The sequence below is a fragment of the Ammodytes marinus genome, assembly GCF_949987685.1.
Source record: "Ammodytes marinus genome assembly, chromosome: 5".
Taxonomy (NCBI): Eukaryota; Metazoa; Chordata; class Actinopteri; order Uranoscopiformes; family Ammodytidae; genus Ammodytes; species Ammodytes marinus.
This window is the reverse complement of record NC_137234.1, coordinates 31,371,417-31,443,505: the sequence shown is the minus strand read 5'-3', so window position 1 is coordinate 31,443,505 and position 72,089 is coordinate 31,371,417. Positions and strand designations below refer to the sequence as shown.

At 41.3% G+C, this 72,089-nt stretch overlaps 2 protein-coding genes across 3 annotated transcripts in view; both read left to right on the top strand.

The window, feature by feature from the left end:
• Positions 1 to 14,428: 14,428 nt before the first annotated feature.
• Positions 14,429 to 41,753, top strand: n4bp1 (nedd4 binding protein 1). Its single transcript, XM_080027595.1, has 12 exons — positions 14,429 to 14,911; positions 19,317 to 19,544; positions 20,188 to 20,355; positions 25,131 to 25,633; positions 26,564 to 26,921; positions 28,271 to 28,594; positions 30,814 to 31,049; positions 34,850 to 34,980; positions 35,117 to 35,213; positions 36,790 to 36,897; positions 38,283 to 38,384; positions 39,136 to 41,753. The coding sequence occupies exons 1-12, from the start codon at positions 14,600 to 14,602 to the stop codon at positions 39,536 to 39,538; spliced, it is 2,970 nt and encodes a 989-aa protein (XP_079883721.1). The 5' UTR covers positions 14,429 to 14,599; the 3' UTR covers positions 39,539 to 41,753.
• Positions 41,754 to 57,695: 15,942 nt separating this feature from the next.
• siah1 (siah E3 ubiquitin protein ligase 1) overlaps positions 57,696 to 72,089 on the top strand; it is a 28,620-nt gene continuing 14,226 nt past the window's right edge. Inside the window, exon 1 of one of the 2 annotated variants that reach the window (XM_080028126.1) lies at positions 57,696 to 57,835. In XM_080028126.1, coding sequence (XP_079884252.1) covers positions 57,745 to 57,835 — 91 coding nt within the window. In that variant the 5' untranslated portion in view covers positions 57,696 to 57,744. Of the gene's footprint in view, positions 57,836 to 67,451; positions 68,454 to 72,089 lie in introns of those variants that run through there. The other variant, XM_080028125.1, reaches the window with a different exon arrangement.

Sequence of the window (72,089 nt, the reverse complement as noted above, 5' to 3'; positions counted from 1 at the left end):
TCATACTTATTTTGTCCATTCTTGAGGAATCATGAATGACATTATCCTTTTGTCTCCTCATGTCTGCCCTTACAGTGTGTTATAATATTTGCACATATTTATAATAAACCATATATCAATGGATATGTAGTGATTATGATTGTGAAACATATGATGTACAATTAAAGCTTCTCCGGACTGGATGCAGTTTTTCTGAGTGTGCTGGAGTTTAAGTTATGGAGTGAGTTTTATCATGACGAACAGGCCCGGCCCTGAGCATAGGCAGTATAGGCAAATGCTAGGGGCGCATCCATCCGCAGGGGGCGCCGCTACAAAGAAAAAGAAAATGGGCTACCAAAACTTTATTTCTATTTTTTTTACTAATACTGTTAATACTATAATTTCAAAATATGAGTTAAGCTTAAAATATGACAACTACTGAGGATAGACAAACTATATAAAAAAAATGTAAGCCCCCCCCCCCCCCCCCCCTCTCCTCCGATAGACTCTTCCAGATTTCTGGCGATCAGCTAGGTATCTGAACGGTAACTTCACCGGTCGGAACCGGAAGAAAAGAGCGCACACCATGTCAAAAAGACAAAGGTTGTGTTCCGAATCGCATACTTTCTACTATATAGTATGTAGAAAAAAGATTTAGGATGTCCCGATTCTTATGGCCAGATTTAGGATGGTTAGAAGTACCCGGATGTCCTACTTCATGCGGCCAAGATTGTTAGTGTTGAAAAGTGCATCCTATTTGGGCGATTCTGACCCACAATCCAGTGCGCACGTGAAGTGACGTAACATCGACGAAGCCTCCATATGAAAACAAACGGGGATGTGACGGATATAAAAGCAAGAGGCAAGATCAAGGCGCAATGTTATGATGAAATAAGAGAGTAAAGTATGTCCCAATAGTATGCCTACTGCATCCTAGCGATTCGGAACGCAACCAAAAGCTCTCTCGTGCCAAGGGAAGACTGAAAAGGAAAAGAAGAGGAGGAAAAACGTGACAAAGACAGAGGTAGGCCTACGGTGACGTTAATGTGATGAATGAATAGTGTGCTGCATTGTTTTAGCCGTTGTAGGAGCAGTGTGTTAACTTCCTAGCTTACTTTTGGAAGATGGGTAACGTTACTCCCAGCTTAAATTCATCAGAGACATTTAGAAATATTTTTCAGGTAGCCTACATCCCCTGTCATAACTTGCCAAAGTTTGCACTGCTTGTAATGGTTATTAGAAAGCTATTCCTTTTCCACTATAATTAATGGTTGTCAACCTTGGGTTTATTGTGTTAGTTTACATCAGTGTTGAAAGTGCAAAGTATAATAGGCCTAACTGTTAATATTGCATACCTGAGGCAAGTCAAGTTTATTTGTGAGGCACTTTTCAACACAAGGTAAATCAAAGTGCTATACATAAAGCCATGAGATATCATCAGAAGGCTTGATCCTGATTTAATAAAAAGCAGGAGCAAACTTTTCTGTTTGATTGTACCTTACCTATAGCTTTCCATTAGTTACTGCTTCTCTTCACTCTGGTTGGATGCTAAACTGCATTTCATTTTAATGACAAGAGTTTAATCTTATCTAATTTCCATTTGAAAGCTTTTCACCATGTATTAATATAAATAATGTAACAACATGTATACTTCTCTTCTCTCTTCAGGTTTTCATTTGAAATACTTTGAGCCACCTGTCCTGCAGACATCTTCTCCACCTCAGCACATCCCAGTGATGCAGCATGAGGAATAAAGGCTTCACCAACAGACCCAAAGGCAAGAGTGGTCAGGCTGTAGCAAGGTGAGGTGAGCTTGTTGAGATATGAAGATGAGGTCTTAACATCTACAGCTCTCTGTTGGAATCAAGTTAAATAGCAGTACAAACCAGAGGTCTCTGTCATTTAATTTTGTAAAATAGCTTTTGTGTGGAATTATATTCAATGCAAAGTTATGATTTATTTAAACTATACTACTTGTAATAGATTATTATTTTAAATTTTAACGTCTGCATTTTTCTGTGCAAATCGTAATGTTGTATTCATTTTTTAATGTTATGTCACTTGTTTTGTAATATGGTTTTTATTTTGTGGGTTATTTTCTATCTAAAATAAAATGAAATGTCAAAGACAAAGCTATCCAGTTATGTGTGAGTGTATGAACAGTGGTGGACCTGACTGCAATGCAATGGGGGGCGCCAGCTAAAATCTTGCCTAGGGCGCCAAATTGGTCAGGGCCGGCCCTGATGACGAACACATCAAAACTACAGTTTCAAGTGAGGCCAATTGTTTTTCTCCCAAAAGCATCATAATCAGACCATTGGTGAGTGAGATTTTAATCTCATTTAAGTGAACTGTGACACACAGAATGTTATAAACAGATAAGATGTCTTCTCAGCTGTCACAACCTTCTACTATTCACAAACAGCAGGTTTGTCATTATTCACTGTTAGGTTAGACATGAACTGCCCAACCCGGTAGTACCTTGCATTTAGCGCTGACGTTTATCATTTCACTAGCTGCCATGTCTTAATAACTAAGCCTTGTTAAATGTTGTGGTGATTTGTCTTTTATTGTCTTTACCTTTAAAAATGTGCTTTTAGCCTAAATTCTGTCTCCAAAACAATTCTCTTTTGCATGGGCAATAAAGTGGTGCCATTGTGTGCGCGTGTGTGTGTGTGTGTGTGTGTGTGTGTGTGTGTGTGTGTGTGTGTGTGTGTGTGTGTGTGTGTGTGTGTGTGTGTGTGTGTGTGTGTGTGTGTGTATATATGTTTCACCCACCTTCTACACACAGAACAGTCACATACAATCATATGAAAAAGTTTGGGAACCCCTCTCAGCCGGCATTATAATTGACTCTGCTTTCACAAAAAAAAGATAAAAGTGGTATGTCTTTAATTTACCAGGAACAGCTAACTACTGGGATGTTTTCCAAACAAAGATTTTTTGAAAAGCAGTATTTGGTTGTATGAAATAAAATAAAATGTGAAAAACTGGCTGTGCAAAAATATGGGTACCCTTGTGGTTTTGTTGATTTTAATGCCTGTAACAGCATGTAAAACTGATGACTTTAAACAAAAAGTTGGTTGGATTATGTTGTTAAGCCTTGAACCTCATATAAATGTCTGTTTAATCATGAGAAAATTTATTTTAGGTGCCTAAATGCAAGTTGCACTTCTTTTTGACTCTCTGCTGAAGTGAGACAGAATGGGATCATCAAAACTGCTCCCAAAAGATCTTAAAAACAAAGATTATTCATTATCATGGTTTAGGGGAAGGCTACAAGAAGCTTTCCCAAAGGTTTCAATTGTCAATTTCTACTGTAAGGAACGTTGTCAGGGAATGGAAGGACACAGGCACAGTTGCAGTTAAACCCAGGTCTAGCAGACCAAGAAAAGTACAAGAGCGGCATATGCGGCGGATTGTGAGAATGGTTGCACACAACCCAAAGATCACCTCCAAAGACCTGCAAGAACATCTGGCTGCAGATTGTGTATCTGTACATGGTTCAACAAATCAGTGCAATGTTGCCGGCTGAGAGGGGTTCCCAAACTTTTTCATATGACTGTATAAGTGTAGAATGAGTTGCATGTTTGTTAAGATCAGGGTGCAATAAATGCATAGTGAATTTAATATGTCCTTGTGTCTCTGCAGCCGTTAATGAATCTCTCACTGTACACACATAAGGAAGTGTAGTGCAACATGGATTATACGTTAGGTGACATTAAAGAGGACATCATGTGTCAACATTCAAAGCATTTTAAAGATGACACAGGCCCATTGCTGGAGAACCAAACAGTCCTTTTTCTTACCACAATAAAAGTGAAGATTAGCCTGGCTCCGCCCGTCTACCTACTTCCGCCCAAATTTCATTTTCCCTTCAGTAGTCAGTCTGGGAGCCTCTACTACGAATAGTCCAATCTCCTAACCTAAGCCTAACATAAGCCTCGTTTCCTATACCTTAACCCTAAACGTCATCGGGGTCAAGGAGAAATGAAAAGGTGCTTCCTATCGAACATAGGAAAAGACAGCACTGTTTCAAATGAATTCGACTCCACTTTTCCTAACCGACGTCACGGCGAGTATTTTTTAATTCAAACCACCTATCCGCCGAGTACTTCCGGGTCATCTCGATAGGAAAGAAAATGTCCTATGCAAAAAAGAGAATACGTAGAGGCCCTGGGGCTGGGGTGTATTAGTGGGATCCTGCTCGAACAGATTTCTGAGTGTCCAATCAGCGAACAGAGCGAGTGGCTGAGAACGATGTCGTCGAAGTCGCGCTCCAGTTTCAGTTGAATGCTGTGTTCCTTTATACTCGGAACTCGGAAATGTCCGACTTGGTAGTTCCGAGTTCCGACCTGTCTCTGTTCCAGTGCATCTGCTCGGGAAAGTATGGACGCCTACAACCTTTCTCATCCAAATAACTAAACGTTAGGCTCTAACTAGTTAAAGTTGCCAGGTACCAGTAGATCCATAGACTACAATATGTAGTGAAGTTGGACATTTCCGAGTTCCCAGTACAACTGGAACGCACCGTCAGAAGCCGGTGTTGCGCCGAAAGCTGTGACCTGCCAGAATATGTGACCCTAGAGGGCGCTGTTCTTATTTCTTAACTGATTTCAATAGACTTTAGGCACATAACGACCCAGTCTCACAGTGAAATGTTTTAATAATTATGTTGGTCCACAGCTGAAAAATAGTAGTTTTACAAAAACAGCCCTGCAATGAGAGATTATTAAATTTCCAAGCTTCTAATTGAAATGATTGAACAGTGGAAAAAGTACAGCCTACACATTTCACTGTGATGGGTAACTGGGTTGGTTATTCACCTTTAATTTTTTTTTAACAATCTGACCATTTCAGTGCCAATGTTGAGAAACTTCTACAATTGAATGGACCAACGTTTCTATATAGCCTATATTTCCCTATGAGACTGGGTTAATTAATAAGAACAGCGCCCTCTAGGGTCACACATTCTGGCAGGTCACAGCTTTCGGCGTAACACCGGCTCATGACATACGTCACGACCAAACGACAAACGTTATTATGCGATCCAGAGTGGCACTGGGCAGATCCAATAGTTTTAATTTCAACAGACAACCGCCTCCAAGTGAGTGAACGTTTGCCAAATAGAGCAGTTCCAGCCCTTCTGTAGCCTACAAATGAAATGAATGGGGCGCGGATGAATATGTGAAGAAAAAAAAAGCTCAGCTGAAATTTGTTCTCCGGGGGGCTCACTCTGCACCCTTTGAAAACCCCTGGTGTAGTACATACACAATCAAAATACATTATACAATACAATTCAGCAAACCACTCATATGATTCACTTTAGAACATGAAACCATTTATTTACCTTCTCATGGCTGCTCAAAATACACTCATTTATGTATCAACAGAGTATTGACTAAATCTTGTGATAAAGCTCATTTGTTGTTTCCACTTATTACATATAATATTAAGTGCTGTTGCATCAAGATCCTAAGTTAATTATCCCTATTTTTTTCGAAAAACAGGCATTATGTCAAGATAACAGGTTAATTAACCCGGCTATCAAGAGATAAGCAACATTAAAAAAAGAATTGAAAGCACAGCCGGTCTTGGCTTCCTTATCCTATTTAATAGTGGCCTACATATTCTTTGATGGTTATTATTGATGAAATAATGTGTAAGCATTGCAACATTGTACTGTTGTAGCTGTTCAAAGTGGAACTCCTTTCAACAGCTTGTTACATTATTTGGGCAGTTTAATGGCTGAAAAGGCAACATATATTCATAAGGGACAATATTCTAGACAAGCAGCCACATAAATGTAGTGGAGGAAAAAGTGTAACATTTCCCTCTGATATGTAGTAAAGTGGAAGTGATCATTGACACATTAGCTCAAATATTACTTTCTCATTTTTAGGATTTCCAATTCTTACAATATTTAGTTGACCTCGTAATACCTCCATGTCTTTTCGATACGATTGAGCGACACACAATGTTAACACAGTACGGTCCATGCTCTGCCTGTTTCACATGAACCCGTACCAGAACCTATTCTAATCTGTGGGAGGTTAAATAGTCAAATGAATTATCAAATTAAAGAATATACAGTCAGAGATACAATTCTACTATTGAAATACACTGACAGAAGTAACTTATAGGATTCCATGTTACAGAGTCACAGAGACTATGCAGTTCCCCTTTGGCTCCAAGGGCATTTTAGCCATTTTAGCCTCTTTCAGCTTGTTGTTTTGGTTTTCCCAGTTCGTAATTTAGCTGTTTTCAACTGCGGTAGGCCACCATTTTACCTGGAACTAAAATCCAGTAATATCTCTATAGACATAGGCAAATTCTATCGACGAGCTGGTGACCATATTGGAGCATTTAGCGGCTAAAGAGCTGGATATTTCCCTCTGGAGCCGATGAGAAAAATGCTGTTTCAGTGATTACATATCAGTGTTGTGTTCAGAGCTTGTTTACGCTGCCCCCAAGTGGCAGAAAAAGTCAATTCATGCAGGTTAAAAAAAATTCCTATTCCTTGGTGTCTTCCCCATTAGGACGATTCGCTGATATTGAGCCGTAGCCACTTTTTGCACAATCCACATCCCTGTTATACCAAATTAATTTACTCAACATTCATTTCAATGTACAGCATGTCTTCCTCTTATAGGTGCTTGATTCAGTCAACAAACACAGCTGTAAGAAAGAGAGGTCACATGGGCGGTTGACTCATTGAGCTGACAGTTTTGGTAACCTCACAACCTGCACCGTCAGCTGTACATAGACCTGTGAGAAACAATTGTGCACCTGTTAGCATTATTTATCTGCTCTTGTGGTGTAGCCTATGTAATCCATGTTGCTTGTTGTCTTTATTTCCAAACAGACAGAAATACCTGGCTGTACATTTGTCTTCTTTCTCCGCTCTTGTCTCTTCTCACCTGCCGCCGCCAACCCGGTGCGAGTGTGTGCTTTTCCCACGTGCGAGTGTGTGCTTTTCCCACTCCATATTTTTTCAGCATGAATCTCCTCTTGTTCTTCTTTAGCACATTTGGGCGGGTGTCTGTCTGTGGGTGGGTGTGTGTGTGTGTGTGTTTGGGAGATTGGAGGGGTAAGTGACTGTTTGGGTGTGTGTGTGTCCAACGCCAGTCCCACATTCTGCATCACCATTCATCTCAATTTTATACAGTGCTCAATGTGGGACTCAGTTGCTGCTGCTGCTGCTCTGTGTGTGTGTGTGTGTGTGTGTGTGTGTGTGTGTGTGTGTGTGTGTGTGTGTGCGTGCGTGCCTGCGTGTGTGCGTGCGTGCATGTGTTTGTGTGTGTGTGCACTAGGCCATCAGTGCCTGTAGATGTATAAATCATTGGTCGAGATTACGGCTGTTTTATTATTCATGATGCAGGCCTTTTATTGCCAGTGATATTTATCTCTTTCCTATCTCCCATGACCTGCAAATGGGAAAAAGGGAGGAGGAAGAGGAGAAGATGGAGGAAGGAGGGAGAAGTGGCTGTGTTTTCTGAGAGAGGGGTAGGAGAGGCTTTAGCTGAGCTCTACATAAATCCATTTGTTAAGTGGGCGGGTGTGGTTGAGTAATTGCGTGTGAGCGTGTGTTGTTATTTTTGTTTATTTTGTGAGTGTTATCCTTTCAATTCTCCCACCATGAGGCCCAGAGAAACGGCAGGCGGCAGTCCGGCATAACACATTGTGCTTTTTCCCCTCTCTCTCTCTCTCTCTCTCTCTCTCTCTTCCTCTCTTTTCCTCTTTACGTACAGTATGCGTCTTCTGCTGGTTTACCAGTCCGTCCCTCTACCTCTTGTGCACCATTGTGCGTTTGTATTTTCTTTGTATTATCTTTGCAACAGTCAGGGTTTGTATTCATTAATGAATCAATGGTGCATGTGTTTTTCTAATGATGCAAGTCAAAGGTGGATCTCAATCTCTCATATTCCCTTCATAATGTCCGAATGAGAATGAGTTTATTCTGATGTTACAAATCATACATCGACCTTTTATTATGGTTTTATTATTTGCTCAGTCCATTCAAAAAACTTTCTTCCCTTTTCTTTGATCTGACTGAGGTTTCTGCAAAACCCCATGTCTTATGTTCAATGACAATCGCCAGAATCTTTTTTTCTTTCTTTCTGTGACCGGAAAAGAAAAGAATACGCTCTAATAACAGAGCTAAGTTCAGCTCAATCAGAGCCGGCCCGAGGCATAAGTGTTTGTGTGTTTGATATTAACATCATATTATGCAAATGTGAGTTATCATACAAAAAAATTAATAAAATGTTTTGTTCTAGATAATTAATAGCCTAAAAATGTAATCAGTTCATCTTGGAGGTAATCCGAAATTATCTGATCATGTCACGTTCACATCCATGCACAGTGTGTTTTGAGTTTATTTAAAAACAATTGGAAATGGGGCTGCCCTCAGTTGCCCATGCACTGTGTATAGTCTATAGCCTATTTCAGCCTTGTCTGTGGAAAAAAAGATACAGTAGCTGGACAACAGAGTTATTCTGCTTCGTTCCTCTCACTGCATTTAAATGCATTCATTATATTACAGAGAAATATGTCCCGTAAAAGAAAAAGAGCTCCAAGCCCAACCCAGAGGACCCTCCATAATATTTTATTTTATATTAATATTTTGATGGAAAATCCATGTGTCCTTCTTCAATAGCTTCTAATTCATCTGACCCAGTGTCTCCAAATTATTTGTTCACACAAAATTTCTCAGATTTAGCCTCTTAATTTTCCTCTCAAAGTGCACCAGATTCATGCATTTCACTTTAAAAAGGTTAAAAAAATCTCCCGTCTGAATCTCGGCTGTCTAATATTTTCGCACAGCTGCACAGTGGAGGCACTAGCGGACAACACTGGGTGTGTGAATGATATTTAACAAAGATCTATAGTTTCAGCAGCGCTAACATTGGAGAGGGGCCCCCTAATCATATTTCGCTTAGGGCCCCATGAAGGCTTGGGCCGGCTCTGAGCTCAATATAAGGGGCACGCTGCTTCCTGAATCCCGGCTGCAGATGTCCACCAGTGCCTCACTCGCAGGTGCTTTCTCTGTTCCGCTACTGTCTCTTCATTAATATACTGTAGACATAGACTCTATTTTTTGCCAGACCAGCTTGCACCTCTGAAGAGTGCAATGAACAATGCATTTACTTACAGGCATACGGCAAAGCTTTGTCAGTCGGAAAACACTATAGCTTCGAGGACCAGACCATTTGAAGCATATGGCAGAAAGGACTCTGCTCTCTAGAACTCTGACTGGCAACGAGGATTTGAATGTGTCTGAGAATAAGCCACACAAGACCATTACACTATCGTAGTTAAAATAGCTAAATATAGAACATGATGAACGGGGGATTGTGAAAGTTGCATTTTCTTTAAAGGTTTACACACGAATAAATATTGGCAGCTTTCCCGCGGCCCTCACTAATGCTCTTTTCTCGGGTTATAATTGCTGTTTTATTCATTCCAAAGCTCCACCAGAATTTCAGTCATTATTAATAAAGCTCTCAGACCCAATTTCACATTACAGGCGTTTACTTGCATCTTCCTTTGGATACTCAAACTAGCACTACAAAGTTCAGCACGCATGGATTCTGCTGGGTTTTCATTTCATGTGGCGAGGCCATTTTAACTAAGTGGTCCCAGAGATACCGCGGTCTGTCTCTGACTCAGCCCCTCTCCCTGTCTGTCCGTGTGTGTGTGTGTGTCTCTCTCTCTCTACTCCTATATTACAGACACACACACACACATACACACCGAGACATGTCTCTCTCTCTACTCCTATATCACAGACACACACACATACACACCGAGACGGTCATGTGGAACTAAAGAGGAGCATGTGTCGCAGGTCAGCCTCTCTTCAACCTCACAGGTGGCAGTCACAGCTGTTCAGGCACACGCACTCACTCACACACACTCTCTCACACACACACACACACACACACACACACACACACACCTGCAGTATGGAGCCCCTGGTGAGGCTCTGACGCACAGACTAAATTGTCCATTTGTTTCACCGGTGACCATATTTTATCCACAATTTAACTTGAATTTGACATTTATTTTGTTTTAAAGCGTTTGCGCTGTATTTTCTTGAAGCAAGACAAACGTGTATACACTTTCCTGCCATTCTTTTCTTTTGTCTACCTGTCTAGTAAATATAATGTATTCTGTACAAATACACAGGCCGGATTCAAGCAGCTCTTTGAACTTACAACACATCAACACTACAGCAGGTAAGTTACGGTAGAACTAAACAGTGTATAGTTCAGGTGTCTGTGGATATTGCGGTCACATTTAAGTCTTTCTCCACCCCTCTCCACATAATACAACACAATGAACTTTAATAAAGACAATATTCCTCTGCTGTTTGGGTCTGGACCTCAAATAATACAAAATATTGATTCGAAAGACCTTTTAGTCAATATTACTCTCTGTCACGAGGGAGTACGGATGGAAGAGAGTTCAGTGTAAAGATGCTATTCTGAAGCTTACAGCACCATCTAGTGGCTGTGATGAAAAGTTGGAAAACAGGGTTTGGCTTGGGGACTGGATAAAAAAGAAATAGTTTGTAATTTTGTGTACTTGTTTTTTTAATCACACATTATTACAGTGTGAGGCTGGGGTGTATCATCACCTGACACAGAATCCACTCTTCTCCACTATCAATCTACACAGATTTCTTCTGGCAATCTTGGTGCCGTTGATATCCAAAAGCATCACTCATTAGAATAACCAAAAATGTGTGTGGTTTTTCATCTTAGTGTATAATTCATACATTAAGATTAACATTAATAATCATTAAAAAAAAATATTTTGTCCTGATTTGCTGAAGGAGAGACCTCTTTTGATGTCATGAGCCTAAATGATATTAAACCTTTATTTCCCGTGAAGAAGTGATCCTGTCCCATTGAACTTGAAGAGGTTTTTGTAAAAGCTAACCCGTAGCAGTGGTTGCTTAGTAGAGGACACATTTGTTTCACCCAGATGGTGACAGCTGGATTCTTTCTTCTCTTTATTCTTATTCCCTTTTTTTAAATATTATTTAACATGTTACAGAAGCGGGCGGGATCACGCCCTTCAACCACAACACACTGTCACCTGTCTTCTGTTACTTTCAAGTCGTGAGAAGCAGCGACACATCTCACAGCTTCCTGTAAAAAGGGTGTAATGCTGTGCAGCACACAGAGATTGGAAAATGATCTCCAATCTGTCAGTGCAATAATATACTGTCATACAGGCCAACTAGTGACATACAGTAATCACACTCTGTACTGTCATCAGATCTCTGGAAACATCAGCAGTGCATTGACCACAGAAACACAAACTTGAAAATATATTGCTTTACAAGATATATTATTCACATCGAAAAGGAATAATTGTGTGAGGGACAGTATGAAATGATTGGGCTGGGAAGAGGGGCTGACCCAGGTGTTTGACATTTTTAACAAGCACGATCCACCATAAAGTTATTAATATTATTAATATCATTTTTTTGTTAAAGTAACACCCTCCTCAAAATTGTATTCAACAGTGTTAGGTTGATATAACAAGCATAGCGTAAGAAATGCAAGAGTACACCTCAATTCAAACCTTTATAATGGAATACTCCTTTTCACAAACACCCCCATGTGGCAATAAGAGGATATGAATCCTGTTAATCTAATGTCTTGCTATCAGTCAGTTTAAAGCTCCCATATTATACACTTTTCGGTACTATTATACACCATATTATATGGTCTTAGTGGTCCCTAATACGTTTTTCTTTAATTGTTTGCTGAAAAAAACTTTCAGATAATTTATTGTACTATGCTGATGTTCAGCTAATCTCACAATGGCCTATTTTTTAAAAAGAGCTGCAGCTCCCCTCGTAAATATACAATCTTTGAGCTGCCCCTGCCCCCTGTCCGGAAGCGAAGCCAGATACGCCTCGCCCTCTGTCTGTCAGGGCCGTGGACCAATAGGAAATAGGGGTGTGGGCTGCACAGTGGAAGCTTCTGGCTTTCCAGTTTGTGAGGTCAGAAAAGGGGGAAAATTCTGACTGGAGTATATTGGGGGGGAGGGGTGGGGGTTTCAGGAAGGGGGAGAGTGAGAACAGGAGAGATTGTTATTTTTTGTAATATTTTGGCAGTCTCTAGGCACACCGTGGACCCATGGATATGTTAGAACACATTTAAAAAGTGCATTTAGCATAATATGTGACCTTTAACTCTACTGATATAATTCTTCTTCCCCCTTTTTCTTCCTATAAATCTGGCAAAAGACGGATGAAATGAAATATCAATCTAGGGTGAAAGTAATATCAAAGACCCTGTTGTCCCATACAATTTAAACTCCCCTCCCTTATTGACACACTAAACTTACCCCTGGTTTATCAGATCCTGGCAACAGCAGCTGAACGGATATATCACAGTCCAGGAATAACTGGACTTGTTTGACAAAGCGTATTTTGATGAACAACCGATGAAGGTGTGAGGACCTATAACTTGACTTTCTTACATGCGATTGGTCCTTGTACCTCTGCGTTGATTCACAAGTGTGAGGCTCTTCTCAAAAGTGCATACATGACACAAATGGATTTTGATTAAAACCCCTGCAAGCCAAGAAGGTCAAATGTTCCCACGGGCCCAAACGTTTTGAAGATGATGGTAAGGGTGGAAAAGGGTGGGTGAGATTGTTGTAGGTGCTGGCCTACTGTAAGTGTAGGTGTGGTGCTGTTAGTGATGATGAGCTCTGACTGCATTTAGTGGAGGATGTGGTTTTACAAAGACATTTTTTTTTTAAAGAAAATACTTTAAAAATATTTACAGGTTGATTGCTTTACAACGCAAAGCTGTTTTCACTTCGATTCTATCCGAAAATGATTCAAGTTCCATCAAAGTTGCTAAATTTCAGCTCCACATTTATTCATTCTCAGCGGTGCATATTGTCAAAACAAATGTGGAATGGCTCCAGAAGGGGAGGAGGGAGAACCCTTTTCACAACAAATGGTGTTTTAGATTTTACAACTGAAAGATGCTATCTTTGAAATGATATAGAATTGATGACCATTTCTGGCAACAGCATATCTCACAAATAACCCCAAACATAATGCCGTCATGTGGCTGTATTTTCTTTTCTTACATTGGTTGCTGATCTGTAGGCTGTGAAGGAAAACAAGAAGCAACTATTAAATACATAAATAGTATACAGCATATAGCATACATGTGATCATCAAACTGATGTCATGTCAGCTATTTAGGGTAACTCAGTCCAACCATCGTTACAGACAATGGATCTTGATGTTTAACTCACAGGGGTGAAAAGATGTATGAATACTTTGACTTGACAGTTTTTACTTTGGAGGTTTATGTCTGATCCGAAAACATGACTTGAGAATCACAGTTTGTCTTCTGTGAAACAATTGCACGTACATGTTGGAGTGGATGCATTTTCAAATACCTGTGCAAAAAAATACATAAATAAATTTGACTTTCAAATTAATGCACAAGGCACAAATACACCAAAAGATACAAACGTTTTCTCTTCCCTTGCCCTACACACAACATTCCCACAGAGAAATATTCCTCATATAAAGGAGAAATAACAAGACACTCGTGCTTTTTTAGGCTACAACCATTTAAAAGTTATATTATTTTCTTAGTCAGGTTCTTGAATAATCATAAGCCTATGAAGAAATTGAAGGTCTCCTTGATTCACCTCTCAATTTGTCTTTGTGGATATGTTTTTAAGCATAGGATAAGATAGTTTGTCTAAAATGATGTGTTTGAATGTGGAAAAATTATTGAAGGTCATCAAATTAAATCCGTCAAATTCGATCAAATAAAGTAGCATCTGCGCTGTTCCTTAGGCCTACTGAGTGTGGGTGCGTGTATAGCATATCGCTATTATAGTAATGTAATGTAACCTCTATTAATTCATCTTAGATATTTGTTAGATTTATGAAATTCAAACTGTCAAGGCAAAATGACCGATTTTAAGTGATGATAAAACCATTTGTTTTATACATGCACAAGTTACGGACCCTGCTGTATAGGCTACGCTACACCATCCATCTGCTTGCAATGACTTCGCACAACCACGAGAGGGCGAAGTTGCACATTTTTCTCTCGACTGTGATGTTTTTGGACTGTTTAGCCTGCACAGCTGCACTCCTAAGTAACCTATTTTATTAAAGCAAGCTGCCTTTCGACGCTGTATTGACACGTGTTTGGCGTACTTAACTGACATGTCTCACCTGACAGGTTCGTCATCTACGGTTTTGATGTCGTAAGAATGTAGGTCACACCTCGTCTTGTTTTGGTGGTTTGTTTTCACAACAACGGACAGATAAACATCTTTTGGAGTCGCCGTCAGAAGCCGGAAGCCGCACGCTTAACTGTCGTGTTTTGATGACGCCATACCTGGGACTTTCCGGATACGTCACTCGGGGCTTCCGAGTTATGAAGCTATCGCTAACGCTGTGTTCATGTTGCTAGACTCCGTAAACGTCGCTTCGTCGGTCCGGAGTACACGCCAAAAGAGACCATGAAAACGCCAAAGGCTCCCAGCAGCGCCGAAAGGTTTGAATATTGAGACGTCGTTACCAGGAGCGGCGGCCAGACATCGAGGCAGAATGTCAACAACGCGGCCCCTCCTCGGGATGAGACGAGTCACCGAGCCAACGTGCACCGAGCCGCCGAGCAGCAGGCACCCTGCGCCGGCCGCGAGGCAGCAGACAGAGGCCCTCACTGTGGACGAGTTTACGGTGCTTGAGGATAAGGAAGAGGAGCTGAAATGCGCCAAGCCTCGAGTGGAGCAGGTTTTTAAAGTAAAGTTCACCATAATCGGTCTGTTGGACCCCACGGGGCAGCCGCACGGAAGCAAAACATCAAGGCAGATATGGCTGCAGCTCGGGGGAAACGTAGACGATGTGTCGAAGGCGAAGGTGAGGTCCTGGTTTGCTGTTTAGCTTGCATTTTCCTACTGTAAAGATGGACCTACCAGCCTCTCTGGCAAATAGTTGTATTGTTTCCTAAACAAAAGAGAACGTCAAATAACCACCATGCTGGCAGTAGGCTTCATCTCCATGTCCCTCTTATTATGGCAGACAAACAGGTGTATCAGTGTCCCGTGATTGGCACCAGCCTATGCTGTTTCATCACGCACATCTCAATGGTATATCGTTATTGTCTTAAAAATGTTCTGTTCTGCTTGTGAGGGTTTTTTTTAGTCTCATGTTCAGTGGCAGCACCGCAAAGTCAAAACTTTGTTGAGTTCACAATAATTGTCTTTTCTTTCTTAGCCACCACTGCCTCAGTACAGACGGTTTAATTATTAGACTTGATGACATCACCCGACCCAAATGTATATCACATCAGTCAATGCAAGTCACAGTAGTCATATCGTCCCCAGAATATCCCCACAGTGTTACTGTTGTGGTGTCTGTCTAGACTAAAATGTCATGGCATTTGTTGTTGACAGTTGACTGTCGGCCTGAGAGCGTCACTGGCCCTGAGAATACCAGAAGATGCCATAAACACCGTCATAGACTGGTCACTTCAGTTTCAATATGATTTGAAATTCCATGCTGCGGTTGTTTGTTTGTGTACACTTATTTACATGTTAAAAGCCACAGGATGTCAACAAGGGTGATAACTGAACACTGAATCACAATGCAGCACAGATCAGACGCACAGAAAAAGGTATGGTGGTACTAATAGGCCTATGGGAGGCTTCATTACTGAACCTTAGAATGTTCCACATCATGATGTGGAAGAGCTGGTTCAAATTGGCAGAATACCTTTCACTTTCAAAGACAACTGAAACAAGATGAAAACATGGTGGAACTTAGCCGTGTGTTGTCTTTTGAAAACGTCATTTCAAGCAAGCATACAGTAAATAGACGTTTGATGGGGCGGCAGTGGCGAAGTGGGTAGGGAGTCTGCCTCTGGAGTGCAGGGTCGGAGGTGCGATTCCCCGCCTACCCACATGTCGAAGTGTCCCTGGGCAAGACACTGAACCCCAAATTGCTCCCGATGGTTCAGACAGCGCCTTGCTTGGCAGCTACTGCCATCGGTGTTTGAGTGTATGTATAAAAAATGTGTATTGTGAAGCGCCTTGTGACCCTGGTCTGTGAACGCTATATAAATAAAGCTTACTTACTTACTTAGATGGCTGTGGTATCTGGTGCAGATATTGCAACATATAGTAATCTCCTTTCTTCTTCCATGTTTCTCAATCATGATAGAGTTTCTCTTATTGCACATGCCTTGTTATTAAGGACAGTATATTGGGCAAGTACCGGTAATGCAACCCTGAACCCTCCCTAGTCCCTTCCATATTATACATATTTTCTGGCAGCACACTACCAGCACATACAGGACTTCGGGTCCTGGTAATGTCCATATGGGAAGGTTTGTTGTTGCTGCTGTATTGTAGAATTGTATCTCTGACTTTGATTGATTGGTTGATTGATTTGCTACACTTCAGTTCCAAACACACTTATAGAACACACAGCTCTCGATTTTTAAAAGGAACCCGGGGCTGTGAATGCATTTAAAGGCCTAGATTATACACTACACTTAAAACATGCAAAATAGTAGTCAACATCTGTAGCGTTTCTTTTCTTCTTCGTGTGTGACTTTCCCGTACAAGAGCACATTTCAAATTCACACTTCTGCATCTTGTGTCATGAGTCTGTCCTTTCATGTGTAAGTTGCTCCCCCTGTAACCAGCTGTTCCGAGCTCTGCCAGTCAACCGAGAACGTGTCGTGGAAATGTTCATTTCACTGTTGGTCCCATTCGACGCATGATAAAGATGACACAGGTGTCATAAAAGGCTTTGTGCGTAACCGTACCAAGGGTGTTATGGTTAGGAGATCACTAGCATATTTCCCATAAGAACTTTTCTCACAATGTAGTTTCACAAGAGGACAAGCTGCACATGATTTGGAACTAGTCCTTATACATTTTTCATTTTACCTCAACCTGCTTCTCACAGCATCAGTAAAGTCGGCTGTGGACTTGCATAACGGGCTGAAGAACTGTTTGTTACAGACTTCATTTGGTTTTTGAAGAGGAATCAATGGCAGACAACCATATGTGTGGTTGTTCTACCTGAATATGTCAAATATATGTTTTGTTTTTGTATTGTGCTTGGGCTCTGACTAAACCGAGGGATAGACACTTATAGTATGTGTGGTGAGGTCTCAGAGGCCCCTTTATGTTAAATGTAGCAGTAATGTATGTTGTCAGTAGGGCTGGCCCGAATTATTCGAATATTCGAATACCCGTTCGGAAAATTAGTATTCGGAGCTTAAATTAGTATTCGGAGCTTCGTTTTTTTTTTTTTGTTTTTTTTTTCAAAAAAATGTTTTGCAAGAAGCTAGTACTGCAATATAATGTCATCAAATAATTTTATATTTGGATATAAAAGTTAGTAATATTGTAGCAGTAGTATTGCTCATTTAGGAGGATATTACATCACTAAGTGTCAGAGCGCATCCATTACTTCACCTCCGAGCGCGTAAATCTTCAACAAAATATGCAGATACTGTCAAAATCGGTTCCAGGGAGTATATAGGGATTATTAAAGTTTTTTTTGTTTTTTTGTTTTTTTTTAATTATTATTATTTATTTCTTTATTTTATTTTTTTAATGTTGTTTTTGATGGTGTGTTTTTCTGGAACGAATATTCGAATATTCGCTCGGAAAAACCAACGAATATTCGAAGCCTGAAAAATGGCATTCGGGCCAGCCCTAGTTGTCAGTCTGATTTTGTTTTTGTCCTGTCACATCAATAATATACTTTTTAAACTGGTTTGATATAGGAATGTTGATTTCCTTAGGGCGTAACACAATCCAACCAACATTCAGCCACTCTATACATGACGTGATTCTGACTAGACTGAAGTCTTTACATCTACATGCATCTTGTTTGATTGGTTTGGTGTTTAGTTTGAATTACTAGTCCAGTGTCTAACTGCAAATAGTCAAACGCCAAATGTAGATATTTTCCTCCATTCCACTTCAGCACTTCTTTGATCATGTAGATGCAACAGCCTCTTGCTGTGCACTGCTCCTTTATATAAATTGGAATAAATGGGGATAATTGTTCGGTTTATGGGTGAAATACTGAAATAATATGTCATCAAAGAGCAAGCAAGGAGTATTCGCGTCAAAAACTGAAGTACCACTACACTGGCAAATTATGTTCAGGCAACAAACAAAAAAATGAAGTAAACCTGTAAAAACCTGTTTTTAAAAGGTGGGTTTACTCAATTTACAGCAGAAGCAGATGTTTCCACCACATACATACAATACAGTTGAATGAAATTTTGTTTTTGGTGCACACAACATTGGAAAAAAAAAGAATTGGTTTCCCTACAGACATTTTAACTATACTAAAAACCTGATTTTTATTTTCTATTTAAAGATGCATTCCTAGTCCTACTTATAAAAAATCTACGCCATGGTCTGTTGGTTGTTTAATTTTCGAAAGCCACACCCAAATATATGATCTGGTTCTCCTTCGAGTCTGACATACTTTCTTTCTCTGCTAATGCGTCATCGTTGAGTCATTTTACACTCTCAGTAATCACTCTTTTCTTTCTGTCTTTTTCTTACACATTAACGCTCAAGAAATGTGAGCCAGTATCTGTACGGAAGTTGCTGCTGCAACCACCTGCAGCTGATTCATCTGAACATTTCCCATAGCCAGTAGATTCCCTCAATCTGCTCTACAGGGAGGTCGGAGGTGTTTGTCTGTTCATGTTTCTGAACGCCAGGGCAATTTGAGCAGTTTAGCAGTAGCCCTTGTAAATAGTTTTTTTGCTCTGTCCTAACAGACACATTTTTGGAGCATGTTCCACCAACAGTGTTGTACTGTAGGACTTTAAAGAGCCCTGTTTGGCTCCTGTCATTTTTAACAAATCGTTTTTGGTAGCTAATGTGTGCTTTTGTTAAAGGCCACATTAGTTTTCGCTGCTGAGGTTTTTTTTGTCACGCTGTGAAAATGACTTCTTGTCCAATATAGTAATTTAAAGTAGCTAGCTACAAGAAATGTTTAAACAGTCTCATTTGACCTCTGATGATCATAAATTAACTTTCGTCTTACAGCAAAACGAGACCATCAACGCAAAAGCCTTTTTTATATATAGTTTTATGCCTTTTGTCTTTGCTCAGCCAGTAAAAACACTACCGCTTTTGCCCGAAAGGGAAGCTAGAAATAACACAAACTCACACTAACTTGTAGCTACTTTAAACTGTCTGCCTGTAGTTGTCTTGAAAACGATGCCTTTTTACATTGCCATGGAACTAAAGTACATTTTTCTTTCCTTCTTTTCGTGCAGGAATATGTCAGAGGACTGTGCGACCCTGAACTGCAGAAGGAAGAGCGCTACCCGGTGAACATGCACTGTATCTTTGCAGGAGCGCGGGGCCTCTTCCTGGACAGGCTGATACGGGACACCAGTGCTGAGGTGGTGGTGCCCGAGCCAGGCCGCCTCAGGCTGCTGGGCCGGGCTGAACCCGTAGTCATGGCCCAGAGCAGAGTTCAGCAGTTTGTAGCTCTATTCCAGGTACCAGTACTGATGGTCTGTCATCACACACACAACTGTATCATACTGTAGTCTATGGACAGGTTTTTAGGTGCACCACGAGAACCTGAGAGATGTAGTGGCAGAGAGCTGTGGAGCCACCTTCAGTCTTCTCTTTGGTGTATTGTTGTTGCTGCAACTCTGGTCGTTATGAACAAGAGCTCGACAAATCCTACTGTCAAGTGACAACAAGTCGTCAGGAGGCATTTTAATAATTAATTAAACTTTTCAGTTTTCAAGTTTATGGTCCAAAATAAGCTGTCTCCCTTTTGAAGACATCACCTTGGGCTTTAGGAAATTGTGATTGGCATTGTTTGCCATTTTCTGACGTTAATAGACCATATGATTAATCATTAAATAGACAATTTAATCAGTGGAATAATCGATAATGTCAATTATCATTAGAAAATATTGTAAATAATGACCGTGTGTGTGTGTGTGTGTGTGTGTGTGTGTGTGTGTGTGTGTGTGTGTGTGTGTGTGTGTGTGTGTGTGTGTGTGTGTGTGTGTGTGTGTGTGTGTGTGTGTGTGTGTGTGTGTGTGTGTGTGTGTGTGTGTGTGTGTGTGTGTGTGTGTGTGTGTGTGTGTGTGTGTGTGTGTGTGTGTGTGTGTGTGTTGCATCCAGGAGAAGCGAAGTCTACCGAGTGACAGAGAGCCTGCAGTGAAGCGAGCGTTTAAGGCCTTTGTGGAGGAGAGGGATGATAAATACACCATGGAGCTTCTTCTGCTGCCCAGTGCGCTGAAGGAAGAGCTACTGGGCCTGGCTCATTGCCCCACAAACACATCCTCCCTGGTTAGTGCACATCATTCTTCATATGATTTATTACAGTTACAGCATGACCACTATGTCCAGAGGAAACTCCAAATTCCCTGGAGTGCCTTTGGATAACTGCAGAAACTTTAGAAAACAAAAGAATGGAACTACTGGGTAGTAAGGGTATATATAACCCCCCCCCCCCCCCCCCCCCACATACTTTTATGATCTCTCAATGGCCTGTGAGATTTTAGGTTTCAAATGTGGGTTTTTTCTTTTCCTGCCTGAACCTTAGCTCGACTTCAGGATATGGCCATATATTTACGGCCTGGACGGTGTGTATGAACTGCCAGAGCTCAGCCAAAAATCTACTTATGCTGCTGTAGAGTTAGTTTCGCCATCATTTGCGTAAGGAGTAATAATTCATTTGGGATGAATAAAGAATAGACCTTTGCACATAGTTGTTGTCTTGATGGGGAAAATCTCACCCTGACTAAAATAAATGTACTTCCTGCTCTTATCTGTGGAGCCACAGGTCAGCCCTGAGTGGCCCATGCTAATGATGAAATAAGGGTCATTTTGGTGGGATTTTTTTCTTTTCTTTTATCTTTTTTCTTTTCTATTTTCTGGATATGATGCTAGTATATTGTGGCATACCACAAGCCTATACTATCAGTATGTTGGTCACAGGTGGCCTTTGACATTTGCAGGTGAGATTGATTGTGTGCAAATATTCTTATGTCCTGGTGGAATTCAAAATAGCCACTCTTATGAGCCCCGTCATACAAAATCAACGGTCGGAATGTTCAGCCAATTTGTTGTAATGCAAGATGAAGGCAGAGCTGTACAAAACAGCTATGTATTATGCAATAGTGGTTGATGAGTCGAAAGATAAGACTGAATGCAAACTGGTTGCTGTGTTTGTTCACTATATAAATGATGGAGTGATAAAAGGCGGGGCCGTTGGGACTGTGAAAGCTGCTGGCACGTCAGTAGAGGGGATTTCACAGAAGATTCAAAGTGCCTCAGCCACTGGATTTGGAACCAGCGCTCTGCATGAGTTTCTGCTCTCTGACAGTGCCTCTGTTATGTCAAGAATTAGAGGTGGAGTGTGTGTCATTCACTTTGACCTCCATATTTGGCCCCCACAGCTTCTTGGGATATGTAATCAAGCACATGCGTTGACGATGGGGTTCAGTGGGTGAGGGGCTGATGCTGCTGGATGTCATATTGGAGGAACCTGCTGAAAGCTCAGTATGAAGCGGATGGTATTCTACAGCAGTTTTGGAACCCACCAAAACATTTTTGAATTCTTACTGTTGTGGAACTCAAAATCAGCTTGTGTTGTTCAGATGAGAGTTGGAAATTAAATACCAGATGACACAATGTTCGAATTTCCTTAATAAGATCTTTTATTGTTTGCAAACAAGAATCAGCCTCTACGTTCTCAGAAAGAGCAGACAACTGACTGAAGGGCTACAGCCTCTTCAGCCGTATATAGTAATCATTTATCATACAGACATTATTCTCTGGTGCCACCTAAGTCAAAACATACATACTCTTTCGCAGTTTTTTGTACCTCCAAACCATAACGACCTTCACTATGACATAGGTCAGAACTCTTTGTCAATTAGATTACTTGTATTTAGATTCACAATGACATCTGGCTACATAAAGAAATATACATGATTATTATATTATGATTAATATATTCATTTCCATGACATTACTCACATTTTCTAAACTTAAACTTTTGAATGGAGCATTTTTGCAACCAAAAATGACGGCAGCCTTGTACATGATCTACAAGGGGTCAGTCAGCTTGGAATGCTCAAAGACTGACTGAAGTCCAAAGATATAACCCTGATGGTGACTTCAACAAAGTGAACAGTTTCACAAAGGAGCTTGGCTTTAAGGCCAGGACACACCGGCCCGATAATCGCCGTCGGAGAGTCTGGAGGGGGCGGGGACACAAATCTGTTTGGTGTGTGCCGTGACGTCGGTCGTCGTAGATGTCGTCGGGCTTCTTTTGAGCAGTCTTTCAGCTGGAGCAATTTGATTGGTGGAGGGCTAGCGAATCAGTGAATTTAAATGCGTGTTTTATAATCTGGCATTTATTGGATAGCTGTGTGTGTGTGTGTGTGTGTGTGTGTGTGTGTGTGTGTGTGTGTGTGTGTGTGTGTGTGTGTGTGTGTGTGTGTGTGTGTGTGTGTGTGTGTGTGTGTGTGTGTGTGTGTGTGTGTGTGTGTGTGTGTGTGTGTGTGTGTGTGTGTGTGTGTGTGTGTGTAATGCTAATGTGAAGCCGCAGCCTTAATGCTCTATTTGTTTAACAGTAACTTAACTGCTGCGCGCTGATCTAAAGATAGTGTTTTTTAATATAGAAAGCAGTGTCTCTGGAATTACCGGTGGTGACACAAGTTTATTTTGCTAAAAAAAAATGGCACATTGTCCCGCACAAACGTAGTCTTTGTCCCACATCTGGTGAATTGGGATCTGGTCACCCTACTCGCATGCATCAACCCTTCTTGACTGCTCGACACTCTCTGCTAAAAATGGTGCTCTTTATGGTCCAGAGGTATAAATACGTATTTATATCTATGTTTATGGACTAGACAGCTGTCCCATCATTTCCGGCTTCCGTATTTTTTTGGGCCACAATACAGATTAGCGCCGCCTGCTGTTATGGAGACATTATGTCCCGCGCAAGCACACAGCGTACGGAAACTCAGTAGTTGTCTCGGTGTGTTCTTGGCACTTTTTTGCGACAGGAAGACTGGAGCTGCCTGAAACGGCAGACTCCATTTTCGGGTAGTCGGACCGGTGTGTCCTGGCCTTTACTGTCACATCTTCATATTCAACTCTGCCTACACCTTGTGATGGAAGCCTGTCAAGCCTCAGGCTGGCAGCTTCTCCCCAACAAGCCACCAACGGTGATTGGGCCAATACTATCCCGGCCGTGGAATAAGATTAATACTTTTCATTAATTATGACCATGATGCTGTCCCTGAAGGTGCAAGTTTTTCACTATGTGTGGCTGCATTAAGAACACAGAAGTTCATCGTGTCAGAGTAAAATGTTTTTTTTTTAAGATATTTTTTGGCATTTTTATGCTTTATTGATAGTGTAGAGACAGAGTTGAAATGGGGCAGAGAGGGGAGTGACATGCAGAGAACGACCGCGGGCTGGAATCGAACCCGGGGCTGCTGCTGGCCGAGGCCCATGGGGGGGGGGACCCTACCAACTGAGCTAAGGGCGCCCCCGAGAGTAAGATGTTTGATGTTGGGTTTAGTTTAGGCTGTTTTTGTCTACCGTAATTTTCGGACTATAAGCCGCGACTTTTCCCCCATTTTTTGACCCTGTTATTACACAGCACAGTATATGTGCGCTGCCTTAAGGTTCATTACAGGAGATGCTTATGACACTCACCATTGTCTTTTATATGAAAAGGTTGGGTGGTCTTCTCTTAAAGAGAGACGTGATGCACATTGGCATATTTTTATATATAAAGCCCTGACCGGAAAGCTGCCACTCTATTTGACAACAATGCTGCATATTTCAGATGGGCTTTATCAAACCCGCTCAACTGAAATGCTCATGTTATATGTTCCATACGCCCGGTCTGACCTTGGTAAAACTGCTTTTAGCCACAGTGCCCCTGACTCCTGGAACAGCCTACAACATCAAATTAAAATAAATACACTCATAACTGTTAACCAATTTAAAGTTATTATTTTGAATCAGCCCCACTCCACATGTAACTGTTTTACTTGTTTTAATTAGGCTATTGTTCTGTTTTATTCAATTGATCTGAATGTTTTAATTGTTGTTGTCTCTTTGTAAGCTTGTTGTGTATTCTCATTGTATATTGTGTATCTGTCTCGACGTCATTGTAAAAGAGGGTAACCCTCAATTGATCTTTCGAGAATAAATAAAGGAAAATGAAATGTCTCCTACTATTGCTCTAAATAGTAACACTTGAATATGTTATGCAAATATGCAACTTGTTTGTTGAAATGTTAATAAATGGGAGCTTCCTCAAGCAGCCATCTCTTTTCCGACAATCCCCTCTGTGCACGAACTCTTACATATGGTAATTAAACATTATAACACCTGCGGCTTATAGTCCAGTGCCGCTTATAGTGCGGAAAATACGGTAGTTGCTTTTTCGTTGACATCGTTGTTTAGGTCTGTACATTGTTGCTGTAATTTTTTGAATTATTACAGTTACGCCAGCTAAGTGCATGTTAGAGCCATTTACCTCAAGCATTTCTTCATTATCTGGCAGCAATACAGGTCCTTTGACATTAGTCACACAACAACAAGGCCCATTTTCATTGTTCCTGCTCTACACAACTCACAATTCTAAGTAAACATTTGTGAGACTAAACAAAGCTAGAGACATGAATGTACTCATGAAATATTACAGGGTGTATAAACATAAGAGCACTGCTTCTTTCAGTTTTGATAATGCGTTGACAATTGAAATTTTAAATGGCATTTGAATAGTTTCATCTATTTGATGTAAAATGATTAAACCGCTAATCTAATTGAGAACATTTTATAAAAGCTTCTGTGTGTTTATGTTTAACCATTTAGCAGCCAAATTCAGAGCGAACTATGAAACCAGGATAAAGTTCAAAACAACATAAACAAAATACAGAAAATGACAGAATTATATCTCAAGATCTGGTTTTCGAGAGGAGAACTACGTAGCGCATGCAGGGAAGTAATGGTTTGAGTCATGACCATGGCTAGAGTTCTTTTTCTGGGGGGAAACTCTAACTGTACTTTCCTCTGCATGTTTCCTCAACCAGATGCTTCATGCCAGCGTGGCGGAGGTGGAGCAGGACCGCTCACAGAGTAACACCCCAGTGACAGAGCTCTCCAACCGCATCCTGGACACAAGCTTTGAGGAGAAAGGGACCATGGTAGCGACAGCAGCTTCTGTTAAAGCAACAGCAGCCACAAGCCCCGCTCCGGAGGCTGTCTTGCTCAACGGCACTCGGCCCTCACACAAGCGGCGCTCGTCTGATAGCGAGACGCGCGACACAAAGAGACAATACTCTCTGGAGAGGAGAGAAGAGTCCCCTGAGAGAGCCAGAGACAGGGACAGGGACAGACAGAGGGACAGAGAGGGCAGCCGGGGCAGCAGCTGTAGGTCTAAAACCCCCTCTGCCTCAGCATCCTCCCTCTCCTCTGCAGCTAAAGCTAACACAGTGGTCGGTACCATCATGTTGGACTCCAGTGAGGGAGTCTTGGACGATGGGGAGGCGGTCAGCCCAGAAACTAACCTCCGATGCTTGGTCAATTTCTTCAGGTAAATGCAATGGAAGTTTGACATTTTTTTCAAAGGAATGATTTAGTTCTATACTAGGGGGGATTATGAATGACTTTTTAGTCAAATTATTTAGTTATTGGTCAAATAGAAAAAGGGGAGTTTGACTTTGTATTCATCCTTTTATGTGTTAATAGTAAAGTCAGTTGTGAAGAGAGCATGTAGTTGAAATCACTTTGTCAAAATCAGTGAATATATCCTCCCGATCCCCTGCCTGTACCATGTGCGAACTGAAAACACACACTCAGCCATGAGCCTAGGCTCTGTAACTGGTATGTATACAAAGGGAACATAAACAAAAGGGGCCCACTGTAGCTAGCAACATGCCTGTTTACAGAGCCTAGGCTGTGTATGAACACTGGATTTTTTCTCCAGAATCGCTGGCTCCACTTTTTTTAAAGATAGGTTTACATTTTCAAGGGCTTTCAACAATACTCATATCCCCATATGTACATAGAAAGACTAAACGGTTCAGCTGAACCTGATATGAGGCTCGAGCAGACTGAGTCAAATCACCTTTCTATGTTGATGTGTTTGTAGTACGGTATTTCCTTTGTGTTTCCCCTTTTGTGTTTCTGTGTTTCATTGCTGAGCAGCAGTGGTGGGATAGTAACAAAAAGAGGGAACTTGGGAAAACACTCACTTCATGTGTCTAACTCTGACTGCTGGAACCTTGTCTTAGTTTTTAGCTGAATTTTAGAGCACAGTTATGCACAAAATAATGACTAGGGAGCCCATCTCTTATCCCATTATAAAGGTATTTCATTAACAGCCACTGTAGCTCTGTCAGAGGATGGAGTATTGTTGAAGACAGTCAAAATGTAAACCTATGACTTTACTATTCAACGCCTCTCTCCTTACTGCCAATAGAAACATTGCCCAACCCCTTTTTTATTTATTTTCTTTCCACAGAACAATGGGCTACCAGCAGGAAGTGGTGGAGCGTGTCGTTAAGGAGACGGGACAGACAGAAGACACCTTCCTTATTCTGGAGAAAATCGTGGAGCAAACCAAGCGCGATGACGAGGGCTCGAAGGGCGGGGAAAGAGAGAGACGATTGAACTCTGTGTTTAGCCCAGACACTCCCTCCTCTTCCTCCTCCTCCTCCTCCTCTTCCTCTCACTTCAGAGAGAAGGAGCGTGAGCTGAGCAGAGCGCTAGTTGACCCGGCCCGGGCCAAGGAGAACATTAAGCCCAGTCGCCACGCGGGCAGCAGTAACGGCCTGGGCCACCGGAGGCAGTGCAGCGGCAGTGAGACCAGCACTCGGAAGGTACACACACACACACACACACACACACACACACACACACACACACACACACACACACACACACACACCCACCCTAAACATCAAAACCATAGCTGCTTCTCACTACAACATTAGCTTTTCTTCTTACTTTCATTTGATAAAAACATTTTTTTCTCAGCCGAGCTAAGGGTGTAAGGGCAGGGTGTCATATTGTATCATATATCATATTGTATGAAATGTAAAGCCCACTGAGACAAATGTATTTGTGATTTTGGGCTATACAAATAAAACTGATTTGATTTGATAAAACACCTCCAGGTTTAATGTAGCCAATTGGACTGTGAGATGCTGAAAAGACCAGGGTTTTCCCACAGTGCATTATAGTTAAAGGTGCTCAGAGGAACTTTCATTCATTTGCATTCATTATTGCACCCCCTTTGGACAAAAGCGGTAGTGTTTTTACCATGCCAGCTGTTTTTACTTGATGAGCGTACCCATGACAAAGGCATTTAGAAAAAAATATATAAAAATAGAATTTTTTGCAGTGATGGGCTCGCTTGCTGTTACATGTATTTTAAGATCATCCGAGGGAAAATTAGACTGTTCCTCGTATCACCTTTTTTAATGCGGCCGCCTAGAGTAGACGACGCATTCCATCACGCATTAACTACCGATATCTGCGTATCTACTGTATGCTTGAAATGGGATTAATAATGTTTATTTTTATTTTTAATGGTATCAGAATAATTGTTGGGAAAACCAAGGAGAATCTGAGCCTATAAAATGGAATTGGAGACAGCCCTTTATACAAACAGGTTGATGCCGCTCCTGGGTAGGAAAATCACTTTTCGGGCACATGATAACAACAGCTTCTAAACAAGTTCAAGTATTGAAGTTCCCTAACCTGCCCTCTGCTGTTTGGCTATTTACTTCCTTAAGCTTAAAATAACTCCACAGGGTGTACTGTACATGACCGCGCTGCTTCCAGCTACTGCTCACGTGACACATTCTGCCGTCTGCGTTACTCACTTCCCATCCAGTGATTTGAATCAGTGCATCCTTACTTATTATGACTCACTGTCTTACTGGATCTCAAATATTATTTTGGTCATCACATCACATGCTCTCACTTCACTTCTCATTTTGGCTAATCCAGCTGTCCTCAAAGTAATAAATGAAATAATATGTGCAAAGTAATGTAGGATGTTATTAGAGAAAAAAGTAAAACATTTCAAATCATGTTGACTAATTTGTTTCAAAACCTGCTTCACCAAAGATTTTAAAATGGTATTTACTTGGTAATGGTATCAATTATTGAGCCCACAGCCTTGGCTAATGCATGCTGTGTCGGTCACAAAATCTGCTTTCAGGCGATCACCATCAAGAGGAGCTCTAGTGCTCAAGGAGGAGCAGGGCACTACGAGGTGGTTACCATCGACGATGACGACGAGGTCATCCCCATGAATACCAAGACAGCAGACAGCAGGACGTCGCGGATGATGAGCGTGGCACAGATGGACCAATCAGGATCCAGAACAGACTACTTGTCGCGGGGAGTGGGCGGGCTCTCTCACAGGGACTTCCTGTCCAGGGGAGGGACTCAGACTCTGGGAGGATCAGTGAAGGTTGAGACTGTGACGGCACTGCGCAGTACGCCTCAGTGGCTAGCTGCCTCCTTAGCATCCACCCCCAGTGTAGGTATTACCTCAAAGTCCCCTTCCATGTATTTTGTTACTATAGCTCAGTGGTTCTCAAAGTGTGGGGCGCGCCCCACCGGTGGGGAATAGAGACATGACAGGTGGGGCGCAACGACTGGGATGAATATGTGTCCACATCCGTGTCGCATAGTTTTTAGAAATATTTTTATATGTTTGTTTTTTTACCGTTTCCCAGCGTGAGTTGGAGGAGTGGAGGAGAGCCCCTGCTATTCCCCTTCTTCAATTAACACATACAAACCATAATAACATGGATAGAACAGAAGCCGAAATCATCGGTTCAGCGCGCGGGCCAGGCGCAATCACTAATAAACAGTGTGGCGCCAGATGCGCAATGGACACACTGTGTCATTCACTGGGAGGCGCCGCTAGCGTCAAGGCAGCTCATCCCCGAACTAAACAAAGTTTTGACAGAGGTTGTGAGTGTGCTCAATTTCATCAAAACCCGACCGATGAAAGCGTGATTGTTCTCCGCACTTTGTGAGGAGATAAGAGCTGATAACACACACACACACACACTCTGATCATACAGCTGGGCTCACAATGAGTCAAGGTGTTGTAGCGCGTCTTTGAGTTCAGAGCAGAGATTTGTCTCTTTTCTTCATAGACTGCATATAAAAGTGTTGTAGGCCTACCTTCAACTGTCTTACCTTCAAACTCCTCCAACTCAGTCTCGTATAGTTAAAAAAAAACTGTCAGCTGCTGCTGCATCAGACGGTGTGCAGTCGGGCTCGGAGTCCGAGTCGGCACCGTGCGCATCAACAGTCATTCAAAGCAGCGGTAGTAATCACACAACCGGACGGTGGAGAAAGTCCCGTCAGTTAAAAATAGTAATCCAGTTTTCAAATCCACGTTAAAATCGGCAGGATATAGAGCTAGTTAGCTTAAAAAAAAGTTGCTAACGGTGTCAAATGTGTTGTGTTCAGGTCGGCTCGGTAATATTAGGCAAATGTCTATAAAAGGTCATCATGGTGTGTTCAAATGTAACACAAAAAAAAATGTAGTTTTCCGCGAGAAACTTGAATAATATGGTTTTGGTGAAAAACTTGTTTTCCCAGCAATATAAAATAGATAGTAATTATGGAATTATGACCTGTTTAACGTCCTATCTTGAGCTCTGATCATCTTATAGGCAATTAAAGCAATAATACCAGTTCTCTTTCAACAAAATAATAGAAAAGTATCGATAGTGGTATCGATAAGGACTCAAATTGTTAAAGAGACTCGATAATGATATCGATATCAATAAAAAGTAGTGATCTCCATCCCTACTTGAGATGCAGTATTGAGCCTTCAGCCCTATATTGAAAATATGTGCAGTGCAAAACAGGCTCATTGCAGCCACCAATGTAGGCCTAAGACTCACATACTGACTTGCTCATTGTTTATGACAATTTTTTGGGCTCAGATTGCAAAGTAATTCAATACATTTTAAACTTTTAAGCCTGACCTATTTAGTTACTATGTTGTTGACGCAATCGGGGAACGGTGGGGCTCGAAAATATCCCCATCTCCAAAGTGGGGAATTACAAAAAAAGTTTGAGAACCACTGCTATAGCTGTTTGTGTTCACATTATTGTGCTGAATATAGGGGTGTTTCTCCATTTTAAATCTGAGTTTAAGATTCAGTGAATAAAGAGACCTCTTGCGTCCAACAAACTATTTTCATGTTCATATGTTTGATACAGATGTTTTTCTATTATCATTAATAATAATAATAATAATAATAATGATTATATTACTTTTTTACATGTATGAAAAGCTATAATAATCATATTTTCAGTTTTTGTTTCATGTTAATAGGGTAAGCCTCCTAGGCTCATGCTTAAATTGTTTCATATATCTTGGGAAAGGCATAGAATTTGACAAAGCACCAGTCGCGGAATTAGACGGATTTAGATCATGTATCGACTAGATGTTTAGAATCAGTTGTAGTTCTGAAGAAAATCAAATGAAAGAAATGTTAAGTTGATTTGTTTGTCATACAAAGAGCTGAGCTGGTAGGCCACACAACAGTGTTACTATTGTAGGCAGAGAGGACTTTACTCCGGCAAACAAATGCTGGAACTCTCGTACAAATCAATACGGGTATTAAAGTACATTTTATGATGTTAAAAAGGCTGTTTACCATATCGCTGCATTAGTGTCATGAGTCATCTCCTTGTCTTTCTTAATGTTAAATGGATTGTCGTCCTCAGTCAGCTCAGCCTATCAGCCGGCCCTCAGCCTGTCCCTACCAGACCATCAGTCACATGGGCTTCCAGGGTGTTGGAGGGAGGACCCCTCCTGCTAACGACCCCCCCGCGCCCCCGGTGACGGGTCTGGCTCGTTTCCACCAGTCCCTAAGGACTCCCTACGCCCTCAAGCTGCCCAACGAGCCCGGACGACCAGAGCTCAGGCACATCATCATAGACGGCAGCAACGTGGCTATGGCGTGAGTCTGCAACACACACACACACAAACACACACATAACCAAATAATAAACATGATAAGCTAATTTGCTGTGGATTCCAATTAGCAGAGAAATATGGGTTCATTCGATATATCTTCACTTCAGCATCTATCACACTTTGTAATCGGATTTCGGCCTGACAGCATTTAGGGTTTTTTTTTTTTGCCATATCAGTTTGCATAGACATGTTAACAAGGCTTTTACTATTACCAGTGGCCTAGTTGAGAATATGATGATGAATTTTTAGAACATTCATCAGTTCTTCAGAACATTATAAAGACAAAATAACTTTTCATAGCATTTTCAGATCTTTTATTACTGGTTTCAGTGTAAAGACAAGAGACTTGTAGCTCATGTGATGACATTTATAATACCAACATTTAGCGTTAATGACCAGAAGTGACACCAATATCCTACCTGTAGAGAACGCACCACGTCTTTTTCCTTTTTCACATGAAGCCATCACTTTAACCATCAGCATAGCCATCATCATCATCAGTGACGGTCACACTCATACTGTCAAACTAAGTGAACCATCTGTTACAGTGTGTAGGTTGCAGCAATAACCCTTTTTTGTGTAGGTGCACCCAATGTGCACTCCACACATTCACGTAGTGTTGCGTCACCTGTCGTGTGAGTGTGTGTTTTTGTGCCCAACAAAGTGAAAAAGGAGGAGTAACAATATGACATTGATCGGCGTGGGTGTTACTATGGGGGTGTGTTTGGGAAGAAAGGCCCTTTCTAGTAAAAAGTATGAGTTTGTAGTTTCTGTTTTATCCACACATTGTGCAGCAAAGGGGGACTGTGATGTACTTGTGTGTGTCACACAAGTATGGATGGAGCACGTACCAGTACTATTTTATTCTCACTCAAGCTCATGATTTCACGCTTTGCAACCGCTTCCTTTCACGTTCTGTGTCACTCCCCCTCTTCTCCCCTCTTTACCAGAAGTATGCAAAAGCAGAAAAACACAGGTCACCTCTGACTCCACAGCTGTCCAACAGGATGAAAGCTGCCTAAGAGTTTTGAGGAACACAATTATAAATCTGTTCAAGCTAGAGTGTGTAAGTTTTTCATGTAAAAGAATGTCGGTTACATTCAAGCCATTGCCAAATAGTTGAAACAATGTTGAACAAGCCTATAAACTCCTCAAAACTCTCTCTGTATTTTCTCAGTATTGCAGCGTTTCCAAACTGTTGTCGCGCCCCAACACTGTCGCAGGAGCTCAGAAAAATCCAAAGTTGAACCCAAGAAATGTTTCAGTTGTTGATTCTACTGCTACTTGCTACTGCTAAGAAAAAACCCAGACATACAGGAGAACGAATAAAATCCATGTGTGATTATGGAAGGCTTAAGTTACCTCATGTAGATGCACCGACAGTGTTGTAATAATTACTCATGGGGCCGAGAGAAGTTACGCACTATAGCTTTAAAACCACAGTGCTTACTGAAGAAAAAAATTATTGATTTCTAAATCCAATTGTTTTATTTTTTTGGGTTTTTTTTTTGTCATTTTTTTATGCTTTATTGATAGTGTAGAGACAGAGTTGAAATGGGGCAGAGAGGGGAGTGACACGCAGAGAACGACCGCGGGCTGGAATCGAACCCGGGTCCGCTGCTGGCCGAGGCCCATGGGGGGGACGCCCTACCAATTGAGCTAAGGGCGCCCCCCCCCCCATAAATCCAATTGTTTGTAGGGTTTAGTTTAGTTTTTTCTTTCATAAAAAGCTGCATTGACCCATCTGTCTAGAGGCTCAGGATATGTTGTCATTCCTCAAAGGTTATTAGGTGATGTCAACTTATTCTAACGAGCTCCAAGATGCTTTCCCTTGGCGCTTTGCGTCCAGGTCTCCACAGTGATTTCACCCTTTGCATAACCTGTTCTTGCTGTGTGGTGTCATTCCTCACTTTCTCTTTCAACAGTCGCTGGAACTTCCCCTTGAGTCGGCATTGCAGCTCTGACCGCAAGCTGAAAATGATCTGTTCGTATGTGTGTTTCTGACTGTCGGTCTTGTGCTGAACTGCATTTGCTGTCCCAATAGTTAATAATACGTCACATGTACTGGGAGAGTGAGTGTGCAATAGAGCTGTTGAGTTTCTAAAGGTGAAAACACTTCAGTACTATCGGCATGAAAATGTAGGTCAGGTCAGACACTTCACCAATATCAAATCTGTCTCATTTAAACTTTCCTTAACTTTCTTGTCTACTCACTTTCATTTGTGATTATCCGCTTTATCCACGTTATCATCAACATTAAGATTGCAGTGATTGTTTTAATATGGATCACGTTGAGGCCAATACTAAATGTGGATTCTTTTTCTATGATCAGCCGTGCTAGCAGCTAAACATGCTAACCTAAGCTTATTGCAGCCCCTTTTTGTACTAGGGTCTTTATTGTTTGGTTAAACCTACATCACTCTGCTGGAGACCTGTTTAATATACAGTGTCCCACCACTGTGTATAAGAGGCATCCACACAGACTGTTGTGTACTGCTTCACCACAGCTCATGTGAGGCCGGGTTGCTGATCTAGATAAATAAACCCAGTGTGCTGGGAAGTTTCCAGTGAAGACACAACTGACAGACGTTCACATTACAAGGAGAAAAAACCAATGACCTGCAGCCCCATTCATATTCATGTAGAGCAGTCGTTTTCATTATTTCTTGAACAGTTCTTATGGAAACATGGCAGTGATGATCTACCAAACTAGGAGAAAGCACCAACATTATTGGTATGGTTATGCATAAAGCATGTCTGCAGACTGAAATGAACATTTCTATTATATTCTCGGTTGACTGGCAGAGCTTAGAGCAGCTGGGTACAGGGGGAGCAACTTACGCATAAAAGGACAGACACATGACACAAGATGCATCCCAATTTGAAATCAAAGCCTTGCTGATGATGTTGCTTGTGTTTTTGGGTCTGCTGCAGCCTACAGCAGCAGCTTCCTGCTGAGTGAGGCTGGCTGCTCTCATGTCTGTTGAGGGTTGCTTGTTTGTGTTGTTTTGTGGTTTTTCTCTCCTAGCTTTCTATTTGTTGTTTTTACAGCAGCCTGACGCGCGTAAACAGTCCATGCACGTCACCACCAACAATCTGAGTCAGCTTATGGTGTTACGTGCAGAGTGTGTTTGGGTGCTGTTTTGTATTGAGTTCATCAGTCAATAATGTCTGTGTCCATGGAGACATTTATCACCAGTTAGGCATTCAGTGGTGTCCTGCTAATATTTTTGTAATATTCTGAATGTTTGTCACTTGGTGACATCATTAAGACGTGAGATTTCAGCACTCGCAGCACTGCCCTATTGGCCTAATTGTGTAGTTTTTAATAGTTTTCTTTCTTATTCTTATTCTACATTGCCCAGAGGGGCTAAATGTAACAACAGCGTGGAGGATTTCTCTTGTAGTGACAAATGAATGGACAGATCCAACTCTTTGGACTGAATAGAAAACCCCAATCAAGCTTATCTTCTGATTGAAGAAGAAATTCTATTTCATAGTTCTATTTTAGTTCCTTTTCAAATCTGCATTCCTCACTAGAATTGTTACTGTTTTGTTGTTTTTCTTGCAGTCTTTTTAAAGTGCTTACATGGGGCTCTGCAGTCAGATGTTTGTCTATGCCTAGTCATATCATAGGAAACCTTGTGTGCAACACTAAGACGGTCTTCTTTACTTCAAACCTCATTCATACCATTTGCTTCAGTAATGCGGACGATGCAAACTGTAGAGGACTTATTCTGGATTAATCTTCATCTTCTTCCTCCTTCTCCCTGTCCTCTCCAGTCACGGCCTCAACCGGTTCTTCTCCTGTCGAGGGATATCATTGGCTGTGGAGACCTTCTGGAGGCGGGGCCACAGGGAGATCACTGTCTTTGTCCCTCAGTGGCGTCAGAAGAGAGACAGACTCACTACAGGTACATTGTGCACAAGAAAGTCTTCAAACCATTGACAAGAACTTTTCATCCAATCCACATGCATTTTGGAGTATGTGGAATGAGAACAATACGGTGTGACTTTATATGACATTAATATACTGTTATTGTATTACAGAACAACATTTCCTAAATCAGCTAGAGGACCTGAGACTGCTTTCCTTCACTCCCTCCAGAGAGGTCTGTGGCAAGAGGATATCCTCACATGACGACAGGTAAACACACACACACATCTCTCAGGAGCGAATCCATCCAGTTTTAATTCTTTATATCTAGACAGGGAATGTTGCACACACACCAGAGAAGCAGTGGGGAAACCCATGCTCCTCCAGACCCAGTAGATTACAACCTCTCTGTTATCTCTGGGTATTTTGGTTCCATTATGAACAGAAATATACACTCACCAGCAACTTGATTACACTGGTTCAATTTCTTGTGAACACATATAACTTATCAGTCAATCACATGGCAGCAACTCAATGCATTTAGGCATGTAGACGTGTTCAAGACAACTTATTGAGGTTGAAACCGAGCAACAGAATGGGGAAGAAAGGGGTTTTAAGTGACTTTGAACATAGCAGTGTTGATGGTGCCATTGGGGCTGTTCTGAGTATTTCAGAAACTGCTGATCTACTGGGATTTTCACTCTAAACCATCTCTAGGGTTGTCTCTAGTGAGCGGCATTTGTGTGGACGGAAATGCCTTGTTTATGTCAGAGATCAGAGGAGGTTGGGCAGACTGGCTCAAGATGATAGAAAGGCAACAGTAACTCAAACAACCACTCGTTACAACCAGGGTATGCAGAATACCATCTCTGAACGCAAAACACGACCAACCTTGAAGAAGATGGGCTACAGCAACAGAAGACCCCAGCCGGTGCCACTCCTGTCAGCTAAAAACAGGAAACAAAGGCGACAATTCGCACAGGATCACCAATATTGGACAATAGCGCATTGGAAAAAATCTTGTCTGGCTGATGTGTCTCGATTTCAGTTGCGAAATTCAGATGGTAGGGTCAGAATTTGGCGTAAACAACATGAAAGTATGGATCCATCCTGCCGTGCACCATCAACTATGCCTCATTCAAAGTCACTTAAATCCCCTTTCTTCCCCATTCTGAGGCTCGGTTTTAACTACATGCCTAAATGCATTGAGTTGCTGCCATGTGATTGGCTGATTAGCTTTTTGTTTTTACAAGTAATTGAACAGGCATACCTAATAAAGTGGCCGGTGAGTGTACACTCTCATCACTAACTACAGTCCGACTGTATTTTCATACTCAGAGATGAGTAATCTTACTCATTGGAGAACAGATTCCACAGATGTCTGGTATAAAGTGCTCTACCATGATTCCAAATACTGCTTGAATGCTGTGTTGTGTGAATTATGGAAGTTCTAAGCCATTATGACTTTTAAAAGCCAGATCCCTCTGCAGCTTAAAATTGATGTCTATATAATTCCTCACAGAAGTATTAGGTCATTTTGTATATGGGGTTGGTGAAAAATTAACCAACTTACAAAAGTCCTATCTGTAGCACTAGCAGTGGATTCCCCTTTTTGGACTGCGTATAAGCTTCCGACCTTTGAACCCAGGGAAAATGTGTCTCATCCTCTGTCTGTCTGTCTGTCTGTCTGTCTGTCTGTCTGTCTGTCTGTCTGTGTGTGTGTGTGTGTGTGTGTGTGTGTGTGTGTGTGTGTGTGTGTGTGTGTGTGTGTGTGTGTGTGTGTGTGTGTGTGTGTGTGTGTGTGTGTGTGTGTGTGTGTGTGTGTGTGTGTGTGTGTGTGTGTCAGGTTCTTGCTCCACCTTGCAGAAAAAACTGACGGCATCATTGTAACCAACGACAACCTGAGGGACTTTGTCGACACCTCGGACACCTGGCGCAGGATCATTCAAGAGAGGTGACGGTGCATTCACAGCTCACTCATTTACTTATTGCTCCATTACCTCAACACAATAGTGGAAAGTCCGCCATGGCACAATGCCAGCCTGATGACGCATGTTAAAGCTAGAGTTGATCATTTTTTCACTGTAATATTTGGCAAAACTGTCATTATAGCCATTCAGCTATATGTAGGTGAAGTGGTCTGAAAATATTTTTTCATCACTTTGCTCCCCCCTGCCTCTGTGTGCAGCTTTAAGGAGCAGCTATTATGCTTTTTCTTCTTTTCTGACCTATAAATGCTGTTATAATGTTATACAGTCATGCTTAATGATACCAAAGTGTCAGATAATGACATACATGCATTTTAGACAAATTCCCTGCTTACTGTCTGGGGTGGCTGCAGGTGGCTGTGCACAGCCTCAACACTCCGATGCAGTTCGCGGCAGCCTACTGTCTAGATTCCGGAGTTTATCTACGTAGATAAAGCGGATTTTCCATGTATGGTCATGCTGCTGAACACTCAGACATGCCTCTGTCCCCCCCTCCCTGCTCACACTGCAGTCAGCTCAGTGTAATGTGAAACTAGGGGGCGTGCCTGTTGCTATGCAGTTATCTGCCGTCTCTGATTGGCCAGGTTCAAACAGAGTGCAGAGGGACAGAGCGTTTTTGCAGAGGCTAAACTGCAGTACCAAAGTTAGACTGTAAAATGGCATACTAGTTCCTCTTTACGGATGTAGTTCATATTTGATGAATGTTTCTTTACATTTACCATTACCGCTCTAAAGAATGTATGAGCAAATTAGCATTCACGAGGGGGAAAAAAGTTGTAGCACACTCGGAGGTATTGTTTGACTGACAAATGTGTAAGAAATGTCTCTTTATTTGTAAGATCACATGCAAATCAAATTTCAGCTATAATGATTTGCGCATTCATTTTGATTTTTCGTTGATTCATAAGAATTTAAAATTGCTAGGACAATTATAGCAACTCACTGCAATGAATTATAAACAAGTTTTAAGGGGGTTAGGATCAAAAGCTGTTTTCTTTGTAGTTTTGTGGTATAAAATTATTAGGATGTGTCGCCCTCTTTTGGTTGTTGTGCAGCTCACGTCGGAACTTCATTTTTTGGTTCAGAAAACACAGTTATTTTGGTGTAGATGTTTGTAATAGTATACTGGCAATCCAGCAGTGTAAAAATCACATGTTCATGTTAGGTGTATTGTATCTATATGTTACTTCTAAGTTATCGATGGATAAGCTAAGTAGCTGTACATTGGTTTGCTAAAATGTATGATTTGTTGCAAAAGCAAAAGGATAGACTTGTGGAAGGACTAGTTAAATGGCAAATAGAAGTTAATAATCCCCTAATCTGAATATATTTCTTTCCTTTTCACCAACAGGTTGCTTCAGTTTACTTTTGTTGAGGACCACTTCATGATCCCTGATGACCCTCTAGGGAGACATGGACCTCATCTAGACGTTTTCCTGCGTAAAGACAACTGGTATGACATGTGTCTTTTTGGGATAGTTACATTCATATGCTGATTTAAAGGTGGAGTCAGTGATTCTGGAGAACACTTGTTGACTAAATAACTTTTTGTCAAAATCAGTGAATATTGATTGATAAATATGCCTGACTTTTTTCAGATCACTTCTATCATCTGAAAAAAGATGATAACTTACTCCCCAAATTACATAATTAGAATGATTTTGTGGATTTAGGTTTACAGGGGCTTTAATACACAGCCTATGCTCTGTAAACTGGCATGACGCTAGCTATGGTGGGCCCCTCTGTTTACATAATGGATTGGATTTATATAGCGCTTTTCAAGGCACTCAAAGCACTTTACAGGGTTCCAGGTTCCATTCATTCACACACAGTCATACTGGTGGTGGTAAACTACGATAGTAGCCACAGCTGCCCTGGGGCAGACTGACGGAAGCGTGGCTGCCATTCAGCGCCTACGGCCCCTCCGACCACCACCTCAAACATACAGCAGTCATACACATTCACACATACCCGTTTACAAAGCCTATGCTGTGTATTAACACTGCCTTTACAGACAGGAAGCAGATCGTGAGGAGATATTCACTGATATTGACAAAGTGATTTTGACAACAAGCGTTCTCCAGAATCGTTGACTCCACCTTAAATTAAAGTTGAACTATTACTGTCTTCTTAGTGGCAGTAAACCCACTGGCCTGTTCTCCATAGCATTCTTTTTCACATTCTGCGTCTCTCTTACCTTCCAGGAGGCTTCCGGTAACCCCTCCCCCTCTGAGACCCCCAGATTTGCGGCCGTCGTGTCAGCAGCCTCAGCAGCAGCCTCTGTACGTCCAGGCCCTGCACTCTGCTCCTCGGCCCCCTGCCTCCTCCACGCCGCGGGGGCCGCCTGCCTCGCTGATGGGCTTTCCCTCCTCCGCTCACTGGCCCAGCTCTGGTCCTCCTGAATGGCACGCTCCCCGCCGCTCCCCCTCCCCCTCTCCCTCTCCCTCTCCCTCTCCCCCTCCACAGCGCTCGCCGGGGGAGACGTCGGAGCTCAAGAGGAAGCTCTACGACATCTTCCCCGAGCAGAAGCAACGCATAGATCGCATCCTCAGCGACAACCCCTACATGAGAGACCTCAACGCCCTGTCTGGGCTGCTGCTGGGATGAACAACAAGTGTACATGTGTCAGCCATTACAAATAATTTATTTGACCGTTTATTCCAGCCTGGAGGACATGGAACCTTTTTCTTTTCTTTTTTTTATTATTATTACATTACATAAAGACTGATCTTCAAACTAGCTGCTATTGGCAACAAAAAAAGTATTTTTTTGAATGATATTTTTTTCTCCCCACCTCCTTTGCTCTCAAATTACACTGGTGTCTACAGAAGCCAAATGTTAACAAACGGCCTTATATTTTAAGCAGCAAAGTGTGTCTAGATCATATGTTAATAAATCATTGCAGATACTGAACAGCGGTCAAGAGGTTCCTTGAATGTTGGACTATCACTTGGAGAAAATGTTTTGGACCAAGAACAGTGAACTGGTTGTTCAATGGTTTAAACATTGTTTACCATCAGACTTTTACACCTCTCTGAGTACACAAGGTCTGAGCTTTTTATGGGTACGATGTGGGACATTGACAGGTTTCGCATGTTTTGATTTTTTCAACGTATTAGTTAGTTCTAGAACAGGGTGTATTCACTGTCTGGTAGTACCAGGTTATTCAACTAGATCAGCAGTTTCAGCAGTTTGGAATTGTTTGAGTGCTGCGTGCCGAGGTAACACAGATCTTTTCCTTTTCCTTGACAGTGTACTTTCAGACACTAGCTTTTGCATCATGAAACCACTATTAGTGACCGCTAATGCTGGACAGAAATACCCAAAAGGCCATTTTTGGACATTAGACTCAACTTTTTTTTCCGTTTTTTGCTGCTAACAGCATTAAAGAAAACACCTTTTAACCATGTGTGAGGCTGTATAAATGGGCAGTTATGACAATGTGTAATATTCTTATTATTTCAGATTGAGCTCGCTATACATATATATATATATATAAATATATATTTTTATACAGGCTGAATTAACCCTAATTGAAGCAACACTGCCCATTTCCATCCCTTCAAACTGTTACCTGTATATTCTGGCTAATTATCTCTGGCCTCAATCCAGAGGATGTTTTACACTACCAATTCTTCCTAAAATGTTCAAACAAGAAACTGTTTTTCCCCCAGATTGTTAATACAAACGTTTACATTACTAAATCATTTCATTGTTTGGAAGCAATTGGCTCTGTCATCAGAAGGAAATGATAAAGAATATGAGGTATAATTACTGTAACCCGTTCCCCCAATCACAGACATAGTCTCTGTTTGCTTCTCCAATCTGTTGTTTTATAAATGATTTCTGAAAAGCTGTTGCCAGAATCGGTTGTTCACGTTAGATTGACTGTTAAACTGTGTGTTCACTCAGGAGGATGCAGTCACTCATTCTAGCCTTTTGTTTTGAGATAATAATAATAACAACAGTACATCTGTCAGTCCATCTTGCTTTGGATGGAAACAAACACTGAAGAGTTTGGAAGAAATCCTCTATTGGTTAAATACAGAAGCTGAGAGCAACCATTCCACCAAGTTTTTACATATTCTGTCCTGGTTTACTTGTGATCACCAGATAACAAAGCTCGTTTCCACTTCTTACTTCTAATATTATAGGCCGTTATCTCAGGTTGATGAGTTCATTCACTTGTGAGGTAATCACCCTATCACAACAAAAGGTTGTTTCAACTTATGTTCATGACCTCATGTTAACACAAGATAACTTATGATCACGGCATAACCAGCTTTGTTATCTCATGGTCACAAAATAGTGGAATAAATAATAAATATACGGCCACTCTGGGCCTTCCGTAGTTAAGTTAATTGACCCACATTCATTTAAAATCACACACCATACTTTTGATCACCAAAAACTTGTAAAGACGACAGATTTACATTTGTAATTAGTGTTTAATAGATACATTTAATGCACTGAAGCTAAATGACGGTGTAGTGGGTGAAACAAGTTTTCATTGATGAATCTTCAGAAAGAATATGGTGTTTTTTTCTTACACTCGTACAGCCAGAGGATGTGGGCCGCCGCTTGCATATTTGATGTGCATCTGAGTTTTGTAATATACAACAATTTATTTCCTTGTAATGAAAGAATATCTGCACAAAAAATATACAAGGTGTCAAAATATAAGTTTAGTTGTATTTGCTCTGTTGTTGTAAGGGTTACTGAAGGATTATTTTTTTTTTTGGTCTCTCATGTTTGTATTATAATTCTGTGAATATGGATTTATTTTTTGTAAATACAAGCATTTTTGGCTACGGTGCACATATGGTTCTATCTATGTGAGAAAATTTAATAAATGCGGAAATCCCACATAAAACCTTTTTCCTCATAGCTGTTATTCATCAGTTCACACATCTCTAAATGATATTGCAGTATATTTTCTTGGTCCTTTACTCAGAAAGCCGGCGTTGGTAGTTAGTTGATGGAAGAAGACACAGTTGAATGCAGATGAGGAGGTCTCAGGAACAATTCTTTTATTTAAGCAACAAAACTCATCCTGCAGTCAAAACGAAGCCAATAAGAATTTAAAGTGTTTGTAGCCAAACAACTAATATAGGTACCTACACAAAACCAAAAGCTATGAAAAGTTCCTTAGTTTGAGACCTGACTTTTTCCAGAATTGTGGCCGGTTTTAACCGCCACTCTAAGTGATCTGATTGGTTCTTCAGGACAGTACGCCCTGCTCCTCCTAACACCTAATTGGTGTACCCTAACTAACTCCACCCTAATAAGTCAGGGGACATCTGGGTTGCCCTCTGGCCCCCAGAGGACATCCTGAGTCTAGTCATCACCTAGAGTCGATATGTCACGTTGGCCAAGAAGTCTGATTCAGCAACTTTTAAGACAATGCTGATGATGATGATGATGATGATGACCAGGATCAATAAACTACTGTTAACTCTTAGCCAGACTGTCTTTGATTAACTCACAAGACAGTCACCTTTGTGTGAAATTTGAATGATCTACAGGTCAGCCTTGAGGGTTTCCTCCTCAAGCAGCTTACATCCCTGACTTTGCCCCCTGCCTGATGAGGCATTGTCGCTGTCCTACTCTGTAGCAGTAGACCTTAATATAAAATGTATAATAACATACAGTAATCTTAGAATGTGTCATAACAAAATACACTACAATATGTTCACTCATTCTTTTTTCGCAGACATCATCAGGGTTCAACATAACTTTTTTTTCCTACTGGCCTGCCGGGCCAGTGGATCTGAGTTTTACTGGCCCCTTGTATATTTTCACTGGCCCTGCACACACTTTTTTTTAACCAAATCTAAAAGGGAATATATATACTGTAACAGTATAGATATTCTCTTTGGATTTGGTTATTTTTCTTTTAGTTAATTATATGAAATATTGATATTGCTCATACACATAATATAAAACCAGGCAAACATATTGAATTTGAAGCCTACAGAGGTTTAGCTGCGGTAAAATATGAAGCCTCTGTTGAGCATATCATTAGCTTCAGGAAGTCACTGGTCCTGGTCATGAAATAGTCAAACTGCAAAGTTTAATTTTTCTCAATGACAAGTTGATTAATGAGGATGAGCGATGCAGGTAGTTTGATTGTATTACCCTTGAACCCTAAGTTTCCTGTTTTAATGCTAACAGTTAGCAGCTTCAAATGCATTGAACAGAAATGAGTGTTGTCAAACTTCCCAGTTCAAGCTATAGTGTGTAACTTTTTCAAATAAATGAATGCAGGTTAGGCTACATTCAAGCCATCACGAGTTTACACTAAGTTGAATGAGTCTTTCAGCTCCACAAAACTCTCTGTATTTTTCTCAGTATGGCAGTATTAAAATACTGGGGTCACCCTCTGACACTGGCACAGGAGCTCAAGATGCGTTAACGAAATGTTTCAGTTGTTGATTCAACTGCTAAGAAAAAACCTGGACGTACAGCAGAAGGTATACAATCCTTGCGCAACCACAGAAGGTTTACCTCATGTACATGCGGTGACAGTGTTGTTGTTATATCTCATAATTCCTCATGGGGGTGACAGAAGATACGCACTGATTTAACTTTCTCAGCACTGCACTTCACACAGCAGAGCTCTCAGTTGTGGTCACTGTTTTGTTATCGTATATGTTCGAGACAATTTATTTTGTTTTTTACTTGGTTTGCCATTGAGGAAACGTTTTTTGTAAAAAAATAAATAAAAAAAAGATTGTGGAAACCTGAATTGCAAAAACACCGAAGCTAGTGACTAAATAGTTTACCATATTTTCTCATATCCACAGAGAAAGTACATGTTCATTTGTTTTCGTTTTCTTTTGATGTGAGAACTGAATAAGAATAACAACTGTAGCATCATACACTTTTAAGATTCTTTGCAATGTTTTTAGAATGCCACATTATTTTGTGCGCCTGCATTTGAAATTTTGCATGAATGTGTTTCGAGTTATGGGGTAACAAATTCAGCTTGAAATTCAGCTTGAGAAAAAGCGAGTAAAAAATGTCAGAGAGGTCATGAGAAACTGAACTCAGAATTGGATCTATAAGCTGCTCTATACCTCCGTCGTGCCCAGAGACAGAGGTTGAGATAAAAGAGCCTAGTGATACACATAAGAAAAAAGGGTAGATACCAGTGTTATGCCATATAGAAATTCCAGTTTCCATTTGATGTTTTGCCTTGTCTCTGAGATTGTGGCTGCGACCTCTGTAAATCCGAGATGTTTACATGTTAAATTGAACATTTTAATTTAAAAAAAAAACATGCATTCGTACAAGGACTAAACACTGTTGCCCTTATTGGTATAACTCAAGTTTTATGACACATTTACAAACTATAATTTATGAAAATGTACAGAAGCCCTTTTGCTTGCAAAGTATTCAAAAAGCATTTAGCATTATCTCACAGCCCTTTATATAACTCACTTTCTCGATCACTATTTCATCCTGGAAAGCAATGGTTACGTGCTTTTTAATGCCAGAGCATGTCAGAGTCACCTTTGTAGATTATTCACCAGGGGTCAGTATGCATTAAGCTTTGGCCACTGGAGTGTGTGTGCTGAAAAAACATCCAGTGGCAAGTTGCTAGCTACGGTGGCCCATTAGTTAACATACCAATTTACAGGGCCTAAAGGCTGTGTATTAACACTGTATTGGGGCGCTCCGGTGACGTAGTGGATAGAGCGCATACCATATTGGCTCTGGCCTTCGTTGCAGTGGTCGCGGGTTCAAATCTGGCCTTGTGGACCATTTACTGCAGGTCATCCCCCCTTTCTCTCTCTCTCTGTCTCCCCATTTCAACTCTGTATTGTCAATAAAGCTTGAAAATGCCAAAAAATAATATTTAAAAGAAAAAAAACACTGTATTTTTTTTGTGGATCATGATCATTCACTGATTTTTACAAAAAATGTATTTTGACAACAAGCATTCTCCTCAATTGCTGACTCCACCTTTAGTACCTTATTAAATTGAATACCTTATAAATAAATAAAAAATGGTTGATATTGCATTGATCAAGTCTGGCAGTAAAACACACACGTATTATCTTGATCAGTGAATCAGCTTTTAGTTTTAACCTGGGTCCCAAATGTATCCACACAGCTCATTCTTACCTTTACCCCCTGAGAATGAAACGTTCCAGTCTCACTGCAGAGGGAGAGGGTCGAGAGACTACTACTTTTCGTTCATCTAATCCTTTCATTCATTGCTGCTTTCATTCACTATTCTCATGGTCCTCCTCCCATAGCTAGGAAGTGAGTGTCCCTTTAAAAACATGCTTCTGAAACATCTACGCATCCATGAAACCCTCGACCATATGACATGTCCCCGACTTTCTTGCTAAGGCTGCACAACCTTCCCCTTTATTTAACGCACATTTATTTTAGGTGACCCAAGGGAACTCTGGGCTACACCCTGGGCAGAGGTCTAATGAGCCAGAATAACTGAAAACATGTGTTTTGGATGTGAAAGCCTTTTGATGAGCCAGTGTTCCCCCTTCATTCTACCTTGTAGTATCTAAAATACACCTAGCAAAACATTCCTATTGCTTTATGTTGTACAAAAAGGAAAGTGTGTATGTTAAAATGGCTTTAATGATATAGCCTTGAGTTCAAACAGAAAAAAGAAAATTCAAAATCTTAAAATAAGCCAGTTGCCTGTTAACCATCCCAGGGTTAAAGGTTATGTCCATGTAGACTTGGCAGATGACAAAAGGAAATAAATCAGAGATACATTTAAAGGAATAATTCAAAAGAATATATTTTTTGCTTGTTGCCTCACTTCTATGCGACAGAAACCATTCCATTAACAGTGCCTTGAAGAAGAAATGGGTAAAGGTCGCTCATCAATAATTAGCTCATCACAAATACTGGTAGTTAATGGGAAGTAAAAGCCTTTTGCTAATCTCATTAGCGATGAGTGATCTATGGCCATTTCCTCTTAGAACATCCAAACAAAGTTCCAAGAATGGTTTCTGTTGCCTAATCTTAACAAGCTAAAAATAAAAATAAGTAAATTTTTCCTATAATATTGTACTTCCTGATATCAGAAATTGGGGAATAGAGATATTTTAAAGGGGTGGGGAGAGGGGGCTAGATCACACACACGTGTCAGAGCCGGCCCGAGGCATAAGCGAACTAAGCGGTCGCTTAGGGCCCCCGACCGCCAGGGGGGGCCCCCTCCAGTTCTTTAGTTTGTGTGTTTGATATTAACATCATATTATGCAAATGTAAGTTATCATACAAAAAAAGTAATAAAATGTTTTGGTCTAGATAATTAATAGCCTAAAAATGTAATCAGTTCATCTGGGAGGAAATCCGAAATTATCTGATCATGTCACGTTCACGTCCATGCACAGTGTGTATTGAGTTTATTTAAAAACAATTGGAAATGGGGCTGCCCTCAGTTGCCCATGCACTGTGTATAGTCTATAGCCTATTTCAGTCTTGTCTGTGGAAAAAAAGACACAGTAGCTGGACAACAGAGTTCTTCTGCTTCGTTCCTCTCTGCATCTAAATGCATTCATTATATTACAGAGAAATATGTCCCGTAAAAGAAAAAGAGCTCCAAGCCCAACCCAGAGGACCCTCCATAATATTTTATTTTATATTAATATTTTTATGGAAAATGCATGTGTCCTTCTTCAATAGCTAATTCATCTGACCCAGTGTCTCCAAATTATTTGTTCACACAAAATTTCACAGATTTAGCCTCTTAATTTTCCTCTTAAAGTGCACCAGATTCATGCATTTCACTTTAAAAAGGTTAAAAAAATCTCCCGAGGGGGCATCCCCCCGGACTCCCCTAGGAGGGTCTGAATCTCGGCTGTCTAATATTTTTGCAGAGCTGCACAGTGGAGGCACTAGCGGAAAACACTGGGTGTGTGAATGATATTTAACAAAGATCTATAGTTTCAGCAGCGCTAACATTGGAGAGGGGCCCCCCAAATCATATTTTGCTTAGAAATATGAAGACTTGGGCCGGCTCTGCGTGTCAGGTAAATGCTTATGTAAAGAGCAGAATCCTTTTGGTCCCTTTGCCTTCATGCAAATATGTGTGGTCTGTGTTTTAGGCCCATCAGATTCAACAGACACATGGACTTATGTTAAATACTTATGCACGTGAACACACACACAATAACAGATATAATATTGTGATTATTGTCTCCAGATATAAAAGTAAACCGTTTTAAAGTCCTGGGGTAAAGATAAGGGAGATAGATGCCAGAGGGAAACCCAGTCCAGTCAGGAGGAAAGAGATACACCTTTTCACACTATCCCATAACTTATTCATTGTTTTCCAGGAAAGGCCCTAGAGACACAGCAAACACTCGTGTACCTACACATACCGGTGCAGCATTACATGAGGAACGTGCTTCTTGCAACCTGGCTCTCATTATGCAAATGAATGTAGCTTGGCTTTCAGGCAAAGTGACTTGCTATCTGTGTGTGTCCAGAGATAATTCTTTGACTGCAGTGGAAAATACGGATGCAATGCTAATCATAAACAGGTCTGCGTGAGGCAAAAAATAGCTTTGGGATCATTCCTCGCAGGCCAAACAGTCTAATTTGGGACGGATCCCGGTACCTCTTGTTGCAATCAAATGCCTTTGCATGTAGATACTGTGTGGCTACTGCACAACTAGTTTGGCAGCAACACACAAGGCCCTGATCCAGAGGTTGAGAAACTCTGTAGGCCTATATTACAGGAAAAGAAAAGAAAATATTTTTCTCTCCCTGTGAATTTTCAGCATAGCACACTCTTACAACAAGTGGTTTTAAACTGAACCTTTTTAGGTTCTACCTCTGCCCATACAGTTGTAATAATAATAATATGTTTGACCTCTTCTCATGAAAAGATTGTGACAATGTGATTTATTCTTGATAGATAAATCTCATCTTCCATCTTTACGGTCAAGGATATAGCGGATCTCATCCATAAAGACAACATGTCGCCAGTGCCCAAGCTGTAATGCCTTTCCTTCTCAATATTAGTGAGTGAGTGACATTTGAATGAGTAATGTTGACCATTGGATGAAATACCATTGCATGAAATACCCCTGAATTTATGTTTTACTGTTAAATTGACCAAAGTTGAAAAATTTAAACAAAACCCTTCCTATTGTTCAATTCCCCCAATTTCGTTAAGCCAGAATACACAGTTTGCAAAGGTTAATTGTGGTTTAATTTTGATGTGATATGTTTGAATGAGATTGATCAATAAAGTTTTGAGGAGATATACTGTACACTTTATCCATCAAGAATACATTTAATTGTCCCAATCATTTGATCATAATTAGTTACCCATTGGGCTCATCCCAGAGCACTCTTGTTTTTTTTATAAGCAATAAATGATTATTTGGTGAAACAATATTAATCATGACCATGAATGATCATATCAAAACGTTATTACTTTTATTACAATAAATGTTTAAAGTAATTAAAAACTATTTTAAACAATAAAAAGAGCTCCAGAGTATAATTGACTATTCGTATTAATCAAGTAATTTTAGTAATTAATGCAGAAACCGCAGCACAATTAAAGGGATAGTTCAGTATTTTTGAAGTGGAGTTGCATGTGGTACCCATAGTTAGTGTGTTAACTTGTGTAGATGGCGATCAGCACAGTCACTATAAGGAGTTTAGGGAAGACGTAGCAGTAGCATAAGTCAGTCTTGTACTGTTGCAGAGGAGGCCAGAAGAAGAACCCATTTTGTCCACACATATAGATTCTAACCTAAAATTCAACTTTTAGTTTGCTGTCAGAGATATTTTTTGTATCTCTCCGCCATCAGCTGCTTGGCTCAGAGGTCCTGCGGATTAGACTATTCAAGAGACATAAGAAAACAAAGAAATAATGCCGCCTAGAGGCAAACTAAAGCTATGCAAAAAATCTCAGTTTAGTGTACAATTGAAGTGATAATAAGATTTTATGTAAGCATTTATATACAGTCATATGAAAAAGTTTGGGAACCCCTCTCAGACGGCATTATAATTGACTCTGCTTTCACAAAAAAAATATAAAAGTGGTATGTCTTTAATTTACCAGGAACAGCTAAGTACTGGGATGTTTTCCAAACAAAGATTTTTTGAAAAGCAGTATTTGGTTGTATGAAATAAAATAAAATGTGAAAAACTGGCTGTGCAAAAATATGGGTACCCTTGTGGTTTTGTTGATTTTAATGCCTGTAACAGCATGTACAACTGATGACTTTAAACACAAAGTTGGTTGGATTATGTTGTTAAGCCTTGAACCTCATATAATTGTCTGTTTAATCATGAGAAAATGTATTTTAGGTGCCTAAATGCAAGTTGCACTTCTCTTTGACTTTCTGCTGAAGTGAGACAGAATGAGATCATCAAAACAGCTCCCAAAAGATCTGAAAAACAAAGATTGTTTATTGTCATGGTTTAGGGGAAGGCTACAAGAAGCTTTCCCAAAGGTTTCAATTGTTAATTTCGACTGTAGGGAACGTTGTCAGGAAATGGAAGGACACAGGCACAGTGGCAGTTAAACCCAGGCATGGCAGACCAAGAAAAAAACAGGAGCGGCATAGGTGGAAGATTGTGAGAATGGTTGCAAACAACCCACAGATCACCTCCAAAGACCTGCAAGAACATCTGGCTGCAGATTGTGTATCTGTACATCGTTCAACAATTCAGCGCAATTTGCACCAAAACATCTGCTTTTTATAAAGACCAAATAACTTATTTTTTGTCTCATCAGTCCAAAGCATTTTCTTCCAATATGAATCTGGCTTGTCTAAATGAGCTTTTGCATACTCCATGCAACTGTATCTGTGGCGTGGGCGCAGAAAGGGCTTCCTTCTCATCACCCGGCCATACAGATGTTTTGGTGCAAATTGCACTGAATTGTTGAACCATGTACAGATACACAATCTGTAGCCAGATGTTCTTGCAGGTCTTTGGAGGTGATCTGTGGGTTGTGTGCAACCATTCTCACAATCCGCCGCATATGCCGCTCTTGTACTTTTCTTGGTCTGCTAGACCTGGGTTTAACTGCAACTGTGCCTGTGTCCTTCCATTCCCTGACAACGTTCCTTACAGTAGAAATTGACAATTGAAACCTTTGGGAAAGCTTCTTGTAGCCTTCCCCTAAACCATGATAATGAATAATCTTTGTTTTTAAGATCTTTTGGGAGCAGTTGTGATGATCCCATTCTGTCTCACTTCAGCAGAGAGTCAAAGAGAAGTGCAACTTGCATTTAGGCACCTAAAATACATTTTCTCATGATTAAACAGACATTTCTATGAGGTTCAAGGCTTAACAACATAATCCAACCAACTTTGTGTTTAAATTCATCAGTTTTACATGCTGTTACAGGCATTAAAATCAACAAAACCACAAGGGTACCCATATTTTTGCACAGCCAGTTTTTCACATTTTATTTTATTTCATACAACCAAATACTGCTTTTCAAAAAATCTTTGTTTGGAAAACATCCCAGTACTTAGCTGTTCCTGGTAAATTAAAGACATACCACTTTTATATTTTTTTTGTGAAAGCAGAGTCAATTATAATGCCGGCTGAGAGGGGTTCCCAAACTTTTTCATATGATTGTAAGTGTAGAAAAAAAAACTTTTTCTTCTGGCCCCCATCTACAACCGTACAAGGCTGACTTATGATACAGCCACTTCTCCCCCAAACTGACTGCGCTGACTGCCATCTCCATAAGGTAACAGTCTTACTGTGCATAAGTAATACCAGCCCATATAAAAAATAATGAACTATCCCTTTAATAACTGAGAAGTGTCCGTTTTCTCAACCTCTGACTAACTTATCTTATAATAACTATGTAGCCAGGTCTTAGCAGACCACACACAGGCTAGTATTTGTGTGGTAGTGCTAGCCTTACTACTTTCTTGAAATAAAAAATATTTTACAAAAACTATAGCTGACAGTTGGCCTCAACTGACATGTAACTTCCATTAATTGACACATTGGAGCATGTTTCGATCAATGCATTTATCTCATACTGACTTTCACCTGCTTTAGAAACAAAGATGGTTATAGTGGAATAGAAAAAAATAAAAAGGTGTAACGAACTGGTTTTACAAAAAAAAGTTTTGCCACCTCTCCAGGTGTTTGCAAGTCATTAAGTTCTAAAGCCTAAAATTGTTCAGCTTATTTTCTGTACAAATCTAATACTGAGCCTTTTTTCTGGATAATGTTCTTTAAAATGGGGGCAAACAGGTACGTATTGAACCTTTTTGTGAAGGAGTCAAGGCTAAAATTGAACAACTCAGAAGTCATTTTTTGATTTCACAGGGTCTAAACACATTTTGGAGACATCTTTATGCTATAGCACAGTGACAAAACGCATGGCGGAAAATGTTGCTTTTAATAGGTTTATTTGGTCTGATTTCATGCTGGCTACTTGGCATTCACATTTGCATTGAACATATGTTTTCTGATATCCTGACCTGACCCATGACATGATATAATTGAATCCATAATATTTCTGTTCTGGTCTGTCGGTTGCACTCTGTACAACAAAAGTAGGTTTAATATAAGCCTGGAGGCACAGGATTTAATTGTGCCTCCACCCAACACTTCTGAAACAGAAAATTAGAACAGATGTTTTTTTATTATAGACTTTAAAGACGGTTTTAAACACTTAACGAGCTCACTTAAAATCCTACCATTACCGTTACCTGTTACCCTGTTACCCTGATTTTCTGAGTCAGGGTAACAGTTACCCTGATTTTCTGAGTCAGACTATCGTTTATTGCCTGTCATGTTTCTCTCTGGTCCTGTGAACACAACACAGTCATGAAGTTATGGTCGTAAAGACATGAACAATTGTGAGGACTGGGGGAGGGGGGGGGGGGGGGGGGTTGGTACACAGGTGCGGACCAAGGGGTTTCTAAAAGTTATCCCCAGAGGGATAACCACTGAATCGCTAAAGCGAAGAAGGGGAGGGGGAGAAAGAAAAAAGCCACACAGGCTACTTTAAAATACCAAACTAAAGTGAGAACAAAACCATCACTGCCAAGCAGCTGAACGGACAGACAAACACTTCAACAATTATTTTCTCTTAAACTCCGAGGGCACTAGGATACAACCTCTCACTACCTCTTAAGGTGAGACAATGAGCAGCACAGAGCACTGGGGTCTCAGGGCATATATAATCTCTTCACACCTGGGTTCAATCAGCCAATCAGTGCACAACACACCTGATTGCAGTGAGGAAATCAGTCACCATTCCCACGGAGGCGAAAGATTCCGTGGACTCACAGGGCTGAAATCTACCATTTCCTCACAAACAATGCTGTTAGCGCTGCACTTGTTCTTTGATCACTGTCCAAGGAGCTTGGTTTAGTTGGATTTCATAATGATTTAATAGCTGGTATTTCATCATCACATAATTACTTCAAACTGCAACAAAGGACTTTAGTTGATGGGCTGAGAGGATGAATATATGACATGATGTAATGTGACATGATGAGAGTTTCCCAATGCGTTGTCAAAAACAAACTTCTTCACAATGTCACAATTCCTTTGTCAACATATGGGAACCCACATGCAACAGCCATTCAATGTGACCTATTTTGGACGTTTACGCATGCTGTAGTTTAAAACACCTTAGCCAGTCAGTTAGCTAGGGTCTGTCAAAAGGTAACAAAATCATCCTACAAGCACCATCAACACTCACAAATTAACAAGTTATTTCAACAACAAAAAAAATTCAATAAAAAACCAGTCCGGCCAGGGTTTTCCACAATAATCTCGGCAGTCAACAAGTCCAGTGAGGAGCCTGCAAAATCCACAGCTAAAAAGTTGCATTGGAAGAGGAAGAAGCATCTTCTGCCGAACAGACATCGTCATGTCTGGAATTTGCTGACAAACAGTTCTGCCTGCTTCCACATACCTTCTTCCTTTCCCTTTCCCCCTTCTCTGCTCTCTCCCCTCTTCCTTGCATCCATCACACCTGTCTCTTCACTTCCTTCCCTAACCCCCCCCCCCCCACACACACACACACACACACACACACACACACTCACACACGCACATGCGCGCACACACACACACACACACACGCGCGCGCGCACGCGCACGCACACACACACACACACACACACACACACACACACACTCTTAAAACTATTTGTCCTATCTCTCCCTATAACTATCTCTCCCTTCCACATTTTCTCTTCCTCCAAACCACTCTTATGATAATGCAGTGTACTGCATGTTGTTATGGCCAGGAATTCAAATTCCAATAGCATACCAGCACAGCTTAACATTCTCTTGGGTTTGGATCTCCCCACTTCCTCTCTTGCCTTCCCCCAACCCCTCTACATACTCCTTGCTTCTCTCTCTCTCTCTCTCTCTCTCTCTCTCTCTCTCTCTCCGAAGATTCTTTCTTTTTACTTTGCCCACTGAAAAAAGTGAATGCTTTCCCAGTGAATGATGAAAATCCACACAATTGCTCTCTCTATTGCCAGATTCATCTCATCGCCTCATTATGTTCTGACCGCACTTACTGTAGAAATCCATGTTTTGCTTCTGAAGGCATCATTGTGTCAGTAAACAAATGCACTGTGTTTGTGTATTTTGACCTTTAACTTGTAAAAATCTAAAAGATTTAAACATTTAAGCTATATCATTTACACTCACCGGCAACTTTATTAGGTACAGCGGTTCATTTTCTTGTTAACACATATAACTTATCAGCCAATCAAAACCGAGCAACAGAATGGGGAAGAAAGGGGTTTTAAGTGACTTTGAACATGGCAATGTTGAGGGTGCCAGGAGGGCTGGTCTGAGTATTTCAGAAACTGCTGATATACTGGGATTTTCACTCTAAACCATCTCTAGGGTTTACAGAGAATGGTCCGAAAAATAAAAATATCCAGTGAGCGGCATTTGTGTGGACGTAAAATGCCTTGCTGAAGTCAGAGGTCAGTGGAGGATGGGCAGATTGGTTTGAGATGATAGAAAGGCAACAGTAACTCAAAAACCACTTGTTACAACCAGGGTAGAATAGCATCTCTGAACGCAAAACACAACCAACCTTGAAGCAGATGGGCTATAGCTAGCAAAAGAAGACCCCACCGGGTGCCACTCCTGTCAGCTAAAAACAGGAAACTGAGGCTACAATTCTCACAGGGGGCCTGTTTCAGGTAGCTGGTTTTGAGGCAACCCAGAGTTTGTTCGCTCTGAGTTGGTGGAAACTCTGGGTTTTCAGTTTCAGGTAGCAGGTTCAGTGCAACCGAGAGTCAGTTACTGCGGCAACATACGCCGTGGGTCTAACCTGCTGGATAGGTGGTTAGACCTACCCTGAGTTTGTTTTCACTTTACGCTGCAGCTCCGACTGAAGAAAGAGTGTCACTGTCACACGCGTCCCTGTACAGTTTGAAGCAAAATCACTCCATAGAAATCTCCATCGGGATGTTTTTATCATTTCCTGATGATTTTACGTTTGTTTGACCAATCATTTATCTGATCAGTAGCCTTGTTCTCAGCCCTCGGTCCGTTCATATAGGCGGCCACCTTACACATCGTGACATGCTCTACATTCAGATTAATAAACCTATTTGTAGCCTATTGTATGTTTTTTAACGTCTGTGCCACTGAACAGATTTATGTCAGGTGGATTCATGTAACGCTGCGGCTGCACGCGATCGTTGTAGTTCACTTGTGCGATCCTAAAGTCACAGAAAAGCCTCGTTAAATAGCCTAATATGAATATAAAAATTATATAATAATTTAAACTGTGATCACTTGAGGAAAATGGATCTGGTAATAAATCAATCAGGCTCTTCAATGGAAACTGTCACCTAATGTGTCTTGACGTTAATGTATTTCACTCCCCATTTAAAAGAAGCGACAGTCTGTTCTGTTTACTGCACAGTAGGCTTTAGGCACTGTAAGCAATGCTGTGCCGCGCCAGCTTTATTACTTTACAGCTGATAAGCGTAACTTTTTAAAATAGACTATGGCTTCTCATACGGAAGAGAAATGATTATCTTGACAAAAAATGTTTGCTCTGTTTTTTTCTGAATTGCCGAGGAGATTAGATCAGAGTTATGAGACAATATCCCGTTAATTCTTCTCCATAGGCTACCATAAGCTCATTCGTTAATATTTCTAACTCTAGTGGGAGGAGCGGAGATTTCTTTTTTTCTTTTTTGAGAAGTGGAGAAGTGGGAGGATCAATCATTTGTTTCTTCTGTTTCCATGGTGAATCATGTTATCAGCGATCCATTGACGATGGCTTTTATGCACACGCTCCACCCAGAGTGAACACGCTCAGAGTTGATTAACCCAACGCTGATCCACTGTTCTGAAACCGAAAACCCAGAGTTGCTTATCAAGTTGGTAAACTCAGAGCGCAGGGTTAAACCCAGAGTATGTAAAACCAGCTACCTGAAACAGGCCCAGGATCACCAATATTGGACAATAGAAGATTGAAAAATCATGCCTGGTCTGATGAGTCTTGATTTCAGTTGTGACATTCAGATGGCAGGTTCAGAATTTGGTGTAAACAACATCAAAGTATGGATCCATCCTGCCCACCATCAACCATGCAGCGTTCAATGTCACTTTAACCCCCTTTCTTCCCCATTCTGATCCTCGGTTTGACTTCAGTACATTGTCTTGACCACGTCTAAATGCATAAATGCATTAATTGCTGCCATGTGATTGGCTGATTAGTTTATTGTTTTTATAAGCCAAGTCTCTTTGCCTTCTCACCTTGTTATAGGTGCAGCCACCAGGTACCAGGAAATAGGATCATATTACACCAACCCTTGCAGTGCCTTCATAGTTACCTTACTTACTGGTTATTTTTAATGTCCAGTAGATGTGCCTGGGACCTAGGTAAGTTTCATACTTTCTAAGTGCCAGCTTCCATTCTGCTTTCCCCATTTTGGAGCAGAAACCTTTGCAGTTCCCACTTCCATTTTAGGAAAGAAGAATGTCATTCTGTCTTGAATAAATCAGCTCTTTAAGAATGAATGGATTTTTTAAATTACAAGAATAAAAAAAGAAAATGTTTTATGGCCTTCTATTTACTTTATCCACAGTGTTGTGTGAATTTCATTTGATGGCTTCAGTGCTTCTTTTTTATTGGGGTTCTTTTATAGTAGCCCACTGCATTGCTTTTTATTTTGTTAAGCACTTTGTGAGTTTGGGAAAAGTGCTTTATTCTTATTCGTATTATTATTTAAAGATATAACAGCAGCAGTATGGGTAAACTGTGATGTCTTTTTTAGTGAGCTGGGGAAAATATGGTTTATGTTTTGGATAACAAGACTCGGAAGCACACATATTTGGTACAACAGTCAGAGCCTTGAGCTAAATGCTGAGGATGAGTGTAAACACTGACCCGCTGGTGGCGCTCTGAAAGCTAGTGGATCACCTTAGTCACTCAAGAGTGATTCCCTGTGCACTATAAATATATAAAGCAAATTGCATAGTATGCTGATCTTTCCAACAGTTGTCAATAAATGACACTAGAAACCATGCACATCAGCCTCTGGTGACCATGAATGTCTCTATGAACTTCTATGGAAATCCATTCTATAATTGTCTAGAGATATTTTGGTCTGGACTACACTATTGGACCAGCTGGCATTGCAATTTGGTGCCCGCAGCATGGCTAAAAACTGTGATATTCTCAGAGGAAGCGTAATCCCATAGGAAGTGGTGTATGTGTGTGTGTGTGTGTGTGTGTGTGTGTGTGTGTGTGTGTGTGTGTGTGTGTGTGTGTGTGTGTGTCTGAGGTGGCAGTGACTGTAGCAGTGGTGTGTGTTCAGGCTGCTACTAGCATAACCAATCCCTCTCTATAATCCCAGCCTTTGTAGCCCCTCCCATATACCCCCCTCCTCTCTTTCTCTTCCAATCTCCCCCCTTCTTCATGCTGGCAGTTTGGCGGGGTGGCGGGGACTCCCTTACTCCTTACCTCCAGATTACTATGGAGGAACTGTGATGACCTCTTAATCTTAATCTAATCCAGTTACATGTGCGCCTACGGTCAGTATCAGGTCTGAATAACACAGATTCATTCACTGCTGTGCAACTTGTTTTGAAAGGAAGAGCACCACATGGAATTGGGATAAATTAATGATTGCTGCTCAAATTCTCCAATTTTAAAGAGAGTTTATCAGATATTATCTTAAATAGGCCTACTATAGGCGACTGAGTATATTTTTTAAATGCAGTGTGTTAGGCCATGAAGGGATCACGAACTGTAAAATGTCCCATTTTTAGATATTTTTCTACGTACACTAAATGTCAATGAAGATTCTCTCAGGAAGTTACAGGATATGTCTCTATATAGCCTATAGTAGGCCTATATTAGCTTGTTGATTCAAACACGCAGAGCTTTTCTTTTACTTGCAATGCAGCACAGACAGAGGCAAGATCATTTTCAAGTATGATGAAAGTCGGCCTCACTATGAATTGGAGAAGTGAAAGATGACTACAAACCTGGACAGTGCAGGTGTGCGTGCGTGTAGGCTATAGGCCTAAGTGTAGCCTATGTCAGGAAGGATGGGGTTATTCCTGAATCTATTGAATTGTTTTTAAATTAAATAGCCTACATTAAAACATCAAGAAGGAAATTAAAAGTAAGATATATATTTATGCATTTATTTATTTTGGAATGATTTAGTAAATTAGTTTCACTTTGTAAAATATGCGATTCGTGCGGAGCGCGCTCCCGCGGCAAACTTCAACAACTGTGCGCGCTCCGGAGCGGCTGGTACTTAACGCCTGGCGTCTCGTCTCTGCCACAGGAGCAATGCGAATGTGTACATCGTTCTAACGAATGAAACACGATAACGAGGGGTCTGGTACCTTACACCTCGCCATACATTCACCCTTTGTTCTACGGGGAGCTGACGGATATTTCGCCCGAGGTAAGCGGGTGGGCCATAGCTAGTAAAACATGGGATTTTCGAGGGTAGTGTGTGTCGGGGGGGAAAAACAACAGCCCCGCTGTAGCAGACGTTAGCTTCCTTGGTTAGCGCGATGCTAATGCTGGCTGCAAGCTAGCTGTGCTAGGCAAAAAGCTGGCTAGCCGCGTCGTTAGCTTGTTTGTTTCGACGTTACAAAATGCAAACTTGTGTGCGGTGTGCAATTGAATGGCATGCCTGGTGAGCTATGATGGTTATTAAAGTCCACTGAACTGGCCGTGAAAAAACGTGAAGCAGTCGGTTTAGAAGCTTGTTCACACACTTGCTAGGCTAACAAGTCACCGATTCAGCTAGCTACTATGCTTGGGGGTTCTGCTTTACGTAAAGACGGGGCCTTGTATGTCTGTAACAGTTGATGCTAGCTAGGCTTCGCCGTCGTCTGTCCTGCCGGACAAGGCCATTTTGCTTCCAGAGCAGGTTAGTTGTGGTCAACAGAAACCCACCATAGCATTGTTTTGTGTGCGAGCGTTACCGGCATAACCTGGTTTAGTGACGGCTGTAGAGGGAGTGATGATGACTAATGTTGACCTGAAGTATCGACAGTGTGTGGATGCTGTCAGTGACCCGCCGTGATAGTGTGTGTGTGTGTGTGTCTGTGACCTGTCTTAAAGGGGAGAACGAGGGAATGACAGCTTATAGTAGTTGTTGCCCCCTGACCGGCTTTATCCACCTGTGCGTGCAGTGCCACTGTAGCAGATGGACAGCTATTACACCTGTCGATTTGTTATGAGCGATGCTGTCAGAAACTAAACTCTTACTGTACAGAGTGGGATATTCTGATTGAATTACCTAAGTCAAGTAAGGGAGCCTCTTGAGCATTTATGTGCTGTACAAAATGAAAAGTGATTGTGTATTCTAAAGCCAAAGGAGACTGCGCATAGGTAAGCAACACAAGGGCAAGATATGCTAGAGAACTTGGGAAGTGCAGCTGTGAGTAGCCTATAGTGGGTCATCATTTGTCAGGTATGTCATTTCAGTGCTCTGACTGACTGCATCTCATCAGAAGAAAATGCACTGTTGGTAAACCTAGCATATTACACAATCACACATACGCTGTGCAGTGCCTAACAACAAAGCAGTTTGTCAGGAAAAGGGGCATCTGGGTTTAAAGTGGAGGTTCACTGTATTAAGGTTGTAAACTCTGTCCACCAATGTCCTGTGGGAGACCCTCCTGAGTCAGTCTGTGATGTGGATATTCATTCAATATTTGACTACATTGTCAAACCATAGATGAAGAACTGGTTCTACTTAAGATGCTCAACTTGTGCTTTAAATGGCTTTGATTAATATGCATTTGATAATGACTTGCGTAGTAGTCCCTTGTTGAAAAAAGGGCAGAAACATCTATTATGAATATTTTAAATGGACGTAAATAGTCATTCGACTCTTAGTTCAGCCTGCCACTGAAAGCAAAATATATCTTTACGCTTTGATTACAAAAGCAATGTGACCAGCTGATTTTGTTTTTGACAAATCTTGTTGACGACTTTTCTTGTGCTAGGTGGTTTATTTCAATGAATTGCATTAATCCCAGTTGTGAATAAACCCTGGATTAAAGACAACAATGAAAATCAGTGATGGTGACTCTGACTCCAGAGGAATTAACTTTAAAACACTGTTCTAGAGAGCACGCGTAGAGTATTCACATCCCGACATCATCCATGCAACCAAGTATGAGATGTTACTGCAGCTTACCCTCATGATCCTAGTGGAACCTCTTTCTCTTAAAGGTCTTCTACACCCTTATGAACATTATGTTGTTCTGACTGGTTAGACCTCTTGATGCTGTACACAGGCCAAACAGGTGAGTCAGGGTGTGTACACCCTCACAGTGTTAAGATGAGATCTGATTAGCTATAAAATACACACAAACAAAAAAATTGACTTCATGTGTTGTTTGTTGCTTGCCTGTGCTCAGTACCGCGATGGGATGGCTGCAATACAGCTGTAGAGATAAACTTGTGTTGACCCTGCTTCCCTGAGCTTTCACAGAGACTTAGTCATTGGTTAATGTAGGCAGTGGAGTGATTTTTCATGTGTGGACAGATGTTGACAGATGCCAAGATGACAGGGATGTATGTCATTGATAGTAAAGACTCATCCTCATGAAATCCTCACACTCTTTGAGTACGAGAAAATGTTAAAAGCAAAGTTATGTTTTTCATATTTTGGATGGAAAAAGTTTCTTTTTAGCGATATGGGAAATGTGTAGATGATTTAACGGCGGCTAATAGGCCACCAATCATCAATTAAGCTGCCGGGGATTTTCTTTTTTTAAAATCGGTCCATAAAATATCAGAAAATGGCGAGAAATGTTCTGCAATTTTCTAGAGCCTGAGATGATGACCCCCCCTTCAGATTGCTTGTTATGACTTAACCAACACTCCCAAAGCCAAAGAAGCTCATATTTTTACTATCCTATTTTTGGAAAGATGCTAAAACAAAGAATTTAACAGTTATTTGATTATGAGAAACATTTTCTGTCGGTTACAAATCCATAAATTATTGCAGCTCTAACTAAAGGTGGAGTCGGTGATTCTGGAGCTCATGTTCAAAATCACATTTGTCAAAATAATTGAATACGTCCTCACGATCCCGCTACGCGCGAGTAATGTGAAAAAAAAGTAAATGCAAATCCTGGGCTAGCTACGGTGGGCCCCCTTTGTTTACATAACTGTTTACAGAGACTAGGCTGCGTATTAACACCGGATTTATTTTCAGCATGCACACAGTACAGACAGGTAGTGGATTGTGAGGAGATATTTTGAATTTCCCTTACACAGAGGAAATGACAGGTCCACCAGTGGAATGCTCTCCAGTGTTTCCCCCAGAAAATTTCTTAGTCAAGGTGGTCAATGCCCCGTGTTGGGGTAGGCGCGGCGAAAATTTTAGGGGTGTTTTGCTCAAAGATGCCAATGCGCCGTAAAGAAATAAGCAACTGTTTATTTGAATACAAAAATAAAACAGACTGACTTTACAGTTGGCAATTTTGTTTGCTATGTGCAGGTACAAATTATGTGTAAACGTACAGACAGTACAAAGCACAATTAAAGAAAACTTCTACTGTTTTGGTGCAATACTATACAGACACACTAAATATAAATAATGGACCATACACTTAACATGTGTATGCACATCAAAGTGCAAATACAACTTTTTAAAGTTCCTTTTTGGATGGGGGCTGTTGTGCGATTAATGGTTATTTTAAGCCTTCTTGCTTGATTTATTTTTAAATACAGAGGTCGTTTTGGAACATGTATTTCCCAATTTAAAACATAAAAATAAAGCAGCATTGAAAATTCAGAAAATAAATCTTCTTGGCCCACACTCGCATGCTGTTTTAAAAATAACTTTAAATAATAAATACAATGTGTTTTCCCCTTAAAATGACTTAATACATTTCAAAGACAGTAGGCCTAGTTTGGCACTTCTGTAAACACTTACTGAAACTTGCCTGGGCCATCACTCTCATGCCTTCTTCAAACTTTTCTCTGCGCTGATAAGTTGTGTTGCCAAAGTGATGTGGAGTCTTGAACTATTCTAGCTTTGCAGAGCACTTCTTTCTGTTCAGCTAAATATCCCCATAGAACTGCACTGCGTTTATTATCGCCACCAGTTAAATCTCGGTTTGCTTCTGCTCGTTTAACTCTCCCGCGTGCATGCCGTGGTCGCGCGCGGTACGGTCGCGCGCGCAAAGCCGCAGACACAGAGCAGCTGATAGAGAAACGCTTGGAGACACATGCTTTTTACCGCAAATCGCGGCCTTTCGCGCAGTTTTGACCATGCACAACACACACATCGCGCTTGCTAGTACATTGATTGTGCAGCACAAAAAAAAATAATAATAATTAAATAATTTTTTATTTTTTTTGGGGTCGGTTGGTAGTCAAGGCGGGAGGCTGGCGTTGCTAAGGCGGCCGCCTTAGCTATAAAGCGCTGGGGGAAACACTGCTCTCCAGCTGTAGGCTGTTGCTTTTGTCATGTGGACTTTCTGTGAAGCATTAGAGATTATAAATTGTGTTTTCTACTCTGTATCGTGGTCTTCTCCTCAGAGATAAGTTCTTCCACCGATCTGGCTCATATGGCAGCGAGAAAGATGTGACACGTTAAGGTTGCAGTGTCATGTGATTGCATTGATGGTGTCCATGCCTGGAGCATCAAACTTATTTACTTCAGTTTATGCCTTATTTCTCTGCCATATATATTTATCTGAGGCTCCTTAAAATAGTTGTTCAGCTGTATATTACTGTATATACTAACACATTTTTTTGTGCATTAAGAAGTCACAAAGAAAATACGTGATTGTACCGGCTCCTTCCTTCCTTTGCAACCTATGGAACCAAATCATGTGTGTACGTGTCGTGATGTGCGACCAACTGGGAAAGTCAGTAGCACCAGTGCTGAAGAAGTTAGTCTACAGCCCTGTCCTTAACGTTACTTGACAAACACAGGACCGTATCTATAGGTTAAGTATTTCATATCTGTTTGGATATCTTGTTTTGTGGCTCATGTGGCTGTTGACATGGAGAGGGGACCAGTCAGATTGGACTCATACCTAGAGGTTTTTATGTACACATGCTTGTCACTTTGGCTTTTTATAAAATAGCAAGATCATTTCTCAATCATTTGTATTGATGATATGACCAAGTGATTCTGTGATGTTCGGAGCAGGAGAGGAGCCCCAACCCTCAGTGATGTTTCCCCTTGTGGACAGGACATAATGAATGGGACTGTTGCAGCCAACACAATACCCCCTCCTACTGTGCAACACTAAAGGTGCTCTCAGGCAATATTTAATTGTATATGGTGTGCATGTGTCTATGACCTCGCTCGTCAACGCACCTTTCCTTTTTTTTACTGTCCTAGAGGCACAACACACGCAGCACATGTCAAGTGTATCCAGCTCCTCCTCACAGTCTGACAGCTGCTCCTAGTGCAGGACAGGCGTGTGTGAGAGAGAGACAGTGACTCACTGGCTCTGTAACGCTGAGGTCATTCTAGATCTCTTACTAATGCCAGAGGGAGTCCCTGCTTGCTTTCTAGGCTCTTTGTATCTGTGTGTGTGTGTGTGTGTGTGTGTGTGTGTGTGAGGGGTGGGGGGGGGGGTGTTTAGGTGCATTCTCCATGGTAACAAGCTGCTAAGATGCACAGTTGTTTTTCCTGCTGTGGGAAAGAGGTGAGTACAATGAATTACAACAGTACCCCCTAACGGAAATGTTTTGTTGTTTTTATTTCATCTGGGGCCCGGGCTTTCTGCTTGACACATTCCCCATGCTATAAGGACACCCTTGAGTCCTACTATGTAGTTTGAATACATGGTTCTCCCTCTTTTATAAAATTAAACATATGGAAAAGTGTGTGAACATCAACATATATCCCTCTGCTCAAACAAATCTCTTTAAAAAAGTTTTTTTGTGTTGATGCTTGGCGTGTGGCTGACGGTGTCATCTCTGAATACAGCGACATCACAGATTGTTCCATTTAACATTATGGGCTATTTATAATATCACAATTCAAATAATTCTAGGTCTACTTATATGAGGCGCAGAGCAAAGGTTTGGTGAGGAGATGCGGGGTGTCAGATTTGGGAATCGACATGTTAGGCAAACTGTGTGGTAAATGAAGGCTTTAATCGCTTGTCAAACCACTGGTTAACAGATCTGCTCCAGGGCTGATCCGCTCCACTAGAAACAACATCTCTAAATGCCAGCAGGATGGCTGCAAATTATTTATAAGAACAAGCCTACTCAGGAGCCCTTTTACCTGATAAAGGACCTCTTAGCTTAACATTACAGTACTTGATAAACACACAGCTAGACCTTGACCAAAAGGGCAACTACATCTAAATCCCAAACACATTAAACAGTGGTCTTCTGTGTACTAAGTCTGACTTGAAATCGGAAACAAATTCAGCATACTTCTGAGGAGCCGGATGATGTATTCGGTATGTGATAATAAGTGTGATAATAAGATCTTTCAGAGGATTCTTAAAGGGCATATCTCAGCTGGATTATGTGCTATTATAGTTTGCAAATGGGGACTTAGTGTAATCGATAAATGTACTTTTTGAACAGTAAACACTTCTTTTGGCCTTGGTTCAGGGACTCGTATCGGATTAGTACAGATAAACTGGATTGTAAATGGGAGTCATTTCATATGGAAGTGGTTTCCTTGTGCTTTTTTCATCTCCAACTCGTTGTTCTTGTTGTTAAAGGTGGCATTCTGGAGAACACCTGTTGTCCAAATCACTTTTTTTCATAATCGGGGAATATCTCCTCACAATCCGCTGTCCCTGTCCGTACTGTGTGTTCGCTGACAAAAAAAAGGCGCTGGTGTTGATAAACAGCGTAGGCTCTGTAAAATGGTATGTCAACAAATGGTATGTAATAGGGATGCACAGGGCTAGTCGGTGTTAAACGTTGAAACGTCCGCTCCCACCAGAAATATTAGTCGCTTAGTAAATAATTGCCCAGCACCGTTTACAGAGCCTAGGCTGTATATTAACACTCGATTTGTCAGCTCCCTCTCATACAGTAAATGCAGGTAGCATATGGTGAGGAGTTATTCACTGATTTTGCTGACGAGCATTCTCCAGAATTGCTGATTCCGCCTTTTTAATCTTACTCCCTTTATTTCAATTTAATGATGCTTCATTGGCCTGACTCATTTCAGACATTTGCATTGCCAACGTGTGTTTTAAGATCTAAATAATGTCTTTTTCCTCTCTCTTTATAAACCCCTGGCTGTAAGGTGATGAAGTGTCTCTGGTGGGGAACTGCTGCTTGGTCCAGATGGCTCATTGTTGTATGTGCCTCCCTGCCCCTTTAATAACACACTTTTTGGCATTGGGCTAGTGTCACCAGTGCTGTTTTATAGCTCAGTGTCTATGTGAGTCACAGAAGGGCTCTCTTTGTGCCCCATTGGTTTTTTTTTCTTCTATTCGTGCTGCTGAATTTGTGACTGCATTACGTTCATATTGTCTGTTGCTAATGTGAACAGATGTAGTGTAACGATGGGGGAAGAGAATACTGCAGAGGGGGGTACAGCCGTGTGCCTCCTGCCATGTCTTTCAGCTGAAGCAATCTAAAGGTGGTCTCAGGCTGCTAGTTTAGCCAGAGTCCAGCTGCAGCCCCTTCTCCTGCTCCAGACTCTCTCTGCTATGAGCCGCATGCCGTAGTAGACTGTCATGAAGGCATTCTCCGCAAGAGGAAGGGACAGATGAAATGGAATGTGGTGATGGCTGAAAGGTGTAGTCGATGAATCGTTAAAGGCCTACTTCACCGGTTGGAATATGAAGGTGTATTGAACTCGGAGATCCTATTTGGTAAATGTGCAAAAAAATATGAAATCGGATCATTTTAGCCTGAGAAAAAGGCAGAAAGAGTGTTTTATGGTCTCACTGTCTAACCCTACAGTTTCCTTCTTGTGACATCACAGTAAGGGTTAGGATTAACAGGACAGCTGGGCTAAGGGAAGACTGAGGAAAGAAAAACCTCATTCATTATACTATAATAGTTATTTAATAATGATAGAACGCTGGTTCTGTATGGGTGAAGTATTCCTTTAAGTTTGATGGGCAGAAAATTAACTTTTTGGATAATGAATCAAAAAGAGTCAATATGTTTCGGTTTCTTCAATGTGAGATGTTCTGCTTTTTACTGTAAGAGCACATCGCGCTGTAACAATCATTTTGAAGTATTTGGCATGTAGGTATGTCGATTAATTGACGGATGAATCATTACTGATTTTATGGGGGCGGGACCTGATAAGCCTTTGGCTTCTTCCGTCTCCCTTCGGACAACACAAAGTATGATGTATGAATATTTGCAAGAGAAAATTGTGTATTGTGTGGAATTGTCCGAAAGAATAATAAATAAATAAATAATGATTGGTTACAGCCCTATAATGATGTATCAGCTGAGAGCAGTGATGTCAGACCTTTTTTAAATGTTATTCATATTCTGATGTTTATCTTTGTGTTTGTACTTGAATCACCCTGAATGCAGTGTTGTGCTTTGTGTGAACAGGGCCAACGTCTCTTCTTTCTCTGTATCACTTTCTCCCTTGCTCACGGGACAGATTCTGGCTCACAGGCTTATTTTGGTTTCGCTTGGGTTTCTTTTTCTGGCTGGCTCAGGTGTGTGTGTGTGTGTGTGTGTGTGTGTGTAGCAGGGCTTTAGACAGCCACTGTTTTCTGGGAGTGTGCCAGTAAATGTTTTTTTTATCTAGTGGCCCTGGTGCAAGCGCATGACCATTATTGTTTTGGTAAGGTACCACGTTCAACAAAATGGGGATAAAAGTAGTCCCCCCCCCTTGTTTATTCACTGGCGCAATCGTTCTCTGCCCCACTGCGCCCTTACGTTCTGTGGAATTTCCTCAGCTCGTAAATGTGCGACGCCTCCTACATGCGCTACTTGTGCGTCTCTGAGCATCAACATGAAACGATCGATTACGTTTTTTTTTTTTTTTTTTAAATAATGAAGACAGACAAGAGGAGACGGTGCCAAATCGTGTGCTTGCCAGTGCCAGTCTAGAGCACTGTATAGAGAAGATGGGGAGCATAAGTGTGTACGGGAGAGTTGGCATGTTAAAAAGTGGGAACATTTTAATTGGGTAGACTGATTTGAAGTTTACAGTAATAATCAAATGGTCCTGCAGGCTGCATGTTTTTCACTGGCATTTTGTCCACAATAACCATTCCACTTAAATTTAACTGTGGCTAGACTAGACTTCTTTTCTAAATACTCTATTGAGTGTCTACTGTTTGCCCCTTACTTCCGTGCCAGAATCACACGGGCCCTCAGGAAGTGACATGAAATCGGAAATGTATTACTAGCGACCAAAACAAAAACACACGCTTTGGATAACTTTTCAGCTAAGTATTTAGACATGGCAGAGCAGTCAATAAAGAGACCACAAATTCCTCCTACATAGTTACGTAGCACAGCTTTATACTGCACATTGTGGCTTTTGGGCTTTTACTGAATATGATACATAGGCTTATTACATTGTGGCGAAGGGGGAAGTGGGTTAGAGGGATAGAAAAAAAAAAGAAAGGAAAAGGGCGGCGAAAAAGTGAGGTATGGTGTCATTGAGGGCAGCTGCTGGTACAGCCTGTAGCCAGACAAGGCTGAAATCTGAGACCTGCACAGAGAGGGAGGGAGGGGGCAGAGAGACGAGAAACACAAGTGGGAGAGTGAGAAAGAGAGGGTGTCCATTCAAGAGCCAGAAGGCAAACTATGTAAGCATGCTAGAGAGAAAGGGTGGAAAATGCAGGCAGTCCTGACATGAAAGATGAAGTGCAGCCGGGGCAAATTTGTCCGAATCGCGCCAAAGTCTGGCGTGAGAGTGAAGTGACGTGTGGTTGGAGAAGGAAGGGTTTATGTGTTGGGGTAGTTCACTGCCAAGGGAGGGGAAAGGGGAAGGGTGTGAGGGAGTGAGCATGCTCTGTTCACACTGACATTGGACGCCGGCTTAGCTTAGCTCTACTCTCAAACACCGCCCATCAGCAGCAGGGACACCTAGCAGCTAGCACACTCCAGGGGACAGAGAACATGACTGGGGAAAAGTAAAACGCAAGAGGAGAAAGGAGTCGGAGGGAGGGAGACTTTGTCACTTCTTTTCCTCTCTTCCAAAGAGCTCCAGCCCTCTGCTCCTCCACCAGGCAAACAAGAGACAAGCTACAGCTGAGGATTATTCTTCCAGCAACTCTCCTAAACCCTACAATACTGTTTTTCCTTCATAGAAACGTTCTTAATAAGCCATGCGAATTGCAACTTTGGGAAATGCTATTGAACGTGGGATATTCACACTAAACAAAGGTGGACCATTATCCGGAGATGGAGAGAATCTACAGTGAATGGGCTGAACTGTCTCATTCTGCCTTTAGTTCCCTGTGGCAGACTGGGAGCAGCAAACCAGGGAGTGGCAGATTGACCACACTCTATGTTGGCTACATTGACAAGGCTTTCACTCTGTAACAGAAAGCAAATTTAGCAAGTTTGTTTGTTAGCATTTGCACCAAGTAGCCTACCTGTGCTCAGTTTGGCCTGATAGGCAACTCTGAGGGATACATGTGTGCTTGATGTTCCAGTGACTCATAGGGTTTCAAACTTGATACTTTGTCATTTGCTAGATTCCAAAAGACACAGACATAGCACCATACTGTCCTACTCTTGTCCCATTCACTCATGTGCTGTTATTCTTTCCAGCTATTAAGCATCTCTTGACTGCCCTTGTCTGGACACACTGTTCTTATTCTTTGGCTACAGACCCCTCTTGAGCATATGCTGCTCCCTAAATGGGGGGCCAGGAGGAAGAAATGTGATACCATGTTTTGTGGTGTGTTTTGGGGCAGCTGCAGCAACAGTGTGTGGTTTCCATGGAAAAGGCTTGAGAAGTATGTGAGTGTCGGGGCTGCTGTGTGAAAGCTCTACCCCTATGTCTGTGCTCCAAGTGAAATCCAAGCCGGCTTGCATAGCGCTGCAGGCTCCGCCCTGGAACTCCTTGTTCAGACTCTTCTCGTGTGTAGCCGCAAGAAACACATTGCACAGGACCAAAGGTGAAGCAGCATTTCAAAGATATTGCACATAAAAGCATGCTTATACTTCTGGAAACATTCACAGTACCCTTTCTCCTCATCACCATATTGTGTTATGAACAGCTGTCCTAGTCCTGCAGCCAAGCTGTTGTAAAATGTTGTAGATTCTTGTGTTTGGTCCAGATGTAGGTGTGTGTGTGTGTTGATGAATTGGTACTTTGTGTGCTTTGGGGAGCTTGGCTAACTAAAGTGAAGGGACTGAATGTTGTGTGGCACAATGTTTGGGGGGCTTGGTTCAGAAATCTGCTGGAAGCAAGCGTGCCTGTGTGCATTGTGCAGTGTGTGTGTGTGTGTGTGTGTGTGTGTGACTGAGAAAAGAGTGGGCCATGAGTTGAGAACAAAGAATGGCATGTTTGTGTTTCTGCCCGGCTTGTGTTTCTATCTCCCCCTCTACTCGTGCTCTGCCCGTCTTTCCACTGTCTGCGTCTCCTTCCATATCCTTTGTTTTGTCATCTTTATTTTTCCCCCCACTTGTTTGCTGCTAGCCTTCCTCCCTTGCTGCTTGTGTTATTTCTTTTCACTGTTCTTTAGTTTAGTTTGCGATCAGTGGCCTCTTCAGGGCCTCTGAATATTTGCGTATTGTATCCACTTTCTATCTGTTATCTGTATGTGCGCAGGCCTTTTTGTGGCGTGTGAATGTATGTGTTTATGTTTTGTCTGAGGCAAGTTGCTACTGGCCGAAGATGCACTTGGGCGGCTTACACTGATGGTTGTGTTTGTTCACTATGAAGTCCCTAAAAACTTAAAGATGGAGTCTGCGATTCTGGAGAACGCTTGTTTTCAAAATCAGTGCTTACCTGTCCGTTCTTTGTGTGCGCGCTGAAAAATAATCTGGTGTTAATACACAGCCTAGGCTTTGTAGACTTGCATGTAAACAAAGGGGGCCCACCGTAGTTTGCAACATGCCTGTTGCTTACAGAGCTGAGGCTGTGTATTAACACTGGATTTTGTTTCAAGTACACAGTATGGACAGGTAGTGGATTGAGGAGATATTCAGTCATTTTGACAAAGGGACCGCGTCAAAATGGATCTAATTTTCGACTGCGTTACTTTGCTGTTCCATTAGCCCAACAGTGGCTACGTTTTACAGGCGCTCAATAATCCAATTACGCTGTGTTTATGTGGGTTTACAAAAACTTGATTGCTTGCTGTTATCATTCCTTTTAATATGGTTACACAGACATCACTTCCACTTTTTTTTTGTACAGGCACAGAGGGAAAGATATGCAGCAAAGGACAAGGACTTCAGAATTATCACAAATGAACATGATATGTACTCTACAAGGGGTTATACTGGGGTGCACAAGAGAGTCTTTCCTAATCTATAATTTTTTATATGGGTACATTGCTACCCGAGTATTGTTTTATGAACCTATCAGACCACATTGTTGTAGAACACCCCTTATGTTTATTATTTTTCATCAGGTGAAAAACACTTCTAAGTACAATCCAGAAGATTGCACCCACATCAGTGTCCAATACATATGAAACACTTTCTGAGGTCAAAAGGATCCTCTCTCTATTTAATGAATGGAAAACACTGCATTGTGTTAAAACTGCTGATGTTTTAAACAAAACAGCCTGCCTAATAGTGCAGCTTGAACCAGAGGGGAGGTATTTTAGGTGTTTTGTTGCAGACAGGTGAAATTTTACAAGGGTTGGAGTAAAGTGCCTTCTCAGTGCAGCAGCCTCTTTGGTCGTTTGGTTCCATGTGTGTCTACTGAAATTGGTTTAAGCCATCATGTGCATGAGAAATGTTTCTTTTCTAATCTTTCTACGAGGATGCGTACTCTATGAGCACACCTGTTTTACATAATGAGTCTAACGTTTACATAGGCCCCACCTCGCTGACATTGCTGCAGCTATCATATTATTTGACCACTGTGTGCATGTAAACCTTGCAGTTGTTGATCTTAAGCTTAGGGGCACTTTACACGGCCACGCAAAACGGTGCATACGCAGAAAAATTTCTGCGGTTGCACTATATCATTTACAGGAAAACAGCAAACGCAAACGCAAACGCAGGCATGAACCGCAGATTTTTGAGATCACCTCCGAGGGAGGATTTTTTGGAAAACTTAACGGTTTTGGTTTCCTGTAAACACCGATACCATTTCCCCTGATAACGCTGACGTCACGGCTCCGCCCTCACACATGCGCATTGCGTTTGGATATAAATAGGCATGCGCCGTCTTTGTAGGTCCATGTGCGCCAGTTGGAAAACAACAACAACAATGGCGGATCACCGAGCTGTATTCATTGTGCTCATGGACGTTGTGCTGTTGCTGATGAATTTGTTATCGTGCCACCAATCGCTCCTACAAGCAAATAGGGAAAGAGTTGTGCTCTGCCTGTTTTTCTAGCTAAATAAACGTGTGTCACTTCTATATGCCAGGGACACGGCTCTCTCTACATTAAAAAAACACTATCAGCGTGCAGCGGTTAAGTTAGGCTACTGTTCAACAAAAGGAGCATTAAGGCTACGGCTTCACAGTAAAAGCATTTCACTGGCTAAACATTCATAGCATTTCGCTGGACACACGTGAGTTGACTTTTATTCTGAAGTACGCCTAACAGGAAGGTATACTGCTCACGAAGCCCCTTCACTATCAGCAAGTCTGCTGTTTTTCCGAGTTCAATGCGGTGAAATAAGCTTGTCTTTTACAATATTTGTAACCCCAAGCTTACACCAACCGCTTTATGAACGTTAGTGGCATTAATTTTCGGTTACAGTAAGGTTTTATGCATCAAATTGTACCGGAAGAGCTATCTACTAGGCTGTGTCACCGCTGACTATTGGCTTGGCATGGCTGCTACTTCAGCGATTTCGGCCCGTTTCCTCTGAAAACTTTGTGTACGGGTGAAGATGTCAGATAAATTGTGTCTGAACGGGTTTTTTTTTTTTAAACCAAAAACGGGAAAACTCACGTTTTCACCGTGTAAAGTGCCCCTTAGAGTGAAATAGCAGAGAATGTTGCATCACTTCTATTATAATTGCAATGTCATCTTGGATGTTGTCTTAAGAGGACACACTGCAGTAACACTGTTTAGGAAATATACTATGGGGGTGCTGTGTTGTATTCCAAGTAGAGAGAGGTAACCAATGGGCTTGTTCTGTTGATGGTGTACACACATCAACATGTTGTATGGGATTAATGATGTTTCATGACTAAAACTTGTAACAACAGTCTACTGTGGGTAGTGTATGCCCTTTAAAAACTAAGGCTAGATGCCAAAGTTTAAGGTAGTTATCGTGGCAGTGATTCTGCAATGATCTCTAATACAGGCTTCTCACGGTCCTCTTATGGTTGGTGAAGCTTAGTAGGTTTACCATCAAATATTGACCTTTTAAGTGTGTATGTGTAGAGGACAGCTTCTCTCAGTGAGCGAGCCTTAAACAGAATTGACCATGTGCTAAAACATGCATAAAGGTGGAGTCAGCGATTCTGAAAAGACGTGTTGTCAAAATCACTTCTTGTAAAAAATGTTTTATATATTTCATATACAGAGCTATAGGCTGTGTATTTACACTGGATTTTGTTTTCAGCGCGCGCACACACACACACACACACACTAGGGCTTTGACTCCCAACTTCG

Bases quoted from the DNA above. Each gene is read 5' to 3' on its own strand.
- n4bp1 (XM_080027595.1), top strand. From the start codon at position 14,600: ATGTCAACAACGCGGCCCCTCCTCGGGATGAGACGAGTCACCGAGCCA. The intron at 19,545-20,187 runs GTACCAGTACTG...TGTTGCATCCAG, and splicing joins AGTTTGTAGCTCTATTCCAG to GAGAAGCGAAGTCTACCGAG. The intron at 35,214-36,789 runs GTAAACACACAC...TGTGTGTGTCAG, and splicing joins ATATCCTCACATGACGACAG to GTTCTTGCTCCACCTTGCAG.